We start from the raw sequence: 72,089 nt of genomic DNA, 5'->3' as shown, positions 1-72,089 counted from the left end.
TACATAATATACACCAACTTAATTAGCTCATACTGTACTAATGGACTTTTGAGATTAGTACTTCCTTTTTAGTTTTAGAAATAATAATGCAATGAACTTCTTCATCTGTACATTTGCCATATTTTTCTAGAATATATACCTAGAAGTGGAATTTGTAGATTGCAAATAATCATGACTAATCTCCAATGTATTGCTAGTTCAATAGATTTATACAACCATTGATGGCTTATAATAGTTTATACTTTTCCATGATCTGGTCAACTTCTGACAAAGCCAGACTTTAAAATTCTGCCGATAGATGGATAAAGTGGTCACTTCATTTTAGTGAGATGGAATAGCTTCTCCTATTTTTATTAACCATTAGATTTCTTCTCTTATGAATTTACAGTTAATGTTCTCTTGTTCATTTTTCAGTTGGGTTGTTGGATTTTTTTATTGATTTGTAGAAGGTTCCTTTTATATTTTGAATACTAACCTTTCCTATCTCTTTAGATTGTGTGTGTGTGTGTTAATATGTATCCATTGCTTTTCTTTGTTTGTTTTGTGTATGGTGCCTTACTGAACAGAATTAAAATTTTTAATATAGTCAACTGTATGAATTTTTTCCTTAATGATTTATGTATTTTGCATTTTGCTTAAGATATCCTCTCTTAATACAACATTCTTACTAAATCCTCCCATATTTTCTTCTAAATGCTGATGTGCTATTTTTCATTCTCTATAAATATGGAGTAGATTTCACCTATAATCCTTTCATAGGGCTATATTTGGTGATGACTTCACTGTTCTGTAAAACTATGTGCTTACCTACCCAGAGAAGAGGGAAGGAGAAAGGAGAAGGCACTGGATTATTTATTAATAGCTAAACATTCGAACCTTCAAATCTATTAACATTGGATAAAGTATGTGTTATAGAGAAATCTTTAATAGGTAGATGGATTTGTTAGTTATTTCTGTGTAACAAACCATCCCCAAACTCAGTGGCTTTAAACAACAGCCTTTATTGTTTTTCATGAATCTAGGGTTTAGTTGGGTGGTTCTGTTGATCAGGGCCAGGCTTGGCTGAGCCCATATGGGCTTGCACATAAGCCTGTGTTCAGATGGTGGTTTGGTTTGGGGTGTTGTAAACTAAGAAGACCTCAACTAGAAAGGCTCAGCTCTGCTTCACAGGATATCTCATGCTTTTATAGGGTACCCCAGGCTTGTTCACATGGCAGAAGCAGAGGTCCAGAATGATGAGTGAAAGCATGCAAAGACTCTCTAGGTCTATGCCTGGAATTGGCACACCAGTTCTTTCTCCACTACTTTACTGGCCAAGCCAATCTCAAGGCCAATCCAGATTCAAGAGATGGGGAAATCAACTCTAATTCTTCATGGGAAGAGTTGCAAAGTCACATTGTGAAGTGTGTGACTAAAAGAAAGTCATTTATTGGGATGTCCATGAATTCAATCTACCACAGCAGTCATCAGAGTTGCCCTGTAATGTGTCTTACTCTTCAGAGTGCCTGGTCAGAGACTCTGGGTCATAGTCAATGTCCACTAGAATGAACATTTAGTTATTGAATACACATACACACACACACAGTAAGTGTTATGAAGGAAAAGTTCAGAGGCTAAATAATCACCAAAAAGGAAGACTTGACTTAGGCTGAGGGGTCCTTCATTGAGCATATAATGTGGCATTGAGCTCAGAAAGGTGAGTAGGAGAAAAGGCCCCAGCATGTGCAAAGACCCTGAGACAAAGCAGGAACACAGCCCTTTGGAGGAACTGAAGGAGACAAGTATACCAGGTGTTGACAGATCAGAATATTTAAAGAACTTTAAGGAAGAGAGTAAATAAGATCATGCTTCCGTTTTCATAGAATAACCCTGGTTGTTAGGGGAGAATGGATGAGAGGAGAGCAAGGAGTGATATGGGGTGATCAATTAGGAAGATATTACAGTGAGATGTGGAAGAAGCTTAGACTAGGGTTGTGGCAGTGGAGGTGGAGAAGAGAAAGACCTAGTCATATTTAGAAAATATAATTGATGAATAATAAGGAAGAGGTGTGTTTATATCCTCTGTAGCTATCTAGACAGAGATGTCATGGCTGAGATTAGAAATATGTGAGGAGGTCCAGGATGAGGACACAGACAGTGAGTTTGGCCTTGTCTATGCTTAGACTTAGAGACTTTGAGACAGCTCAGGGAAGACTGGAGGACATGTGGGCTAGAGCTGAAAGTTAGGGAGTCATAAGTACGTAGAGAGTAATTGAAGCCATGGTTATCAATAGATTCCCCCAGGAAGAGACTTGACAGTAAGAAGGTAAGCAGCTCCAGGAATAAACCTTGAGAAACTCTGAAATTCAAAATTGGATAGAAGATTAGAGGATACTAATGAGGAGGGTCTAGATAGCTAGGAGGAAAGTCAGGAGAGCATGGTGTCACAGAATCCAGAGGAAGTGAGTGCTCCCATGGTCCACATTGACTATCACTGGGGGCTCTGGGAGCATGAGGAGGGAAATGGCCCATCGGATTCATGGAGGTCATTGTCAACTTTATTAAGAATGGTGTAAGTGCCCAGCAGTGGAAAGGATGGGGAAAGAAAATTCACAGACAGACACTGGCAGTTTGTTTCAGAGGATCCACCTTGGAAAATTCAGTAGAAATCTTGAGATAAACTTCAGACCTACTTTGCCTACCATCTTTCTCTTAAAGCCTGGTGGGACAAACTCTTTCATAAGATTTTATTTTATTTTAATTAACTAATTAGTTTAATTGAAATATAGTTAACTTACAATGTTGTGTTAGTTTCTGGTGTACACCAAAGTGATTCAGATATATATATTCAGATATATGTATATCTGAATCACTTTGCTGTACACCAGAAACTAACACAACATTGTAAATTAACTATACTTCAATCACTATGTGTATGTATGTATATATATATATATATATATATATATATATATATTCTTTTTCAGATTCTTTTCCATTACAGGTTATTACAAGATATTGAGTAGAGTTCCCTGTGTTATACAGTAGGTCTTTGTTGTTTACCTATTTTATATATAATAGTGTAGTGTATATATGTTAATCCCAAACTCCTAATTTAGCATAGGATTTTAAACTTGACCTATTAGTTTGTATGCGAAGAAAGACTAGGAAACTTTTAGCAAGAAGGCGAGGGAAAGAATTTTCACCTTTGTGGATACGTTTTCTTGGTAATAAATGGAATTTACATCCTCTCCTACATCTACCCACGCAAAAGTAAGTGTCCCTGTGAATAGCTGATGGATTTTTTCATTAATTTTCTTTCTTAGAAATCTAGGACCTAAGACTCCTCAGACTGTGGGTTGCCTTCCCGGTGAATTCTCTGAGATCTCAAAGTTACTCTAAGCACAGTCTTTGGGTTCGATATTATTCCCACACCATCCTTAAAAGGAAGCAGAAACCATTGTCCTGATAATATTCACATCCAATTCCTGTGTCTCACTTTCTCTCCAAAGTTATAATTTTATACCAGAGTAGCTTATTTTTCCTTTCTCTTATTTCTGCTCTTCTCTCTTTGCATGGAGATAAATTCACATCAAGGCTTTTGCTTTTCTCACTCTTTGAGACCTTTCTCTATCTCTCTTAGGACAGCAATTTCCAATGATTTCTCTTTGTATTCATACAGGCAGTATTATATTTCCTCCTGTTTCCTATCATTTAAAAATATGTCCCAAATGTTGCCAGTTGTTTCTTTGGACAAATTGCCATTTCTGAGAACAGTGACAGTGAGATGCAGTAAGTGATCTCTGTGTACTAGGTGAACTTTTAAAAATGATGTAATAAATAGCTTGAGAATGCTTAGTGTAGAAAAACCCACTAATGAGGAAGCTCATTTTTATTTAAATCTCTTGTTAAAATACAGGGTTTTTAGTTTTTCCTCTGGACTTTCTCCTTTGCCCTGGTGACCTCATCATCAGTCACATGTCGCCAAACTGGAGAATTAAATGTGTACCTTGGTGGCAATACTACTCTCTACACATTGACAGACAGCTCCTTTGTCCTTTGGCTGTCCTCTGGCTGTGCCGTGGTCCTATTAAGCCATCAAAGCCCACAACTAGCACATGGGCAGGTCCAAGGGGAAGGAACAAAACAGAGCTTTTTGAGGGGACGAGATTTCCTTCCTTTTTCCTTTTTCTTTTTCATTCATGGGAAATGGGATGCCTCATTAAAGAGAACCCTCTAAATATAAGAAAAGAAAGTTGAATTAAATGAGCCACTGGGAGATCAGGGCTGTTTATTTGGGGATGTTTATCTCTTGAAAGCTCTTAGCGTGTGTGTTTCTGTTGTTAGAACCATGATCATCAACAATGTGGCTTCTATTTTTTTTGTATTTGGCTGTACTATTCTGGAGGATAGGTTGGCTTCCAGTAATTGCTTAAGGTCATGTGGAAACTAAACCAAGCAGGGAAGAGGGAGACTGTGGGGGGGAGCAGAAGGCTGAAGCACAGCAGCCCTGCTGTGACCTGAGTCAGTGGGAGTCCACTGGCTCTTCTCTGGTTCTGTGGTCCCGGACCTCTGTTTCCCCTTCTGGAGAATGGGGCTGGTGGTAAAGCTTACATCACTGACTGGTTACCAGGATTCAATGAGCAATACATGAATGGTAGCTGCTGCTTTGTCAGTGCTACAGTGTTTTGTTGAATAATAATGGGCTGTCTGTCACTAAGAATGTTCTAATAGCTGATGGTTTATCAGCACATTTCTTTGGGCCAGGCACTCGGTTTTATTTGCTTTAAATTTTTTTCATTTGATCTTTACAGCAATTCATAAGAAAGGTACTGTAATCTGATATCCTCATTGCATGAATGAGAAAATTGAGGTTTAGAGAGAGTAATGCTAGGTTACTAGGTCAACACAGCTAGCAAGTGGCAGAACCCCTAAACCCCGTGCTCCCCACTGCACCCACCACACCCCATGACCCCCGCCAGGAGCCTCGCAGGGACACTTCCTGCCCATCTGCAGTGTGTTTTTACTCCCAAAAGCCTCGAGCACAAGGATGAACACTCAAACCAGAGAACACAGCTTTGTAGGTCCTACTTCTCAGCCCAGGGGACGATTCTAAGTGATAAACCTTTTCTGATAAAAGAGCAGAGACTCGAATGTGAGGCCTGGTTCCACTGCCCACTAACTCTGTGACGGTGGGAAGCTTACTGATCACTGAAACTCAGTTTCTCACATTGCAATGATGAACAGAGATTCTGCGTCCCAGGGTGGCCCCGAGGATTGGCTGAGATGCATATTGATAATGTCTTACAGAGAATGTGTCTCATTCTGTTCAGTGAAAATTGGGTGGGGTTTAGGTGAGGGTTACTGGAATGGAGCATCTCCTTAGGGATGGTTTTGCTTGTGTCATATGAACTCTGTCACTCTCCTAGGAGAACCGACTACTCTAATCTGTCCTGTTCCTTCAGCATCCTACAAGTTCAGGCCTAGAGGCTAAATAAGAAACCACTAAGTGTTTTCAAGTAATCGGCCACAACTAGCAAGAGGGTTTATTGTAAGCGCCAATAGTGATAGACTGAATTTCGGTGTGGGGGGGGAAGGAGGGGGGATTTATTGACCAGAGAAAAAACAAGCCAAAGCCTTGGCTAATTTGTGTAATCAGCTTTATCAATTTGCATAAATTGTGCATCAGGCTATATTCCTCTTGGGCATAATAAGCCCAAATTTAGTTTTTCTAATTTTAAAGTCATCAGTGGCTTTTTTTTGCTTCTTCTGTTCCTTTCTGGGACTCGTGTGGGTCACACCTCCATGCATCTGTCAGGTGGTCTATGTGTCCCTAATTCTCAGGGACCCTGTCAGTGCCTGTCTGTAGCATCCAATGCTTATTTTCCAAAATTGGTCCAGCCTCGACACTCCAACCTCCACACCAATTCATGTCTTTTTGTCTAGATTTCATATGCCCCTTTTTTGTTAGATCCTCATTCAGATCAAAATCTTTGAAATATTTTTAAATGAACCCCTTCCATTTGGGGTGCCCTCCTACCCCATCCTTTCAAATGACTCTGCCAAATTCTAGATTGTTCCCTAGCAGGCTCTCTGCCCCAGATTCCACCCATGGCTTCCTCTTCTGACTTCTTTCTCAACACTCATTATTTCTGTTAAGGGTCTCTAAATAGTTCTAAAGGGTCTCAGAAGGCTTTGACTCCACTTTAAGTTTAGAAGATGAATTGTGATGATTTTAGGGCTGTGACATAGCTTGCACCCAACCCTCCTTCTCCAAACCTTGTGCTCCTTCCCTTAGTTTCACCTCCCCCCCATACCTTCCTAGACCATTTCTGGGCTATTCTCACTGGATTCCTGCTTTCAGTCTGGACATGTGTCAATGCATCTTCCACATCGCCACTAGAGTCTGAGACTGGGTGTGATTAAAATCTATCTCATCAAAAGAGGTGATCATAGAACTCGTTCACCAACTTTAGTAATCAGAGAACTAATGAACCTCCTTGAAACTAGCAAGTGTTCAAGAATACCCATGAGAAAATACGATTTTATATAGCATGCAGATAGCATATGGAATGTTATACAAGTTGAGAACATGAGCAACTTTGAGAAGGGTTTAAATTTACGGAAGATACTGAAGACACACATCCATCCCCTAACCTTTGGAGGGTGAGGTCACACAGGGCCTGAGCCACCAACCATTATCAAAGACCAAACACTGGATTCAGGGACAACTGGGATAACCCAGATGACATTTCTTATAATTTTTTGCTGTCCAGAGGGCTGAACTGCTGACATAAAATCTTGATCTCAAAGATGCAAATGTAAACCTAATGTCCTTTTTTTTTTTAATGTTAAGCCTTCTTTTAATTTATTTATTTATTTTTATTTTTGGCTGTGTTGGGTCTTTGTTTCTGTGCGAGGGCTTTCTCTAATTGTGGCAAGTGGGGGACACTCTTCATCAAAGTGTGTGGGCCTCTCACTGTCGTGGCCTATCTTGTTGTGGAGCACAGGCTCCAGACGCGCAGGCTCAGTAGTTGTGGCTCACGGGCCCAGTTGTTCCGCGGCATGTGGGATCCTCCCAGACCAGGGCTCGAACCCATGTCCCCTGCATGAGTAGTCAGATTCTCAACCACTGCGCCACCAGGGAACTACTTTTTAAAACAGTAGTTAGTTATGGCACTAGAGATGTTTAAGCCCAAGGCTTTACAAACACTAATATCATTAGCTTGAAGAGTGCCCCTGCCTCGATTTCATAACACCAATGTTTACAAATCTGGGCGTTTGTAATTCTTTCTATTTCTTTCAGTGTCACTGGAACTTGAGCATCAGCTTTCAAAGAATAAACTTTGCTTTCTGCCCTGGAACCCATGGAGGAGGACAGAGGAGAGGAATGCTGAACTTCTGGTATGCCCTTGGCCTCAGTCACGGCCATCCTGCTCAGATTTCCTTTGGGCTCTGGCTCTGTTGGCCAGTCATTTTCACAGCTGGTTTAAAGAGTATGTGCCTAATTTAGAGCTGCTGACACAGGCCAGGGAACAGGCCACCTGGCAAATGGCTTGGGCTTTGCAGATTCCACTAACTTGAAGCCTAGGCCAAGTTCCCCTCAAGTTGTACTGAGGTTTGTAAACCTTTTGGCAATGCTGGGCTAGGACTGGACCAGGTAATCAGCGTTTCATGGTCCTCAGCTAGGTGTGAAATTTTAATCAAAGGGATTTTATTTTTGCAGAAATATAACGCACCACCAGAAATGTCACATAGAATTAAACTTCGGATTCACTGAGTTTCAAGCTGAATCAGAGGGTTTCTTACACAATGGCAAACCCTGTCCTCTTGGGCGGGGGCGGGGGCGGGGGGAGGGTGTTGGGACGTGTTAAAAAGAAATGGAATCAGGGTAGTTCTCGTGCCCTTTGTCTTAAGGGGGAATATTACAATAATCTTTAGTCCATCCACACTTCGGAACTGGATAATTACTTTCCACTTTAATTACAAGATGGCACAGAAAATACATAAGCCTCAGCCCAAAAATACACTCTCTGTATCCGGTAGATATTGGAGGAGTGATTTGCTGTTCTATGCAATATGGTCTCCGACTCGCTCCAGGCTCCCAGCCGTTCATCTAGAATGGTTTCAACAATCCTTCTATCTGATAAGTAAACACTAGATACAGAAGACATTGGGACATCAGGCGAAAATGAGAGCGGGCTCTTTCCCAGGAAGATAAACCCAGAGGAGCCGGCTCCATAATAAAGGGAATTTAAGGCTTAGGAAAGAAGCAGAACTGATGGCTAATGTGGAGAATAGATGAAAAAGATCTCTCTGTGACTTGGAACACCGAACTCAGCGGAGCTCAACCAGAGAGATTCCGGAGATACAGAATCCTCTGAGTATTCTCTCCCAGACCTCTGACCAAAACCCAGACCAACTCACCATGTGTTGCCTGTTACAGAAGTGATTCACCTGAGCACCACAGAAACTGACTTCTTACTACCTCTCCTTGAACTGGAGCAGGTCACTAGGTCTCCATGGGCTTTCTGGTGGCTTCTTCCTCTCTCTGGTTGGGGTGGGAGGTGGTGGCTTGTACCAGGCACAGAACAGAGTGTGGCTTCTAGGATCAGACTAGTTTCAGATCCTGTTCTGCACTTCCTGGCTGCAGGACATGGGGAAAGTTGCTTCTCCTTTGTGTGCCTCAGTTTTGTTGTCTATGAAATGGGGTGAATAGTAGACTCCACCTCAAATGTTGCTATGAAGATTAAATGAATTGTTGGCAATGAAGCCTTTAACAGAGTAACCCTTCAATAAAGATGACAAAGATGATGATGCCTCAGCAAAAGGGGCCATGCCATGTTCATGTGTGTGTATAAACAGAAAGAAGTGTCCATGTGTATGTGTATGCACACGCATGTGTCTGTGTGTGTGTGTGTGTGAGAACAGAAAGAGGTGTGTGACTAAGGCTTTAACAAAGGAGCCTAAGTGCTGGGTGGCAGGAAGCTGTGATAGAAAGATGTAACTTCATGGGACAGAGATTTTCCTCATTCTTTGGACCTGGGGTAAGTGATGCTAGGCTGGTGATGGAAATGAAGATGCCAGGTCACTAAGTCCCTTTTCTTCTGTGGCTGTGGGTCTCCAGATGTCAGAGGTGGGGCTTTACTGAGTCACTGCAGATTGTCTACCTGGAGGGCAAGATAGACACTGGGTGTGACACAGGGCAAGAGCTAAAGGGGACCGGACTTCTTGGGCATGACTTTGGAAGGATTTTAGCTTCCTCTTCTAGGCAGAGATAGTGATCAGGACATAGACCACTGAGCTGTGTAAATATTCCTGGAGGGCTCAGAGAGATCCAGGGTGGAGTAGCCTGGATGTGGAAGAAATATTCTCATGATAGGCACCCTGAGACCCAGAAGCCTTGTAATGTGAATATTAAATAAATATAATCTTAATGTTCCAAGCTGGCAAGGCTGGATCTATTGTTTACATTGTTTCCTCCTTGAGCAGGGTCGGGGAGCGCGGGTGTCTGGCTGTGAGCACGGTCGTTCCTCCATCTTCCTCTCAGCTGTGATAGGAAGGCTGTTACACCTGAGTATTCATGACCTACTCAACGGGTTTTTTTTCCATATTTGTTCTCTATCACTGACATGAATAGCTCTGGAAGGTAAAAAGATACATATGTTACTTGAAATGTGCTCTGAACCAATCTGCACAGGTAAGACAGAATTACTGACTATACTTAGGCTTGGACATTTTAGTTGACTGCATTTCTTTATCTCTTTTGCCAGCACAAACAAATAACTTGAAGCCAATCATTATATTTTTAAATAATAAGAATGTTTAAAAATCTTTAATTCTTTTGAAACATCTCTAGATGAATCATATCGTATTTCTCGAGGAGCTAGAATGCAGTAGCAATGGACTCTTAGTATCTTTCCTGCACATATAAAGTGAAACATAATATTTTTTATGAGTTTTCTTGTTTAATGGAAATTATGCCATAAGTTAAATTTGTAGAAAGGTGGGGAAGATTGGAATATACTGGTTGAAGGTGACGCTCAGCCTTTTCCAGAGGGAAAATGTTTGGTAGACTTTTGCCCACGGGTTTGATTGGCCCGTGTTATTCAGGAATGTTTTGAGTACCCTAAAGAAACACTTACACAAGGCGGAGAGAGCTTTGGGTTAATTTTATATCTAAATTGGTAAACAACAACAGGAAAAACTCTGTTAAGGAAAGAGAACACGATAGGGCCATGATTTTAAAAAAAATCAAATCATACAATAAAGCCTTTTGTATTGAGCATATGCAAGCCCAAACCAGGTATGTATAGACCTCCTAATGTTAATTAATTTATGTGTGAATTGAGTCTCAAATATTAATTAATTTAGCAGTCCAGAGAATATTTGAATTCGTCTAACATGGATCTCTGCATTTCTGTGTCTTTTCCTGTGCTTACCCATATGAACTCTAGTTTCATAAGTACCAGGAAGTAATTTTCTCATTGATTTTCTTGTTTGATGTCACTTATTTTTAATATTCTTGATTTGCCAATATCCTTAATACTCTCAAATTTTCAATTCATTCAATAAATATTTTTCACCATTCATACAGAAACCTAGAACTGTCATGAGTTAAAGATACACACAGAAAATGCAGACTGTTTGCCCCTGAACTTTGCGAACTTTATTGTCTTATTGAGAAAACAAAAATGCCTAAATGATTAGAGCATGATGGTGTTGATTGTTTCGTGATGGGATTTCCAGAAAGCTTAGTTTAGGACGTCAAAAAAGAGACTCTGGGGGAGGTGGGACCCTGCCTGGCACTTGAAAGGTAATAGATCAAACTGAGGGGAAGGAAGGAAAGATTCCAGGCAGTCAGGCTGCCATGAGCTGAGGTGTGTACCATTGCCAGTGGTTTGACTGAATTTCTCTGCCTTAGTGTGGTAGGCTGCTTATATGAATGTGGAGTCCAGAATGGACCATACTCCTTCCAACCCACCCAAGTTGAGACTTAACTCTGTGCTTTTAGACACGAACCAGGGATAGAATTATGAACCTTAGAGTTATTGAAGAGCTAAGACCATGCCTTTTTCATTTCTGTGACCTCAGTGCTGGGCAGGTGGATATTTTCATGAATATTGATGGAGTGAAGGGGCCTTGCAGAGTTTGGGATGTCCCCATGCAGCTTGCTTGGATGAGCCCAGTGATTTGAAGCTCTCTCCTCCCAGAATCCACTCTTGTGTTTTAGAAGGCCTTTCCAAATAGTGAATTGGAAATTACTTCCAGCAGCTTCTGCCCACTGGTCCTGGCTGTGCCTTCTTGAGCCAATTTGGCAGCCCTGCAGCTCATTCAGGTGGCAAAGCATTTTCGACCGGGTCCATTTTGGCTTGTGTTGAATAGACACACCCATGCATTTGACTTTCTCTGGGGATGTTTTGTGAGATTATCCATCAGTATGGTTCAGCACCAGACAAGCTAGCCCAAATGGCCTGCCCCTTTTGTTCCTTTGTGGTGGAAGATGAGGATTCACTGACCCTCCTAAAATCCCCAGAAAACTGGCAAGTCACTGATTTGCTGTGAAAACACTGATGGGAGTGATTCTTGGGATCAATACCTTTAAAGCCCAGTTGATTGCTGACTCAGGGAAGCAGCCTTCCCTTCCCCAAAGCACAAGAAAGCAACCCCTTGAACATGCTACTCTGTATTTTTATTTTACATTTTTCAATGCAGATTTCAATCACGTTTGTCAGTTTCTTCCTCTTATTTGGCAGTTTATGACCTGAGATGCTCCCTGCACCTTTGGCCAGAATATCCATGCAACAAGAGGCTCTAGCCAGTTAGGGAAGCTGGGGCAGAAGGAAGATTCTTCTCTTTCTTCTCCACTCCAACTATTTTTCCCTGGGCCTTTTCACCAGGAACATGTCAACTGTAAAAATATGAATCTTTCCTCCCCTGCTTCCCACCTCCCAATATATATGCTATTTATCAAATCTAAGAATAAAAAGAATGCAATTTCAAGAAAGCTTTTAAAGATTTCAATTTCCTTTAAAAAAAGAAGAGAGAAGGGACATGTGCTCAGCTCAGGGTGTCATGCTGAGTATTTGCTGTTTGATACTTAGCTGTCATTAACAGCTAAGAGTTATTCCTATTCTGTGGGTAGAAATAATCAGGGTCTCCACACATTTCACGTGTTTAAATCAGTGAGAGTAAGAGTCTCCATTCAGGGAAATTTGCTGATGGTACTGAACTCAGTCTGTGAAGCAGTTTTGAGCTGGTTGCAGGGGAAGAGAGCTCTGGCCACATCTGGGGGAAAGTAGGTCTTTTTTCTCACCATTCCCCATTGATCACGGGGTGTCTGCGACAACGTAGTCCAATATGGTAGCCGCTAGCCACTTGTGGCTATTGAGCCCTTGAAATGTGGCCCATGTGTAATGTGTTCTAAGTATAAACTACAGACTAGGTTTCAAAGAGTTAGTAAAAAATATAAAATAGCACATTAGTAGTGTTTTATATTGATTACATATTGAAATAATATTTTGCATACGCCGGATGAAATAATATTATTTCAATTATTTTCACATATTTGTTTTGACTTTCATTAATGTGGCTCTTGGAAAACTTACAATGATGTATGTAGCTCACAGTATTTTTCTAGGGGACCATGCATGCTGATCTAGGAAGACAGGAAAGCTATTGCAAAACAGAAGTCCATGGTAATCTACCGTCACAACATTAATTTCTTAAAACATTAAACTACATGTTTTTGCCCAATCTTTAAAATATCCTTTTCATATTTATCCAGAAATCTATGAACAACTGGCTTCCTGTTTTGCTACAAGTTGAAAGGAAGTGATCTTCATTAGCTGTTCTGGTCCTTGGAAATGCAGTGTTTTGCTACCTTCATAGGTGCAGTGTTAATCAGCAGTGCCTTTGAACTTCTACAGACCCACCAATGGGGCTCTTGACTCTGCCTCAGAGTCTCCCTTTCCTGGTTTGACCTGGTTTGTTAAAATTCTAGGGATTCAGTATCCAACTTAAACTTCCAACCCCCTGGACTAGAGATGCAGCACGTAGATCTTGTGAAATCATTCAACGTGCAGCAGGACTGTCAATTCATCTGAAATGATAAAACCTCCCTTTATTGACCCTAAGACACTAGTGTCTGGGTGAACCATCCAAACTCCAATTTCTATCCATAGATGGTAATTGAATTATAAACTAAGTACCGTGATGTCTCTATAAATTATGGGCATTTCTCCTAGAAATGGGTGAACATCAAGTTATTCTATTTGTTTGTTATTCTTAATGAATTGTGTTATTTGAATGACAATTGATTTACTACTCTATTCATCTTTTACTTGAAAATTATTAAAAGTGAGTCATGGCTGGGGGATGTTGCTACATTTAGATTTTTTAATTAACCCATGGTGCAGGTTTTCCTAGAATGGTCATAGACACTGACCTTGATATTAATCTGAATTATTCAAATTCCCTTCAGATGGTTGTCCCACAAGGCCTTTTGTCCTCCTGGTCTCACCACTGCCTGTAACAGAGGCATTTTTTAAATTCCTATCCTCATCCTCCTCCCAGACCTCCAGCACCTGGGAGCCTGTATTCTCCCTACACAACAAATGCCTTCTTAACTCATTCTAATGTCTGTCCATGGAGGGCTGGTGGGACTGGTCTGACTGCTCCAAAAAGGGAGAAAAGGGGAGATCTCAGTATCCAAATCTGTGTGGTCTGATATGGCATGAGGCTGTTGATATGCTGTAAGCACCAGATTTCAAAGAAAAAAAATATGCACCAGATTTCAAAGAAAAAAATCTCAAATTAACAAAGTAAAATTGCTCACTCCTGCAAACAGGAATAGTACACAAACCTGGCTTTAAAAAAAAAAGTCAATTTCTTTTTTTTAAATTTATTTTTTATTGAAGTATAGTTGAATTCCAGCATTTATTGTTTGTAGATTTTTTGTTGATGGCCATTCTGACTGGTGTGAGATACCTCATTGTAGTTTTGATTTGCATTTCTCTAATAATTAGTAATGTTTTACAACAGAGCTTTTTGGGGGTTTTTTTTGGCTGCATTGCATGGCATGTGGGATCTTAGCTCCCTGACCAGGGATCGAACTCATGGCCCCTGCAATGGAAGTGCAGAGTCTTAACCACTGGACTGCCAAGGACATCCCCCTCAAAAAAGTCAATTTCTATTTGTGCCTCCATTCTGCAAGGGTAGGGAAACAATAAATTTGGAGTCAACCTCCCCTTCTCTCTTTTGCTGAGGGTCGTAACTGTCCCAGGAGGTTACCTGGTGGTGCAACACTGTGGGAAAGAGGAATCTAGCATCCCTCTACCTTGGCAAGGTCTGGTAGGGGGCCAGGGGTCACCTTGGCCACTTCTGGCACCATGCTGGATTGTGGAATCTCAGAGAAGTTGTCCAAGGTCCTTTCCATCTTCCACACTGCTCTCCAGCACATGGTGTAATTCTGGGTCTCCTGGAACATGCTGGGATATAGGGAGCCCTTGTAGGCTATCGGAAGCTCAGTCATCTTAGACCAGGGGTGAGCAGGCAAATGACAGCCCATAGGCCAGATCCAGCCTGCTGCTTGTTTATGTAAATAAAGTTTTATTGAAACGTCCCACATTCATTCATTTACATGTTGTCTGTGGCTACTTTTGTGCTGATGGCAGAATCGAGTAGTTGTGACAGAGTCCATATGGCATGCAAAGGCTAAGACATTTACTATCTGAACCTTTAAGAAAAAATTGACCAACTCCTGGCTCAGATATACCATGGACCCATATCTTCTTGGTCTTCCCACTTTCCCAGGGCTTTTCTTGGGGACTGGGGCATAGGTCCCCTATGTTTTCACATCCCATCGACTGTCCTTTTTTCCCCCATCTCCACCCCCAGACTCAGTAATGGAGGTGTCAGTATCCAGGCTCATGTCTCAGGGACCTCACCAGTATCTGAGCTCTAATCAGCTCTCACAGGGAAGGAAGACTTCGTTCCAGTTCTTCAGATATTTTTTCAAATCTTTGTCCATGCCAAGTGTCCCTTTATTTCCCCCAAAGTTTAGGGTTTAAAATTCACAGATCAAAATTGTTCCTCAAATGTCCATGGTGCATCCCTTCCCTAAGGCAGTGAATGAAGAATGGCTTAGACCAGTGATTCTCAAAGTGCAGACCACAGGATGGCAGCATCCCCTGGGGATGTGTTACAAATGCAGGTTCTCAGGCCTCATCCCACATCCACTGAATCAGAAGTCCTGGGGATGGGACCCAACAACCTGTATTCTGATAAGATCTTCTAGCAATTCTGATGCGGGCTAGAGTTTGGTAAGCCTTGGATGAGAATGGGTGGTGCTGGGAATGGAGATTGGAAGAAAGCATCAGATCTGCAATGCAATCTGTTAATGTAATCTGTCAGTGTTTCACTCCCATCATTGCTGTGTTTATATCTACTCTCATAGTACTTCTTTCTCATGCACCAATTTCCTTTAACATGTCAGGGTGATGCCCACTGTGTCCCAGAACCTGTGGTGGACAAAATGTTCATAGAAGCCCAAGGCTCTTTGTTCCTTTAAGAAGTAGGTACCTCTTTTATTCAGTCCTCTGAGTAGGTCAAGGCCATTACTAGTAGCTGAGAATTCATTTCCTCTGCCCTTATCACTGCCTTTCCAAACTGGACTACATGTGCTCAGGTTAGAGTGAGCACTTAGGGCCGTGCAAAGCTGTATCATTAATGGGGGACACTGCCCTATCTAGAGTTGAGGGAAAGCTATATGGGTAAGTATGGGTAAAACTGGGGTTAGAATATAAAATTTGCATTTACTTTAAAGGTAGCACAACAAATTTCTACAATTGCTTCAGGCTGTGCCACCAGAGTCTCCAGGGAGGGTATCCACTCTCCTTTGCCAGTGGAAATGTTTGAGGAGTCCTAGTGTAAGCAACCTAAGGGGTGGGCAGATTATGACTTGAAGACTTAGTCTGGGCACTTAGCCTGTTCATAAATGAGGAACTGCTCCAGTTAGCCTCTTTATTCTGTTACTCAAACATTCACCTTTCATCCATATATTTTGTATTCTTAATTATGTATTATCTATATTGAATTTTTCTTCCTTCACATTCATTTTTTTCCCTCCCTGTTTCCCTAGCTTTCCTGTGTCTTCTAAACCCATAGGCCGTGTTTATAAGAAAGCCACTGATTAAGCCAATGTGTGGATCCATATCTGGGGGACCTCTTACAGACTCATTTTTGCATTAGTGTTCTCATCAGCTAAGCAGTGTATCTGATTTATTTTAATATAAATGTACGTGTGGGTTCACCACTCACCACTTGGCTGAAACCTCCGCCAAGCTGGGCAGATCTTGGGAACTGCTGCAAGCTTACACCCTCCCCCCCTCCAGTGAACTCCTTGCTCTGAATTCTCCCCTTTCATAACCTCTTACTCCCTGTTTGTGCAAAGTTCTGTGTACTGAACGAGGAGCTGGCTGGTGAGGTGCACGCCTGGCTGTTTCTCTCACACGAGAATGATGGCGAATGTGGAGTCTCTTATTCACGCCCATTTGTATACTTGCTCTGGAGCCCTTTTGAAAATGTAACCCTGGAGGTAAATTCCCCACACATTTCTTTTAAGTTGGTCCTTTCTCCATGCCTTTTATTACAGACTTTCCATTTTCAAAAACAAATGAGACAGTAAGGAAATCTTAGAGCCAAATGTAAATGTGGATTTGAAAATGTCCCATTTTGGGTTTCCAGCAATGCTTGATCATTTTTTCTATGAGAGCAGTCAGATTTATGAAAGAAAATGGACCGGCCTTTTTGCTTTGTTTTGTTAAATAATTCATAGCAAAAATCCTTGATTTTTCAAAAATCTTTCTCTATTTCAAAGAGCACTGAACTAAAGAATAACAAATAAGAAAACATTAGCAATTTGGCTCCTTTTTTTTTTTAATTATCAGAAATATTCTTGACCAACCTTGTGTCTAAGTCCCCATTTACCAGCCCAAATAAATTGGTCACAGCCTGCTCCCCTGTTAGTTGCAAGCAGGAAAAAAAAAAGAAAGAAATATGGAGGTTTTGCATTAATTTTTTAATGCTGATTACATCTTTCCAAGGTTTCTTTTGGAGGAAATACACTATGTATTGTTGACATATGATTCCTTTCTGAAGATAATAAAGACAAAGGTATTCAACTAAGTTCTGAATTCCACCTTTCCCTTTTTTTCAAAGATCTTATTTGTAAACATCCCACCCAAATGACTAATTAAAAAAAAAGAAATCATTCAGCACAGTGGAGTTTCCTGGCAGGGTTTTTGGAATCCAACCACTGGAGTGGATGCTGCACCAGTGAGAGCTCTGCCATCAGTTTTGATGACAAGAGTTTGGAGCAAAGTATCAACTGGGCAGTATGACTGTAAATGAAAACATCCATTTTCCTATAAGGAAAAAATCAGCAATTTGGATTTGTCATAGTGAGAACTATCATGAATTCCTGCGTTTTTCTGGATTAGAGGACTTGGAGAATAGTTAGTTATCCAAAGTAAGTGGAGGTGATGACAATCAAATATTCTCCGTCAAAGAAAAGTCTCCTTTTCCTGGGGAAATGACTGGAGTGGTGCCTTGTTACGTAGCCTAGCGCCATTATAATATATTTTACAGAGCAATGGAGGGGTTGCAGAATCTTTCACACTCAAAGCCATTTGTGTAGCTGGATTGGGTGCCCCTCCCCCACCCAAAGATTGTCAGATTTGCACTTAATATTGTCAGCCATATGTGTTCATATTGTCCATTATAACATGATAGAATTCTGGCGGTACTCCTGGGGAGAGAGCCCCACCACTAATGTGGCCGCCTTGGTGGATAGGGTAGTGTCACCGTTGTTGGTCTGGGAGAAGGCAGAGCCGTGGCTCTTGTGGAGTGGGCTTGCATGGGTGTCCTTGCCTGGAAGCCCCCCTTCCCCCTCGCTGGCTATAAACATCATGAAACATAGTTTTCCCCATAGACTACAAGAAAGTCTTATGTCCAATGTCACTAGACTCTGAGGGTCCGACCCAGATTTATAAAATCTCTTTATCAAAAGAACTGAAAAGTTTCCCTCACTGAGTATATTCATTACACTGAGAAGGACTGTGAGGTCTAAAGGGTTAACCTCAGTCCAAGATCTGACTCTGATCAGGGGTGAAATTGAACTTATCTCCATCTTCTTACCTGCTGACTCAGAGAAAAAACCACCCTAGGGCAGGCCTCACTGAGAACAAAAGAGAACAGGACAACGTGTGCCAGGTTCAGAGAAAGTAAAGAGGAGACTCCGAAGTTAAAATTCACAATCAAGGCATATATATGTGATGCAAGATCAGAAGAAAGGAAGTAAAGGGAGAAAGAAAGAATCCTAAACCCTGGTGCGTGTAACAAGCTCAGGGCAAAATTCCTTCTCCAATAGCTCCAAGGAGTTCTCAACTATGCATTCCAAACTCTCTCCAGGAGCAGCACTCCCACCCATGTCAATGAGAGATCTGCACTCAAAAGCAGTGAAGCAATGGCAATAAAGATCCACAGTGTACAAAGAAAAAAAATCTACCACCACCACCAACAACAGGATCACAGGGCAGGCCCCAAGGGAGCACATCTACCCAGATCTTAGCTTGTGTCCTGAATCCCTAAAATTTAGAGCATGAATCAATGGATGGAAAATCTGGTGGCACATTTGAGTCACCTGGGGAGTTTAAAAAATATAACAATACCCCAAACCCAACCCCAGAGATACTGGTTGAATTGATCTGAAGAGGAGCTTGGGCATCAGTGTCTCTTAAAAGCTTCCTTGGTGATTCTAAGGTGCAGCCTAAGGTGATTCTAAGGTGATTCTAATGTGAGATCCACTGCTCACATTATGAGGCTACTCCAAAGATTTCATGTCTCTGCCACAGAGAGTAGAGTGGTCAGCAGACCTGACCCTTATCGTCTTGGGGGCTAAGGAATACAGGTTGAATTAAATCTTCATTTACGAAAACTGTTGAGAAGATAAAGTATTGATCTTACTTGAGAGACTTTTATGTTAGTAAGTTAAATGAGTACTGTACCTTTCTATAGACTAGTAATATAAGAGTACCATTACTATATGGAAATATAATGTTCCATAATATTTTTATTGTGAGACAGGGGACGTGTCTTACTGCACTCAAATGTACAGTTTATACACGACTGTAAAGTTAGCTATAATCCATAAACAGGTAATATAGATCTTAGATACCTCTTTTAAGATCAGTTGGAAGGAAAATTCCTTATTCCTTAGCAACACCATAGGAAGCGAGATTGCCTCCAAGGGGGGGAAAAAACCTTTATCTTTCCCAATTATTCCACATGAAAAGGCAATAGAACATTTTATTATTATAATATTTGAAGGGGAATCAAAGCTTTTATAATTCTCATGTATATTATTCAAGTATTGCAATGGAAACCTGAAAAGGTATTTATTTTGCTTTCATTATATTTTTCAGTGCGACTAAGTGAATTACACTGAAACAAGAACCGAGAGATATATTTTCCCTGAATTTCATATACTATAATAGAAAAAACACATGTAGGAATGTTACGTGTTTCCTGGGTTGTTGGGGGGCTGATAGTTTCAAGCACAGTACAAATAGGCATATTACTTGAGCATTTTCACTTTAGGCTATTTGGAAATGTGTCATTTAAAATGTGGAATCCTGGCACAAGATTTTCACACTGAAATTTTTTCAGAACTATCTAAAATGTGTCTTATTTGTGAAAATGCATCTTATTAATCCATTGTGATATAAAATAACAGCTGCTAATATGATTTTAAAGTTTGTAATAAAGTGCATCAAAATGTCTATAGAATGGATCGTGACAGCACAGCCAACAAGCGATATTTCAAGGACTTTTAAGATGTGAGTAAAATGTCACCATGGCAGAACATGAAAACTCCCAAATGTATCTTTTCTGATTTTGACATTTATTCTTCTAATTTGGACCCCACACCCACTTGCCCCAGGCATTTCTATTATTTGAAAGAAAGAAGAAGGCAAATAGTCATTGGTGCTAAAGTAAGTGATACAACCCCTGATGTCAGCCTGTATCAGTTAGCTGTTGCTATAATAATGCTGTGTAACAAACCACTCTAGCTCTGTTGCTTAGAATCATTTATTCCAGTGTCTGTGGGTCAGCTAGGATTTGGCTGATCTAGGCTGGGCTCAGTCATACTTGGATCTGTAAGGGAAATATATTCTGCCTCTAATGGGAAGAATTGCATCAATAACAATAATGCAAACCACAAAATGACGCATAGTATATTTCCCTCTGGAAAATGCCTGTGACTCTCTTTGGAGGAAAGCTGCCAGTGACAAATGCAGCTGTTTGTGGTGGTAAGGGGAAGGAATCTTGTGTGGATTAAATGTTAAATTACTGATTTGATATCAACATAAACATATAATCTTGTTTGAGATGGTAGGGGAGGAGTACAGTTTCTGGTACTAGAATGCCAGGGTCAAAACCCCACCTCCAACAATTGCTGTCTTTGTGACTTTGAGCAAGTTAATTAATTGCTTTGTTCTTTGTTTTCTTCATCTGTGAGAAAGAATAATCCCTAACTCATAGGGTTGTTTCAAGGATCAAAGAAGTTAGTGTTTGTAAGTATAAGCTTAAAAAATGAATTGTCATCTTCAACCTAGGTAATATGTAGCCACTCAAGTCTTCCATCTTTTATCCACCATACAGTTTCTGAAATATAAATTTCCAGGGGGCAGGAGCCATGCCTGCTTTACATTCTGTGTGAATTTTCCAGTAAATCATCAAATTTGGTAAGTGGCCTAACATGATATAGTGACTAATGCAAGTAAAGATTATTTACTTTCCACAGGAATTCTGTCTGTAAAATAGGTTTATTTAGGCTTAGGTTTAATAGGTTTATAGACAACCCCATGCTTGTATTTACCTTTCCTTGGGAAACCATAGCAAATTGATTCCAACAAGGCAAAACAATAATACATTCAAAAAATATTTTTAAGCACCTACTGTGGGGGAAGATCCTTGCTAGACAATGGAGAAGAGAGTCTGGGGTATGGGAGTTAACAAAGCTGCAAAAAGAATGTCCTGTTCTCTTAAATAGCTTCAAGTCTATCAGAAAAGATAAAACAAACAGTAGCCAAACAAAAAGGTGATGCTACTAGAAAGGCAGTAGCAAAAACTTTGGACGAGTTGAACGAAGAGAGTCTTCATTGTTAGGTGAATTTACTCATCTGTAGAATGGAGATAAAAATAATACTTACCTCATACAGTTGATTTGAGGATTAATATGTAAAGCACTTATAACATTGTTAACCACTATTGTTATTACTAACAGAATGTCTCATTCTCTCCTTCCAAAATATTGTTCTCTAATATTATCTTGTCCTCTAGATTTTTAGTTCCACACTTAAACTATTATTATTGCTATTGCTATAATTATTTTTTTACTTTATTTTTGTTCTTCTTACAACCAATGCTTACTTATATTTACCCACATTTAATGATTTAATTTATTTGCTCTCCATTACTTCCTGTATTCCACTGCTTCTTCTGAGTTCAGTTTATTTTCATGCTGAAGAGATACTTCAGTTGTGCTTATAGTGGGGGTCTGAGGTCTTTAGTTGGTATTTTTATGATATAAAATCTCTCATCATTTCTTGTCTAGAAATGTATTTATTTTGCTCTCAAGCTTTAACCATACTTTATATGGATACAGAATTCTACATTGATGGTTATTTTCCCTCAGCACTTTGAAATTATTATTTTATTATCTTTTACCTATATTATTGTGGACAAGAAATATGTGGTTTCTTCAGAAACATTAGTCTTTTCTCTCTGGTTGTTTTTATGGTTTACAGTCTCTACCAAGGTTCTCCACTTGTTTCCTCATTGTGTTTATATTTTCCTTTAAACCCTTGAACATATTTATACTAGCTATTTGAAAGTCCTCTGCTAATCTCATTATTTTTTTCATTTTAGTCTCTATATTGGCCAATTTTTCTTCTTATGAGTCAAATGTTCTTGTTACTTCACATCATTAGTGATTTTTGATGGTATGCTAGACATTGTCAGTCCAACATTATTGAGTGTCAGATTTTGTCATCTTTCTTTAAAGAGTCTTGAGTTTTTTTTTCTGTAAGGCAGTTAATTTACTTGCAGAACACCTTGATCCATTCAAGGCTTGTTCTAAAATTTTGTGGGGGAGGAGTTAGGGTAGACTTTCCTCTAGAGTTAGACTAATTTTATTCTCAATGTGTGGTCTTTCTAGGATGTTTACTGAATTCCTAGGGTGTTCATTTGAATCTCCCCACCCTCATTAGTTGACATCAAAACAATTCCCAGTGTGTGTGATCTCCAGAATCTTCTAGGGAATTGCTCTTGTCTCAATAGTTGTTCTTTGCCTAGTCTCTTGGAGTTTCACCCTGTGTGTATGTGCAACTTAGTATTTGACAGAAAGTTCAAGGGAACCTCTATGCAAATCCTAGAGCTACTTCTCTGTGTAATTATTCCTCTCTGGTACTTTGCCCTACATATTCCACTTGGCTCAGTAGCCGTAATTCTGATTTTTTTTGGCTCAGTTAAATGAGACTTCAGTTCCTTGCCTGGATCTCTCCTGCCTGCACCACAGTCTGAAAAGTGCTTCCAGGGTTGGAAATGAGGTCAAGGTTACTACGGTTACTACAGAGCGTATACTTTCAAACACTCTGATTGTTTCAGTCTGGATTCTTCCAGAAGCCAGCTCTGAGACAAAGATTCAAGTGCAAGTAGTTTATTTGGAAGCTTATCACAGTAAATACCAGTAGGGCTGTATAAAAGTGAAACAGGGAAGAGAAGGAAGCCAGTAAGGATGGGTTATTAAGTAAGTTCACCACTGTTTATCAACTGGAACTCAGTCCTGCTGGGAAACCAAGGGAGATGGCACAGAACTTGCTGCAGAGTTATCTCAGCTGAGGGGTGAGGAAGCTGGAATATTTATCCTCTAAAACCTTATCTATGATTGGTTGAAGGCTGTTTCGAAGGCTACTAACTCTCTGGCACTTCAGGTTTGACCTGAAAATGGGCTGACATGGCTCCCTGACCTGAAAAGAGTTCCCGGCCGAGAGTCACAGGTGTTAGAGACAGTAGTTAGATGACTATTTGGGTGGTATTAAATCACATTTACCACAAATCCATAATTATAATGTTTCCACTTCATATTAGGGTCAAAGGGAAAATGATGTGGATAAATATGTCAACCTTGATAAATATAGTTCTAGGTCCTAAAAATCAATAGGTAGCAAGCTTAATGAAAACAAAATCTCTGTTTTTCTGGTTTGCTTTCATTTAGCTATTCCCTGCACATCGATGTGAAAATTATATTCAGCCCGTTGATTGGAAATACTACATGTCTCATATTTTGCCTGTCTGGAATGCATCTTTATGTGCTCTTTTCCAAGAGGAAACTTTTTAAATCATCTCAGCCTAGTGGGATGGAGAATAAAATTGAGGTAGCACAAGGAGTAGCATTGAAGTACACAGACTTCAAATTGTCTTACTTCAGATAAAAGGAATTTTGAGGCTGAATGAATCTGGAAAGTTGAGAAGTTTCCTAGACAAGCTTTGGTTGACATGGAAGTAAATGGAGAGGCAAAGAAGAAATAGAACAGGAGTGAATCTTGGACATTTTTCAGAGACAAATATATAGGCTTGGTTTTAATCCATAAGGTCAAATATTTCCTCTCCTCATGTTGGGCCATATCCTTAATCCACCAAGACAAAGACCAGAGCAACAAGGATTAACCTCAAGTTCAGGAGAATTTATTATTGATTTTGTCACAAAATAGCTGTGTGACCTTGAGCCAATTAGATCACTACTCTGGGCCTCACAAGAAAACAAGAACAAAAACAAGCTATGTGAAGTCTTTCAAGTTTTTTCCAGCATTGTGGATCCATAAAATGCTACTTAACAGAAGCTTTGCCTGGAACAAAATTAAATCCAAAAGGAAAATAGCTTTTGTAATCATATCTGAACATTTAATTTGTCATTTGCTTTATGACATATGCATGAGGCTTATTTAAAATAACTTGACAAGGTTAATTACCAGTGCAGAATACAAAGATTGTGTCGGTAGCACAATATTTTGTTAAGCATGTGTGACAACATTGCAAAGTAGATCAGCTGCACGATTGTTTGTGATTTGGCGTCCCCTTAGTTTGAAATGGCCACAATCCTAAACATGTGTTCCCCCATACCCCCACCTCTAGGGACAAAGTGTGTGCTATAAAAAAAATTAACTCAAAAAGAAAAAAAAGCTTATTGACAATTTATTGAACTCTTTAGAAGGTGTGCAAAGGATAGCAATACAGGGGGCAAAGTTTCCAGGTGGCTCTGATGCTACATAAACAGAAGCCTGTAAGTGCTTTCTCAAGAGCCATGGTGTTATTCAATCACCGGCAAAAAAGTTGTCCCAAACTAAGAGAGATGCTTGAATTGGTTAAGGGATCATGATAAGAAGTATCAATTAGTTGTTTCAATACTTACAATAATTCTTTACCTCGTAAGAAAATGAGTTTCTTAAAAATAACTCTGTCAACTCACTTTTTGAAAAACCCACAAATAGCACCTTAATATCCAAGAGGGATGATTTACAGTCATAGTTACCTGGGTTTTGTACACATCATGTCAATTTTCGCTTGCAGAAGGAAACATGTCACAGCATATCACTAGACTGAGAAAACAGAGGCACCTACCTGCAATAAACACACCATTTCCAGAGGAAGATTCCACCTCTCTCTCCTCTGGGGAGAGTAAAACCCTCTGTCAGTTGAAGAAGTATTGAACAAATGCTGTTAAAAGCGAATGCCAATTTTTCTGAGATTGTTAACAGTGGTGAATATCATGTTTATTTTTATTGAAATTATATCTTCTCATTTATATGACCCTGAATAAAATATGCTAGTATAGGAGATGGGCATTTATGTCAGGCCAAACATACTAACTTGTATATCAATATTTTGTCATAGGGCGATGTGGGTTATTTAATCCAGCAGAATATTTAGATTTTATCTTTTTGCAACATAAAATGACAACAGTCGAAAAGTTTCATGATTTGGATAAGGAGTTTAATCTTTGTGGCCTTTCCAGAAAATGTTTCTAGTTGGAAAAGTAACATGGCTGGTCGATTCAGGTTGGAAGCCATTTGGGCTTGGGGACTTATGAAGGTCATTGTGGCCTAGACCACAGGGAGATACTTTTTATTTTCCCTGAAAAGTGGTCTGGTTAAGTGGGGTCAAAATTATTCTCATTTGTGCAACTGCAGAGATATTGTTTTGCATGTGCTATGTACACTCTGCTATTGTATTAAGATTTGGCTGATAATTTGACACCTTATGTCAGCTGTTGACTACAAAGAAAACTTGATAAAATGCTATAAAGTAGGAGGAAGAAAATAACTAGGCAACAGTGTCAGTAAAGCAGGGCAAGTTGGGTTTTTATCTTTATTCTGTAATGGCTTCAGCCTTTGTCTGATATGTTTCTCATTCTTCTCTCATATCAAATTCATATATTAACTGCCAGGAAGAAAAGAAGGAAATCAAAATGAAACCATAACTCTGAACCAAACTGCAGAGAATTTTCTTTTTTTCAAAATAAGAGATAGAAAGGAAATGGCACAGCACTTAGAAAATTACCCTCACTTGTTTGAATAAAATGCCACCTTAAGATCCATGGTTCAATTCCTTACGATCTAAATTCCTTCCAAATGTGGCTCTGCCACCATACTCCAATAAAAAAGAAAATTGACATTGTTATTTGAATAATATACATTATTATTACCTGCATAGAACTGCGTCCTTTGATGTACCAACATTTAACAATGCCCTATCGCTGGGTATTTTAGGCTATCTGCTACTCTCTGCCCACCCCCAATGTTTTGCTAGTATTAATATGATGTTTGAATATCTTTGTTGAATAAGTGAAGAATTAAATGAATGAATGAAAGATAGACAGTTTCTGCTACTCAGAATGTAGAGATGAGAGAAGTGACTCTTCATGGGCACTAGTTCTTGACAGCACCCCATTTCCAGCCACAGAAAGCTGGCCTCTTTGGACCACATCTAAAGGCTTCCTTGATAGCTGATTTCTGGGTGGGTTCAGTGTGGGGAGGGGACACCGGCAGAATGTCAAATGAAGAGCGGTCTAGGTTTGGGGAATATCTCTTCCCATCTCCTTCCCATCAGGGTTATCTCAGGTCAGCTATACCCCTGGACCAGACCACTGTTCCTGCCAAGGGGGCCACCTGTTCATGGCCCTCCCTCCATGTTCTGGTCACTGCTACCTCTCCTCTCCTCCTCAGGTCTAGGGTTGGTGGTAACCCTGTTGTCACTGCCTCCTGGGTCCTGGCAGTTTCCCTACCCCCTTTACCAAACCCCCCTCAAACACATCTGAACATGCAATCTATTTCCTGCTGGGACACTACCGTGATAACCCTGTCACGTTAGGGAGCGACACGAACCAAGGTTTTGCTCTTTCATATGTTTTGATGTGGTGGTGGTGGTGACATTTTTACCTCCAAAAATACTATGTGCCTAGAAGTATTTCTCACAAATGGACAAAATGCATTTGAATGGAATGATACTTTGAAGTATTAAAAAGTTATGAAACAGAACATATTATATTATATTACTGTAGTTATATTAATTATATTACATACATTACATTATATTAATTAAATTTATATTATATTATACTATACTATACTATGCTACACTACTCTATATACTACATTATATTATACCAATGTTTTGTTGAAACTACTGAACACATGTAAATATTTCTGAGAAGGTGGATTGTTGGAGAATTTAATTTTCTTCCTTGATTATTTTCTGTATGTTTCAAACTTTCTACAATAAATATGTGTTGGTTTTGTCAATAAATAAGTAAAAATTATTAACCAGTTGAGCAGAATCCCAAACATATATTAAGTCTTCTGTGCCAGTTGTAAGGAACACAGAGCTGAATGAGCCTTGTCATTTGGGGTGCTGTTTATACATCTGTCAATGTGTTCTTTCTACAAAGAAATGTTTCTGTCTGGAAGGATGTGCCAAGGCCACACGAGCCCCAGAGGGTTGCTGGCATTCTCAGATGAGACCTTGAACCATTTTGCACCATTTTCCTCAGATCACACCCCTTCTAGTTCTTTCCCCCTTTTCTAGCCCTCTCTGTCTTTTTGATTCCTCAGTAAGATCCTCACTCTGACTTCTTCCTCTCCTGACCCTCCTCTACCATAACTGTGCTCAATTGGATGCTTGGATTTGTCTCGTGGTCCTCCATCTCGGTTCTGCTTCCTGACTCCTGATCACGCCTATCTCTTCTGCTCTGTGTTTCTGTGAGGTTCTTCATGGTTACTCCCTTGAGTTCAGTCCAGTCCCCTTCCCCCCTCCTTCCATACTTCAACATCATGGGCCACCCTCCACCAAATCTTTATCATCTTCATGGGGAGGGATTGGATGGTCTGATTCATACCATATACCTTGGATGTTATACAAAGTCCTGACTTTCTCTTGAGTATGATCTATGACAGGTGGATTCTATGATAAATTTGCATGTGCCTGAGTGAAGCCATGTGGGGTTTTACTGTTTAATCATGTCATGTTTTAAGTACATGAAAGCAACATATACACATAACTTAGATGAAAGATTCACACCCTTCATGCTAATATGTCTCAGCAACCAGGGAGACCCACAATTGGAGTTTCATGGAGTTCTGTGCCTTTTGTATATGGGACACACCCATTTATGGATCCAAACCTGGGATCGTTGTTAAAAAATCAGATTATTCCATATGAAGAAAAATTTAAGCAAATGACGAAAAATCCCGTGGTTCAAACAATCGATGATACAGAGTAGCTTCTGAACAAAATAAGAGACTAGTCCTCCTTTATCTTAGAAATATGGGATGGTCATTATTGAAGTTTATTTAATCTTTAACTAAAGTGGAAGAATTCACCAAATTCTAGACAACCCCTTTTTGCAGCTAGTAAATGCAATATTTGGACAAACAAAAGGGAACTCTACAAAATTAACATTCTTTACCCTAAGAAGGATTCCATCACATGTAATATTTATGTAGCAGGTTCTGTCAATGTTCTGGCTATAAGCCGTCAGGACCTCTCACCCTACCTGTGCATGCCAGCCTGACTTCTAACAGTGCATACCAGCACCTTTGTCAGTGGACTACCCTCGATGGAAATAACCCACTTTACCCTAGTGATGTGTCTGGGAATTAACTACTCTCTGAGGCATTCCTTAATCAATGACTAACAGCAATGGGGGTACAAGTAACCTAATTCCCTGACCCTTAACTGATATTTTACACAGTATCCCACCTAATCCCTGGGATTAAGCTTCAGTCACTCACCATAGTAACTGGCTTAATAATGCACTCCCGTTGACTGTCTTTCCTTCCCTGAATCACCTGACTACTGGCACACCAGTGTAGGGCACCCCTCAGATAAACCAAACCTTATTTCAGATCTGTTTCCCTGGGGAAGCAGAACATTACCAACAAGGGTACTGACTTTATGTCCCAAATTTGAAGGATCATGGTGAAACCTGCCATACTTCCTTGTAGGTTGTTCCTTCATGTGGATATCTGCCAGTGTAGACAGCTTTTGATAGGAAAGGACTCTGAAACAGCATGCTAGTTTCCATGACTTTTTAAGAAAGAGTTTGTTGTAATGAAATTGTTCTTCTTGCTAGTGGGTCCATTTGAGAAACTATGGATACCAAATTTAGAAACCAAACTTTAACTTCTGATGGGAGGTTTGGGATCTGTTCAGATTCAGAATGGCATGTCCCCATCTTTATTTCTGCTATAGGCAGTGGGCAGGACTGTTAAACAATAGGCTTTATTAGTTACACAGTCCAGCGTACCACTTAGGAATAAAAGCAAGTAATTTATTAAACATTCCCTTGACCAAAAATGGCTTAAGAGAAGAAAAACATCCCTTGAGGGGAAAAAAAAAGTTTCATGAAACTCCAAGGTTCTTAAAGGTCTAAACCTTTCAAAACTCTCCAATTCTGTATTGCTTTTCCTCTCCTCGTTAATGGTAACACTTCATCACACGTTTCACATTGTCATTGTGTAAATACTCTGTAATGAGTGGCAACTCATGGCCCTGTATAACCACATTTCACTGTATTTATAAACTTTCCCTTATATTTACATTTGGAAATGTTAGGTGATGAGCCATCACATATTTCCCCCCTCTTCTTTTCTCTCATATTTTTTTTTCAGAAGCAATATACATGAGGATGACTGACACCTCTTTCTTCGTGGTATCTAGTGTTCTGTGTGTGTGTGTGTGTGTGTGTGTGTGTGTGTGTGTGTAAGTGATTGGATATGACTGTGGGAAAAGGATAAGAATTACAGAGGAAGCAAGGTGGAATAAACTTGAGAGATAATGAAAGAAAGAATGGTTATACTTAGGAAAACAATGTTTTGAGATGCAAACTTTAACATGAAAGGATTTTATCTTAAATAAATCAAGGATGAGGCAAAGTATAGAAAAAAGTGAACTGGAATTCTAATACTCATCAAGCCTTTAGAAATGTGCTGCCTCATAGGGCAACTACTAACCACAGATGGCTAAATTTAAGTTAGTTATAATGAATCAAAATTAAAAATTCAGTTAGTCATTAGACCAGCCACATCTGAAGCGTTCAACGGATATGTGAAGTTAGTGGACAGACCTAGTGTGGATATAGAACATTTCCATCATTGCAGAAAGCTCAGTTGGATAGTCCTCGTCCGGTGTGAGCACTTCAGCATCGTATTCAACAGACGTAACTATGTGCTATCATCTGATGAAGCATATGGAAATTCTGCCATCCTCCACCACCATTTCCTCTTTCTTACAGGGACTTGAAATAGGAAGAAAAAAACCAACTCCACAGACCTACAAAAAAGAGACAAAGAGGACTGTTGTAAAAATAAGAAGCTTTGAAGAATTGGAAGCAGATGTTAACGCTGGGAGCTAGTACGTACTATGGCACCACCTGCACCTGCTTAATTCCATCCAAAATCATTTCCTCCACAGTTACCATGAAGAAAGAGATTCGAAGATTTAAGAATATTTGGTGGGGAGTCAGGGAGGAAAAAAGTGAGAGTAAGGTGCAGATCAGAATACTGGTTCATTCCTAGTGGGCGTTCCTGGATCTGAAGTAAAGAATTTTCTCTGCCTAGAGCTTGACTGGTTGGCTGAACCACCCTGCAAAGCTATTCCATATGTCCACATTTTGCATATGAAATTATATGTTAGCTACTGCTGATATATACATATATACACATATGCTTTGGTTAAGGATATGGTGTACAAGTGAAATTTGTGTGTGAAAATAGTTAAGGACCATTCTTTTATCCCTCAAACAATGTGTTTTGCTGCCTATATTTCATAGTATTTCAATGAATCTGAGCTCAGCTCAGATGACGTTGCCTTAATACTTTCCTTACAGTGCCTTGCTCATTTTCTGGCACAACTCTTAATTATTCCTGGTGAAGAAAGCTACCAGTTATAACTCGTTGGTTCTGAGTACTAAAAGTATTCTATTGCTGAACCCATAGAGACAGAGTGAATTATCTGATGAGTAATATGAACTCTCTCTTCAGAAACAAATTGCCTGGAAAAGGATACATTCTTCAGAAGATGCCATCATTTTTCTTCTGGAAGAGTTACTTGTTCCCATTAATGGGTGTAAATCATAAAATCTAGCTGCACCGAAGACAGACCATTTTGGAGTTGATGTGGGTGACCCAGTATTTTATCAAGCTGGTGACAGTGGGATCTTTCTGGAAATTGAATAGGAAATATCAGCTGACTGAAAACACATCCCACATGAAAACTCAAATAGAGAGTAAGTGCTGTCCTAGATCTATGATTTGCTAGCGTCTTTGATTGTTCTCTTGGCTTGGCATAATTCTACTCTCTTTGCAGAAGAGGGCTTATTTTTCACTTTTTCTCAGCCAGTGTTTTCCCTTCTGACCCATAGAGAGAAACTCGAAAACATCGGCTGCATTTTCTACTTGATTCTCTACATTTGTGACTCCCATAGAGGGAAGACCAACACTTCAAATGAAGCCTGCAAGTTGAACTTTTGGAGGTGAATCACAGATTTCTTAGTTCATTCATTTATTCATCTACTTATTCATTCAAAAATTTGTGCTAGGCACAGTGTTATAAACTGGAGATACAAGGAAAATGATAGACAAAATCCCTCTCTCTCAAAGATTACATTCTAGTAAAAGATAATAACCTGGGATATTAGTTTCCTAATGCTGTTGTAACCAATTACCACAAATTTAATGGCTTAAAACTGTATGATTTTATTATTTTAACAATTCTGCAGGGCAGAAGTTTGACATGGGTCTCACTGGATCAAAAGTTTCTTTCTTGAGGCTGCAGGAGAGAATTCATTTCCTTACCTTTTACAGGCCACCTATATTTCTTGACTTATGGCCCCCTTTCTCTGTCATCAAAGCCAACAATGTCAGAGTAAGTCCTTCCCATGTCACATTGCTTTGACTCTTCTTTTGTCATCACAACTCTCCTTGACTACAGCCAGGAAGGGTCCTTTGCTTTTAAGGATTCGCTTGATTAGATTGGACCCACCAGGATAATCTCCCCATTTCAAGGTGCAGTAATCACATCTGCAAAGTTCCTTTTTGTCATGTAAGGCAATTTATTCACAGGTTCTGAGAATTAGGATATAGATAACTTTTGGGGGCCATTATTCTGCCTACCACATCATATAAGCCAGTGAATAAAAGTAAAATAGTTGTTACAATGAAGTATCACCTCACACTGGCCAGAATGGCCATCATCAAAAAGTCTACAAATAATAAATGCTGGAGAAGTGGAGAAAAGGGAACCCTCCAACATTGTTGGTGAGAATATAATTTGGTGTAGCCACTATGGGGAATAGTATGGAGGTTCCTTTAAAAATAAAAGAAGAGCTACCACATGATCCTGCAATCCCACTCTTGGGCCTATATCCAGAGAAAACCATAATTCGAAAAGATACATGCACCCCCCTGTTCATTGAAACACTATTTACATTAGCCAAGACATGGAAGCAACCTAAATGTCCATTGACAGATAAATGGATAAAGAAGATGTTGTATCTATGTCTATATCTATATCTATATCTATATCTAGATATACACACACAATGGAATACTACTCAGGCATAAAAAGAATGAAATAATGCCATTTGGAGCAACACGGATGGACCTGGAGATTATCATACTAAGTAAAGTAAGCCAGACAGAGAAAGACAAATATCATATAATATCACTTATATGTGGAATCTGAAAAAAAGATGCAAATTAACTTATTTACAAACAGAAATAGACCCACAGACATGGAAAACAAACTTATGGTTACCAAAGGGGAGGTGGCTGGGGAGGAATAAATGAGGAGTTTGGGATTAACTTATACACACTACTATATATAAAATAGGTAATCAACAAGGACCTACTGTATAGTACAGGGAACTATACTCAATATTTCATAATAACCTATAAGGGAAAAGAATCTGAAAAAGAATATATGTGTGTGTGTGTGTTTGTGTGTGTGTGTATAAGTGAATCACTACACCTGAAACTAACACAACATTGTAAATCAATTATACTTCAAAAAAAAACCCCACAAAAAGACTTTCTTTGATGTGAAGCAGTAAAAATTATTAATGTTATTTAAAAAATAGTTGAATATTGTGGTGAGTGTTGCAAAAGAAACACAGAGGGTAATGTGAGAGAGAATAAGAGTAGGGCACCCACTTCACTGTAGTTAGGAGAGGTGTTTCTGAGGTGATATTTAAGCTGAGGACTGAAGGGTGAGAAGGAACCTCTCCTCATTCAATTCAATCACTTGGTGTGAGCATCTGACAGATCCTAAGCCCCACCACCCAGCTATCAGTTGATTAATTCAAGGATGGGCATCTGACTCAGGCTTGGCCCATGGGGCCCTTCTCTGAGATTTTTAAGCTTAGTTGCCGGGGAAAGTGTTCCATTCCTCTCCGTGCTGAAACTTGGAAATATGAACGCCTAGAGTAGTCATCCATGTTTCTTGCCCTGTAGAGGGCATTGATATAAAAAAGGAAAGCTGGCACATATAGTTAAACAGAGACAAAAGACAGCAGAAGTCTTTTGTTTGAAGTAAAGTTACTGATTATATTATTTAGGATTCTTTTGGTTTTAAGTACTAGAAAGCAAAAAGACCTAACTATCTTAAGCAAAAAATGAAATATAACTCTTTTGTTCCCTGGTAGAAGCCTAATCTCTGAGGCTGGTTGGACCCCTACCCTTCTCGGGGTCTAATGATCTTCTCAATACATTTCACTCTTTTGCTTAAGATACGTAAGTCTCTATCTTTGACAACCAAAAGAATCCTAAATAGTGCAATAGTGATCTTTGAGAAACCATAGCACACCCAGAGCTCTCCATGGGATCTGATAAGCATTTTTAAAATCCGTGTAAAATGTTACTACTGTTTTTTTTTCTTATCCCCAAACCACAAATATCTACTTCCTATCACATTATAAGAGTTGGCTTTTCTCATTTGTCCAATTAGAACGTATTTTGTGATCTCTTTTCTCTTTGCTTTTTAAAAATTTGTGAGATACAGCATACATATAATGTATATATGTAAAATATATAAATACAATGTAAAGAAGAGTGATAGATAATAATGAAATGAGCCAATCTTGCACTGACCTAGCATTAAGAACTTGAACAATCCCTGTGCCTTTGACCCTCCTCTGGGCCCCTCTATGCATGCATCTCTCTTCCTCCCCTCCAAAAGTAACCACTATCCTGAGTTTTCTGTTAATCATGCTCCCATTTTTCTTTAAAATGTTACTCTGTGTACATGTATGCCTTCCTGAGTGATGTGGTTTTTAATTTGCCAATTTTAACATTTATATAAATAGACCCATGCAAAACTGATTCGTCTACTACTTGCTTTTGTTGTTCAACATTGAATTTTGAGACTCATTCACACTATGTATAGGTGAAGTTCATTCATCTCCACTACTATATACTAAACCATGCTATGAATATGCAACAATTTACTTATGCAATTCTGATGATAGACAGTTAGATGGTTGCTAATTGTTTGCTATTATAAACAAGTCACCTGGGGCACCTGAGTAAGTTTCTCTGGTGTATACACCTAGAGGTACAATAACTGGATCATAGAAAAAGAGTATCTTCAGCTTTAGAGGTAATTCCAAGTAGGTTTCTAAAGTAGCTGCACCATTTAATAATCCAACCAGTAGTGTACAAGATATAGCATTGCTTCATGTTGCAGCTCAAATCTGGTATTGTGAGACTATTATTATTACTAATCTGTTGGGTGTGAAATGGTATCTCATTGAGATTTTAAATTGGATTTTCCTGACTAATATTAAGGATATTGATCAGTTTTTGTATATTTATGGGAAAGGATGGTTTTTCTTCTGTAAAATCATGTTCATATGAAAACATTATATATTTTGGAATTGAATTCTTTATCAGCTTTTTTGTGTTGCAATATTTCATTGAGTTTGTGAGTTGCCTTTAAACATTCTTTTTTTTTTTAATAAACAGGAATTCCTAATTTTAATATAGAAGGATTTATTGCCTGGGCTTTGTATTATTCTGTTCAACTCTCTGTCTAGCTCTTCACCAACACTACCTGTCTTCAGAGTAGTAATAGTAATAGTAATGAAGTAAAAATCTTGATATTTGGTAGGGCTAGTTTCTTTAGTAGTGTTTTGATTATTCTTGGCCAGTTGCCATTCTTTATAAATTTTAGAATTACTTACAAGTCCCACAAAAATCCTCTTGGAATTCCAATTGGAACTCCACTTTATCTAGAGATTAACTTGGGGAGAATTGTCATTTTAAAAATATTGTCTTCTTTATCTATGAATAAAACTGGTTCTTCCATTTATTTGATCTCCACTATGGCTGTCAAATTTAAAAATTGTTCACATAAAGACTTTACATATTGTGTTAGATCTTTCTAAATATCTTATATTTTCATTGATATTTTAAATTGTATCTCTTTTAAATTATATTTTCTGTTTGCTACTGGTATATAAACTGCAGTTGGTTTTTGTTAACCTTATGTTTGGCAAACTTGCTTAATATTCTTTTAAAGTCTAATATATTATTTGAAGAAACCTTACTTTTTTTGAATTTTTGAATATTTTATTTATTTATTTTTTATATAGCAGGTTCTTATTAGTTATCTATTTTATACATATTAGTGTATATATGTCAATCCCAATCTCCCAGTTCATCTCACCACCATCACCTTGCCACCCCGCAAAACCTTACATTTTTTATATTTACATTTTTAGCATACAAACATAAGGACAAAATAGGCAAGAATTAGAGAGGAACACAATATTTTTCATTTTTCTCAAATGGCTGTCCGTCATGTTACCTATGAAACAGATATTTTGTTTCTTGATTTGTAATCTTTATTTTTTTTATTTAAAAAATTTGTCTACAACCTATCAAAAAATCAAATAAATGGGGTTTTCCTGATATCAAAAGAAAATACTTTAATATTTCACTGTTGAGTGGATGTTTGCTGTAGGTTCATCATAGATAACCATTATCAAATTAAGGATAGTCCTCTTTCCTGAGAAGTTTTTGAAAATTATTATTATAAATAAAGGTTGATTTTTATTAAATGCTTCCTTTTTTTAACATCTGTGGTGATTTATGATTTTTTTCCTGTATTCTTTTAATGTAATAAGTTATACTAACACATTTTCTATTGTTGCACCAGCCTTGCATTCCTGGAATAAACCCAGTTAGTCATCAGGTATTATCTCTTTATGCAATGCTAGACTCAGTTTGATAATATTTTATTTAGAATTTTTAATATATGTTTATGAGGGAGATGATCTCTATATTTTCCTATTTTTTAAATTTTTTCTTTCCTGGTTTTGTTAATAAGTTCATACTAGTCTCATAAACTGAAGAATATTTTATTCAGCTATTACTATAGTAATAACTCCACTATCTCAATGGTTTGCAACATCACTTATTTTTTCTCATGTTACATGTTATATTGTAATTCTGGTTATCTTTGGTGGGCTAAGCTGGGCTCTGCTTTATGTGCCTTTTCATTCTAGAACCCAGGCTAAAAAGGCAACTTGTATTTGGCACATACTGTTTTCATGACTGAAGGTAGAAACATAAGAGGTGTGAGCCAAACCAAATGTGGCAAACATCACATTTTCTCATTATTCATTGGCAAGTCACATGGACAAGCTCAAAGTCAATGAAGTGAGACATTACACTCTGTCTCTTAGAGAAGCTTGACAATGACAAAATGGGAATGAGTAATTGTTAATAAATAACAGCCTCCCATAGTCATCCCTTTTGATCATAAAAACTTTCTTTCTTCTACAAGTAAAATCACTCACCTGCTCACCAAGACATCCAAAAATCTCATTTAATTATGGCATTAAGATCTAGGATCTTGACTGGATTCAATTTCTTTTACTTCTGGGACCTAAGTACAAAAAAGTAATCTTATGTGTAATCCACCCTCCCCCACACTACACCATCTCTAATAGTGGAGCAGAGTTAGTTGAACCTAAATAAGCACCCCCATTGGAAAGAAGAAGAATGGGAATTTCATCATTGTTACTAGTGTATAGCAATTCTGAAATTCCTCTTGGAAAATGTGGTGAGACCCCTTACTTTGAAGGTAGGACATATTCCTTTCTTTTTTTTTGGCCAACCAGGGATTGAACATGAGCCCTGGCAGTGAAAGCTCCTAGTCCAACGCCTGGACCACCAGGGAATTCCCAGGAAGTATTTCTTGATTAGACTCTGGTCATGGTGCCTGGGAGCAGTTCCCAAGTCCTCCTTGGCTCTTAACTACTCTTTGGGTCATCATTCCTGTTTCATAATTTTCTTCAGTCACATCTATAGAGGACTTTCTCAATCTACTTCCTGCCAAATGAAATGTGTGCAGCCCAGCTGTATTGAATAATCAGTCTCTTTTAATCCAGGCTGTGGGCATTTTTTGAAACGAAATTCTCTCAAACACTTTTAAAAATGATTCCTTTCCCTGTGCAAAATGATGGACACTATTTTCTTTGTGAGACCCCACTCTAAACATCATTATGGGTCCTTTGATCTTATCAGTATTCTTACCGTAGTCTTAGTCCCTGAACCATTCTGCCTAATTGAAGAGCGTTTACAGGGAGCCATCTTAATCCAATCAGAGGATTTAACAAAGATATGATGGCCAAGATTTTTGATTTGGTCTTTACTCCTAGTCTATATTTTAATGGCCACAATCTTAACCCTGTGACTGTGTGCAAATTTGAAAAAGATTTGCCACCAGGAGATGAGTAACACCTGCAGCTTTCAACCCTTCAACTCCTGGAATTTCTAGATTCTCATTTTCCACCTCTGCAATAACTTGAAAAGCAGAAAATAACCTAATAAACTTGTGACTTTGGCAGAAAAGTTCTGAGACAAAGCATGTCTCCAGAAAGAACATTTAGGTCAGTTATGATTTTTTTTTGTGTGTGTATATATGCAATTTACTCAATTCATTTAAATTTTACATTTATTTTTATAAAATTTTCTTTATACTTTTTCATTAAAAATGTAATCTCCACAGTGGTTATAATCATTTTTTTCTGCTAATAATAATTATTTGTGCTTTCTCTTCCTTTTTCTTAATCAATCTTACTAGAAGTCTTTCAATTTTATTCATCTTCCCAAAACACCAATTTTGTATGTGTTGTTTCTCTCTAGTATATCTCTACCTTCCATTTCATTAATTTTTGTGCTTATTGTTACATTTTCCTTCCTTTTACTTTCTTTAATTAATTCTGTTATTTTTTCTTACTTCTTAAGTTGGGTGCCTTGTCCTTTCAGCCTTTCTTCTTTGCTAATACATGCATTTAAGCCTATAAATTTTGCTCTAAGTGCCATTTTAGCTGAACCTCACATTAAAATATGCAGTTTTAAAATAAATTTAGTTTTTTCTATTTGCCACTGTAGTTTCTCCTTTAATCCATGAATTATTTAGAAGTGCATTTAAATGTATAGATATATGTGCTTTGAAATTCTTTTTTATTGGTTTATATTTTGTGTTACCCAGAGAATATTGATTTATTGAATTTTGTTGAACCTTGATATGTAGCAAAGCACAGAATCTTTTTTTTTTTTTTGCATACAAGGAATAAGGAGTAAGCATCCACAAAAAGACACATGTAAGAATGTTTATATCAGTTTGCTCATGATACTAAAAATGGAAACAGCCTGGATATCCAGCAATAGGAAAATGGATAAAGAGTAGAATATTCATAGAATGGAATATTACTCAACAACACTCAACAATAAAAAGAGAATGAATAACATGAATGAATCTCAAAAAAATATGTTGAAAGAAGCCTTACACAAGAGCACATAAAAAGTGCAAAAGAGTAGGATTCCTTTTAATGACATTCTAGAACTGGAAAAACTAGTCTACAGTGGAAACAAGCATAGAACATGGTTGTCTTGGAGTGGCACTGGGGGGAGTGAGGATTGACTGGGAAGTAATAGAATTTTCTAAGGGGGTGGTAATGTTCTATATCTTGCTAAGGGTTTGAATTACAATTATAAAAATTCATTAAATTGTACACTTAAGATTTTTACTTTTTTAATGTCTGAAATATCTTTATTTTACTCTTGCTTTTGAAAGTCAATTTAACTAGGTATACAATTTTGAGTTAACAGTTGATTTACATCCAGTACTTTGAAGATATTTTCCTACTGTCTTTGGAGTCCCATTGTTATTCTTGAGAAGTCATCTGTTATTCTAACTATGGTGCTTCTGTAGAATTTATTTGGCTGCTTTTATTACCTTCTCTTTATCATTAGTGCTTTGTACTTTCAAAGTAGATGGATCTAGATTTCTTTTTATTTATTCTTTTGAGGGTCTTTGGGCTTTCCAAATCTGATTCTGGGATCTCTCATTCATTCTAGAAAATGCTTAGCCATTATTCCTTGGAAGAATGTCTCACTCTTTTTTCAATATTAACTCAGTTAGGTATCATAATACTCTCTTACTATATTCTCCACTTGGTCTCTGCGACATTCCAGACAATATCTTTTTAGCTGCCATACAATTAATTAATTCTCTTCTCAGCTGTACCTAATCCACTGTTTAACTGTTTCCCTGAGTTTCTAATTTCAATTATGATGTTTTTAACTTCAAGAATTTATATTTGTTTTTTTTTTTAAAAAAATCTGCTTGATTTTTTTAGGAACTGTTATTATTTTATTATACTTTTATTACCTTTTAAATATTTCTTTAAACATATAAACTTATTTTATATTGTGTATATGATAATCCCAATATCTATGGTCTTTGGGTGTCTGATTATGCCATATTTGGTGTCTGCTTAATGTGTTTTTTCCTCCCCATATGTCAAGTAATTTTTGTAGATCAATTCATGTTTCTTAGAACATGGGATTTTTTGGACCCCTAGGTGTTAAATATTTTTCATGGGGTATTTGTGTTTGCTTATGCTTGGAACCTGTAGACATTACAAACTTATCAGGGACAAGTTTAAGATAAATATCCAGCTTGAAGTTTCTGGAATTGCCCTGAACATGCATAAGTATAGTATTGTAGTTGACAATTCTCAAGGCAAACATTTTTCTTTTTCAATTTAGCAAAAATCCAAAACTAAGACTGGTAATCATCCCCCTGCCTCCTATTATGGGATAGGTTTTTCCTAGTGCAACATTCAGGAGCCTGGACTATAAGAGGTGCTCTCTGATATAACCTCACAGACATTGTCTTTTGCCTGTCATGTGTTTGGCCCCTTAAGTCCCAGGTGATGGGCCATGAGAGATTGGCAGATATCTCCAAGAAAATTACTGCCCCTTACATTAATGCTTCTCCCTGAATTTACTTATTTTCTGGATGATGTCCTTTCACAAACTGCACTTTGTTGTTCAAAATATAGTTAAGATTGAACTTTCTAACATGAGAGACTTTGTTGTCATTTGAATATCAAGTGATTTTGGTGTATGATACATACATCAAAATAACATATCCTCTTTATACCCTTTAATGACTTTGCATTTCATTTAATATTGATATTGTCATATTGATTTTAAAAATAAATCCTTAGAGTTAAGCAGTATTTATATATTTTCCCTCACCTTATTTATTTCTATCTTCCTCTCCACACTTATTTTGGTCACTTTGTAGAGGTAGTGTGAATCTCCCACCCAAAATTAGGTTTGAATGTCAAGGCTGATGGCACCACACACCCATCAAGATGACATGAAAATGTTTAATACATAATAAGGCTTCTGGAGAGAGCAGGATAGACCCTCAACCTGGTCCAAACATGGCTTGTGAAAGGAGGGAGAGGAGACTGGTTCAGCTTTTATTTTGGTTAGGAGCTGGAGCTTGAGTGAGGGTTCTTACATATGGCAGGAGCTTGTATGGTTTGAATTCCTGCCAGTACCAAAGGAGGGGTAATCTGAGCTTTCTTATCAGCTTGTTCAGATGGGGCAGAGGGTAAAGTGGAAAGTGATGGGTTTGTCAGCAGCCAAATATCAAAAACAGAGTCAGATTCATTATTGTAATGCCTCCCATGCTGAGATCATTTTGGACTTTAGTTCCAGATTGTTAATAATTTTCTTTTCCATGTATATTAAAACAGCTTTTAATTTAAGTAGGACTGTGGTTGGTCTCTTTGCTCGTTACCATTTCTTATGTCTGGCATCATTTTGTTTTTTGGACTCATTTTTCATTTTGCTAGAATACATTTTTTCTGAGGTGGTCTGTAGATGATATAATTACTAAGTGCTAGTGTTTCTAGATATAGGACTTAAGCACAAAACAAACTGTCTCATAATTTTAATCGTATATCCTCTCCTAACATCTGTTTTTGTCATTGAGAACTCGGACTCTAATCTGATTTTTGTTTTCATTTTTATCTTCCCATATCCCCTCTAGAAGCTTTACTCTTTATTCTAAACTTCTTTCTAAAGTTTTCTAAAGTTTTTATTCTAAAACTTTATTCTAAAGTTTTCCTCTCTGCTTTGAGGTATTTCTAAAAGTTATTGTTATTTATCCTGTTTGGTATTTGGTGAGCTTTTTAAATCTGAAGTCTCAATTCTTTGTGTAGTTCTAATCTTACTGCTCACTCATTTGCCTTTTATCTGAATTGATTCTGCTATTCAGTTCACATACTAAGCATATGATTTTTATATTAATGCTTTTGGCTTTTAGAGTTGTTTATTTTTTATGTTTGTGATATCTTTGGGAATCCCTGTAAAGATATTCAACATATTTATTTTAAGGCTTTAAAAAATTTTTACTCCTTTTATTAGCTTTATTTCCTCAAGAGTTAGTTCTTTCATTCATTCATTTCTTCTATGATGTTGGATTTCCCTAAATGTTTGTGAATTTTTTATTTCCTGCTCATATTCATGTTTGAATATACATCTTTGCTTCTGGGAAGATTCTGGCTTTGACCAAGGCACATTTTCTATCATGTTTGGGTATGGGTTGGATGTACTTCCAAATAGGTTACAGCTATAACTTGTGTTTCATGTGTGGAAGCTTCCCCACTTTTCCTGATTCTTCAGCTATTTGAAGAATTGTCCTGTCTCTTTGGCCCAAACACCCATACCATCTGCTTTAGTCTGGAGGTAAACACGAAACACACTTCTTAGCTCAAGTGAGGGTCAGAGAGATAAGCCAAAATGCCATGCTGCCCCATATACATTTTCTTGTCTATTTACACTTAGATTTATCCTGTGGCCCCTCCCACTCTTTATTTTACAGTCTGGTTAGGTATATTTGTAAATACATATTTTTTTCTTATTTCTAGTGTTCTGGGCCCAGACTCTCATCTTGAACAATCTTCACTGCCTTACATTTTAACTTTTTACATCTTGGGTTTCCATGTAAGATTTCATTTGAAAACAAGTGAATTAGTAAATGAGCCTTTAAAAATCTCTCTAAACATTATCTTATATCCATTAATAATTTTACCCTTTGGGCAGCCTTCTGATAACTTGTATTATGCTTTGTATATTGCTACTTTCTTATCAATGATGATACTAATGCATGTCAAGTCAACAGATTCGAGGGGAAGTAATTAAGAAGGAATCTTTCAATTAATATAACAGGGGGTTTAAGTAGACCTAATGATAATGAGTTGAATTTATGAGAAGAATTTCTTCTCCAAAATGAAAACTAACATTAGTTTTTTACATGTCTTGATCTAGTGTTGTTATACCTGCAAGCTTAGATATGGTTAAGGTTCTGGGTGAACTTAGAAAGAATGACTGAATGAGTGCAATTTTCCAGTCTTATGAGAGTTTTAGTAATATGCTACACTAGTTTGGATCAGGTTTAGTGGATAATCACATGTGGTATAATGCAAAGACTGGGGTGGCTAAGATGTAGACCTTCCTGGCTATGGGAGAAGCCACATACTGTTCAATTTACAGCATTCTGCACTGCACTATAAGCAACATTGGACAGGGAGGAGATTTTCTATTATTTGACTGGGGTGGGTGGAATAATTTTAATTGCTAAGAAATTGCATTTTCATTGTAAAGCAATTCAAGTTATAGCAGATTCATAATGCAGCTATTGTAAAAATGACATTTCAGTGACATTTCTGTGAGGAGAACATGGTGATTTTGCAAATGACATGGTGAGGGCATAGCAGTTACGCGAATAACACGTTTTCACAATACGTGTGCTGAGAGCATAAATAATGATGATGGCAATAATATTAATAATAATGGCATTCCATGAGAGAAAACCTTTTATCTCCACAATTCCAAAGTTCTTTAACTCACACCTATCCACATTACACTCACTCAAATAATTGGTCTTGACTCTTTTTGCTGGAACAGAGCTGAGGAACCAAATGGTTGCCCAATTCTGTAGCAAATTAATGGCAAACATAGAAACAGAACTCCATTTTCTTTTAAAAAGTCTTTGGGGATGACTCACCAGAATGAGTGTCATACAGGCACAGGAAATTATATTTTTCCGATTTTATTGTAGATGTATTTCCATCAGTTTCTTAGGTGGGTTTTCGGTGAACAATTAGCAACTTCTCTCTTCATGTGTATAAAAGAAAATGTAGCATTGTTTTATTTCAGGATGAACGTAGTTGCTCATTTCAAATATGTTTATAAAATACTCTAATAAGTTAAACAGATAAGCTGCTTTTGTTAGCATGAGGGCATATTATTCCCACAGTGGGTATGTCATCACCATTTTCTTTTCACAATGTCATTATCATGTCATTAATATAGAAATTTCCCATCTTTTCCTCTACATATATTTTAAGAGAAAAAGTGCTCCTTAGCAACTATATTGTCAGTGATTGGAAATGAGGGTTGGAGTGATGGCTGTCAACACTCATGACCCATGTGGTCAGCATTCTGCCATGAGGGTCACCAATATAATTTATTAAACAAGCTATAAGCCAGAGAAAAAATTTACCCTTTGACCAAATGCCTTAGCCACTTGATTTGTTGATTTCATCTTGATGTGTATGCATAAAAAGTCTTACTCAAATTTAAGAATTTGGAGTCAGAGCTTACTTACATGTTATTGATACCTTGTATTTAATAGATACCTTGTATTTAGTCAATACCATCTATTTAGATTGGGATTTATTGTATTTGGCCTAATGCAAAATGTGAAGCTGAGACTCTCTCCCAGGCTTGGGAGAGTGAAGGATAGTGGTAAGAGCGACATTCAAAAATTCCAGTTTGGATCCATTTGGAAAATGTTTGCCAATAACCAGCCATTTACTTTGTTATCCATTAAGTTGGCATTGGAATCAGAATTTGAATGTTATTTTATCGTTGTTTTTGGTCTTTTGGAAGGGTGACCCTCATGCTTAGTAAAACTTAGGCTTAGTAAAATTTAGAAGAAACAAACAAAAAAATGTTTCTTTGCTTTTCAAAGAAAGCACTTAACTCTTTTAGGAATCCAATTTTCTTTCCTGGGCAAAGAATATATGGTTCCAAGCTAATTCTGTTACTGATTTGCTGCTACACTGAATACCAGAGAGCTAATGAATTCTTCTGTTTCAGAGGCTATGATTTACATCTTGTTTGGATCACTTGGTCCCATGATGTCAAACCTTCAGTCAGAATTCTATGGTCTGACTTCTTCATTTTCACAGCTTGCAGGCAGTATCTCCTACATTCTGCCAACACAGGGCTCCCATGCATCTTGTCAGTGTTCGCTCAGATGACTAAATGGCAAGGTGTATCAATGCATGTTAAAGTGACAATGCAAACTTGCAGCAAAACATTGACATTGTAACATCTGCAAAGGAGTCATCACCATGTCAATAACAATAAGTAATACCGCCATTTCTCTTCCATTGTTTCAGTGAAGAAAAATACTGTTACAGGGCCAAGATGAGAAAGATTTTTCTATGTTTCATTCTGGCTTTTGTAAAAGGTAGTTTGCAAAACAAAGGAAAGTATAAGAAGGTATATTCAAATATTTGCAAAATGAAAGAAAGTCTAAGAAGGTATATCCAAATAATTGCAAAACAAAAGAAAGTCTAAGAAGTTATATTCAAATATTTAAAAGTAAACACTCAATATGGCGATGGGGCAAGACCCAGAGTAGAACTGGAGAAGCTGTCTGGAGCTTGGATGAGAAAAATTATAAAATTAACACTATATAAAAACCCCACTTGATCTTTAGGCTCTCAATATGATTATTGAAATGAGCGATGATAAGTGATAATGAAGACAAATGAAAAGGTCAGATCTCACTGCAAACTTCTGTCCCACTACCAGTTGGAGCAAAAGAAATGAAACAAAGATCTGTGTCTTCAGGGCAACTGGACCAGTCAGACTCCTCAAACAATATTGTGAAAAGGGACTGTCAAACTGAGTGCCTGACCTCACGGAGGTCAAAATCCCTTCACAGCTGAGACCATGAACTGGTGCTTGTAGAACCCACGGCATCATCTCCGGTGTTGCTGTGTGAGATGCTGGCACAGTACCTCCATGCCACTAACCCACTCAGCCCTGGGGACACTTTGGGGAAGACCTAGACATTCAATCACACTTTCTCTTGGAAGGTAAGTTCAACATCTAGTTTAGAGTTTTCTACCCACTCTGAGCAGTCTTGGAATTTAGTCAAGGCAGCGCAAGCCCCATAAAGAAGAGTGAGAGCTGAGTGGGAACCACAATCCCACTTTTGAATATAGCAACTCCAATTTTTAGCTAGTATTTTGTTCATAAAAGGGGTTCTACTGCAAGCATTTGTAAACTACATCTCCAATTTCACCCCTCATTTCACAGAAACCTAGACCAAAGAGAAGTGATTGATCCAACATCAAGGCTCATGAGGCTAAATTCAAGTGATTGATATTTATGATAATAATATGGGAAATATTTTGCCAAATCAAGAGAGAAATGATAAATGTTGGATAAAATCTGGTGGCTGGAAAATGAATAAATTAGAATGCAACAGAAGAGCACTGGTATTTATGTCTGTTGTCACTCTTGCTTTATTGTTTCTTAGCCAGAAAATGTGTTTTTTCTGTTAGGAATCTTAGTTACGCCACATATACAAAATAGAAAATTCCTGTGCTGGTAACAAATTTCTCAAGATGAGGAGGCATTGTGGACAATAGAACCATTTCCCATCCCTCAGGTGTTTCATCCCAAGAGCTCATGCTGGTGCCAGAAAAGGAACTCTGCCCTTGGCGATATGTTGGCCGTGAGCTAGTATCCTGTGATGCTGAGCCCTGACCTTGGCCATCCAGAGTTCAAGGTGCTGGGCAAAGAACAGTGATCCTCATGCTGAGCTCCCAGGCCCATGGGATGGGGGGATCTGTATCCTATCAAGCTACCCACATCTCTTTCTTCTAAGCCCAGATTCCTGATGTGTACATAAGATGCCCTTGGCTTCACTTTGTGCAAAGTCCTTCCCTCTGTTGTCGGCTTCCTTTATTCTTTCAGGGATAGCTGCTGCTGCCAGCCAGCCCACAGCACCGTTCTGAGATGCCTCAGGGAACAGCTGGAACTCTCCCAAGGGCTGATTTTACACCACCAAATCTGGAACCAAATACTCTCCACTTCACAGAAAATATGGAAAATATGTTAAGGAAATACCACTTAGCATCGGAAGTTCCAAAAGTGACCAAATATTATTGTGAGAATTGCTTGCCCTATTTATTTGCTGCCTATTAAATCAATTTGTGGAGGTGAGTATTTTCTGTATTAATGTATCATGTTTTTTCTGAAGCTCAAATTGAGGTCATAGATTAGATTTACTCACTGAAAAAAAATGCAGCTTTCTGGTGTTGGAAGAGGAAATATTCTTGCTTCTCTTTAGATTCTAAATTATATTTCTTCACATAACCCTTCCCCTCACTCCTCTACCTGCCACCTTTTAAAGCTCGGAGATCTAGAGCTAGAGGTTTCAATAAGGTGCTATGCCTTTAAAACCAGTGAAAGCAATTGGGTTTTAATAACCCAACAGTATCTTGGTCCATCATAACGTTTAATCTGCATTATATCTCACTACCTAATAGCTACTTCCATTCCAATTGTAAGCAGAGAGGGTGGGCGAGTGAGGCATTTCAGATAAGTGCCAGTAAAACAAGTTTGCCTTACAGCTGCTGAGCCCCAGACACACGTTCACACGCCTTCTGGCCACATTCAATCAGATGATCCCATAAACTAAAAATGATCACCCCTAATACCAATACCTCGTCTCCTTCTTTGTTGCTGGTCGCTATGGTGCTGCATTCGACTGTGAAAAATTCACCGCCATTATAACTCTCAGTGTCTCTCTCTCTGAAATGTGATCTAATTGCAGAATCCACACCTGTTCCACAGTTCAATAGAATTCAGCTCCGATGGAGGCAGACGCAAATAACACACGCACACACACAGGCACACTTGCTCACACACACATAGACGATTACCTAGGAGTTCAGTGGGGGTCAAAAATAAATAAATTGATCGAAAGGGTGAGCTTATCAGGAAATAATATTGTGAAGAGGAGGGGGAGGGAAAGGCTGTGTTTTGTGGTCACTGGAAGATTGCTGATGGGTGCATAAATAAGGCATGCTGGAACATCTGTTCTTTGTTGTGCATTCAGCTTTTTAATGTGTTCAAAGAGCAGCTCTGACGCATCGCTGACTACCACTCCCCATCCGAGCAACATTTTACCAGAAAATAATAAACCTTCCTGGTGGGGTGCAGGGAGCCAAGGCATTCGGGCAATGCCATTAATTTGGAAATATCTCTTTTTGTTGGGATTTTAAAATCTCTCTCCCTTTGAACATTGCACAAATTTGGGACCCAGCCTAACACCCCTCTCAGGCTAAACATTAAATCAGTCTGAATATCTATTCAACCCCTTTTTTTAAGTCAGTAAAGGAAAGTTGGGGGGCAGTCAAGTCCAAGTTTATAGACATTTCCCCTCTGATTTTAATTCTATTAATGTGAGCTTCTATCTATCGGGATGATTTTTTTTTAACATGTTCCAGTATTTATTTGTACTAATAAAATTCAGAGGCAGCTGAGGCCCCTGACAGTTGAACAATATTGGCTGGTTATTTTGATACAGTGTGGTAGGCAGCACAAGATTAAAAAAAACGGAGCATCCGAAACTGAGAAAAACCAGCTTGAATTCTAAAATAAAATTTTAGCAGCATGGATTTCTCTTGCCATAGGCTATGAGGCTACTATGAATTTCAGATGCATTTCCTGAGCTGTCAATGAGGTGGAAAGATGAGATTGGCATTACGAAGATTTGTTGCAGCTCCATTCAGGGTAATTTAAAGCCAAGGTGGAGCGACATTAAACCACCACCCAAGAAGAGCTGTTGATGTACATACAGTATAGAAACAGCTCGCCAGACAACCCGAGGACCAGGGTGGGGACTTCTTTATGTCACTTTATTTGACTTTTACATCTCCCCCCCTTTTTTTTTCTTTTCTATTTTGTTTTTTAAATTAATTTTTATTGGAGTATAGTTGATTTACAATGTCATGTTAGTTTCTGCTATGCACAAAGTGAATCAGTTATACATATATACAGATACCCACTGTTTTTTAGATTCTATTCCCATATAGGTCATTACAATCTACTGTGTTCCAGATCACACGTTCAACTTTTTGACAGTTCAGAATTCTTGATTAAGAGCAATGGTTCTGGTGTCAGGCAGATTTAGGTTTGAATCTCACTGACACCAATTTTTCGTTATGGAATTTGGGCAAATTATTTAACCACTCTAACTCAATTTATCACTAGTAAATTTTTTTAAAAAATAAGGCAAAGTGAAAATAAACGAGGTGATGTGTTCAGGACTTAGGAAAATGTCTCAATAAATGGTACTTATGCACTCCTCAAACCTCATTCTTGCTCTTATGCCCAGCTCATTGCCTGACACCTAGCAATTCTCTGTGCTTGATTTGCTCTGACCTTTCTGATCCTCATCTCCTCTTTGATTCTGACCTCCTCCTCTGACAGTGACTTGATAAATTAAGAAATAATCCTTATCTAAATAAGTCCTCAAGGCCTTAAAGTATCTCGGCCAGGTTCAGCTTAACCAATGGCTATTTTCCAGACTCTTCCCACTGGTCCCTCAAAACCAGTTCTGAATCTTGGTTCCCATTTAAATTTGAAGAAGCCAACTGCAGCAATTGCCAGGAATACCTTCCTAAAAACCTACAAATGTAGGTTAGAATGAACAGTAGCTTTCTCTGCAGTCAATATAGATAGTTAACCATTCTTTTTGACCTCCAGAAAACATTAAGCAAAGAGATTCAACCAAAGGCTGATATTCTCCCCCTTTTTTAGGTCACAGCTCAGAAGCACTGCAATACCAATTAGCTGCTGGGGGTGCTTCCATAACCAGCTGGACTACATCTTGTGAAAGGGAGACAGGACCTTTTGGGTACAGGGCTGTTGTTTAAACTCTTTTTTTCCAACATTCTCGCTTTATAATCTTGGTGTGTAGACTCTGGTCTTCCTATTCTTGGCTCAGTCAGCCCTTTCCACAGGATGGTGACCATTGGATCTATGTCAAGGAAAGGGGCTCAGCAACAGGCTCCGCTTCTGGGAGGCATTCTGGGTACAGTGGACCACCCAGAGCTTGAGTGTATGATACCAGAAGACCAATGTTTGTGGTTAGATGGTCACATGTTTTAAATAGAGTTCCCTGTGCTCTACAGTAGGACCTTGTTGGTTATCTATTTTATACATAGTAATGTGTATCTGTTAATCCCAAACTCCTAATTTATCCCTCCCCCACCACCTTTCCCTTTTGGTAATCAGAAGTTTGTCTTCTATGTCTGTGAGTCTATTTCTGTTCTATAAATAAGTTCATTTGCATCATTTTTTTAGATTCCACATACAAGCAATATCATATGATATTTGTCTTTCTCTGTCTGACTTCCTTCACTTAGTATGATCATCTCTAGGTCCTAGATGGGTGACATCAAAAAAAATTCTATCCTTTTGTTGGCTTTGCCTGGTCTTCTTTTGGGTTTATTTGGGGATTTACAATGTTCAATGTCAAGATAACGTAATCTAAAGATACTGGATTTGTCACAGATTAAACCTAATTATGTTATATTTGATGGTACCTTTGCTGCCTAAAAATCCCACAGAATGACAACTTTCTAAATGGTCAACTAAAATGACCATTTCCAAGGGCACGTTCTACTCTGTACTTTCAGCCCCATCAGCATGGAAGTAAATGATGCTTTATGGACAACTATAAAAAATTTAAGAAAATTTAATAATCTTAAAATTGGAAGGTGTATTTTGTGGATGTGTGGTTAGGATATATTCTATACAGACTTAATGTACATAACAATTGTCCAGTTAATGGGTTTTCACCACAACAACACTTGAAAAGTTATCCAATTTATCAAACAACTTCTTCTTTTTTTATATAACAACTTTTAACCCCACAAGCCCACTAGACAGACATGCTATGAGAAGTGATGTTTTGACATTATTGTTTCAGGCAATGATATACTAATTGACTCAACAAAAGTATCTAGTCAGAGAATAGGATGTAGAATTTTAATTTCATGCCCTATTTGGATGAACCCCCAAGTTTTGCATTGTGTAGTATGCAAACCAGATAAAAGGGAAGAAGATGTGACATTTTCTATGATGCTTTTTCAATGTGTTTCAAAGCTCAACTTTACCCTTTTGGGTTCACATTTAAAAATATATATATATCCTTAAGACAAGGCTGTGTGTTTCTGACGTTGAAGGTGTGCGTGAAAATCAGTCTCCTGACTTTCTACCACCTTCCAAAAAAGGCTCTGCTCTGTAGTGAATGCTGTGAGGCACAGCCTAGGTAGGCCTTTAGTCCTACAGGATTACCACCCAGTGTCTGGGCTCAACAATCTACTCTGGGTGTCAATGTAAAGTGAAGAGAATTACCTTGACTGAGGTATTGATACATTCCCAGGTGCAGCCTCACCCCAATGACTGGTCAAAGTGGGGGTGTAAAATTTGGGCCACTTCATAACAATTCAGGACAATTTGGAAGGTCCAACCCAGCTCCAGAGATCCCAGTGGAGTTGGCTGAAGAACTTGTTGGACCACTCTGCCAATCTTACTTTCTTTCCTTCCCTTCCACACTGTATTGATCCTGAGATCTCTCCTTAAAATTTTGTCATACTAACTTCTGTTTCAGAATCTCCTTCCCTGGAAAGACTCTACCTGCAGCACTGTTTCATCTTTTTTCCAGCCACCACCAATAATCATCACCTTTGATGAGTACAATAAACTTTCATTATCTTACATGCTGTGACAAGCTATACTTATTATCTCATTTATTACTTATATAAACTTGTTTTTATTGTTCGATTAATAGATTTTTTTTTCAATCTGGGATATGACTCAGATACCTTGAGTTGTGATGGAGTACATTAGAATTTTTCCCATTAAAGTTATCAAAACATTGTTTTCTTTAAATACCTTCACTCGGCAGTGAGGCTTTGCGAGAAGCTGAAATTCCTGAGTGACGGAGGGTGTTGATAGAGGTTGTATCAGTCAGAGAGCTCTCAGTGCATGGGACTGAAGACCCAGCCCAAAATGATCTGAACAACAAGGAACACATATTCTCTCAATTAGTAAGAAATTGAGAGTCAGGAAAGTTCAGGATAATTCAATGGCTCAATCATGTCATCAAGAACCTACCTCCCCTCCCTCTTTTCAGACCTTCATCCTCAGCGTATCAGCTACACTTCATGTGGCACAAGATGGTTGCTTCCACAATAGGCAACAATGTCAAAGGCTAGAAGAAGGGAAGAGAGCTCGGCCCCTCCATGAGTCCATCTTGAAGAACAATAAAACTTTTCTAGGAAGTCCCCTTAGTAGACTTCACTCATGTGGACAATTCTGCAGCACCTTCTACTGTGAGAGTTCGTGATGGGCTTGAGTTGCCCACAGTCCAGCTCAGTGACACACACCTGTCCAGGCTTTTCTCCCTCCTTGTTCTTTCTTGCCCATTCCTCACTCTTCTTTTCATCCACTTTCTAAACTTGTCTCAGGCTCTGTTTCTTGGGGTAACTTGTACTATACAAAGACACCTCCTCCATCATTAGGGAGCTCCCACTTCCAGCTCCCTTGACATGAATAAATGCATCCCTAACTGCCTCTGGGCCTTCCTGGCATCCCAGGTATATTTTCAACTTCTTTCTGCTAACATATTTTTGCACCTTTGGCAGAATCTTCCTGACCAGTATCTAAGAGGACCCCTATCTCAGCTCACTGTCTTTGCAAAGGATCCTGTTTCTGGTTCATAGAAAACTCACAAATCATAAGGACAAACAAACAACAAACAAAAAAAACACAACAAAAAACTGGCCATGCAGGCTGATCCCAACATACCCATCTTTCTTTCTTCTACCACCAGCCAGCCTTTTATATATTAGATTTCTCAGGAGTGAGGGAAACATGAAGCCATGATGGCACCCAGGCTCAAAGGATACACAATGAACTCTCCAAAGGGTTTCCCTAAAACCCTGTCTCCTGCCTCTCACAGCTTCCACTTTGAGGGCATGGTGGGATTCATAACATACCCACTGCTCTCTCCAAAATACTATTTTTTCATCTGATCTTTTTTCCCCCTTATCTTCTTCAATCTTTTCATGGGATAAAGGTGGATGATCAACTAAGAATTGCAGATTTGGTTATCAAACACTTCCTTTCCACATCCTATATGGATGTCTCATGCTTTGATTTGGAAGGTGATCTCTATTGTTTTGGAACCTTATTAAAAGTAGTTACAACTTAATATTATTGGTATACGTATACAAAGGACAGCAGCGTATGAGTGCTCTGAGCCTCTAAGATCTGATCATTGGTATAGAATTGTTTGATTATAATTGACTTTGTGGTCTATTTGGAATAAGTATAAAGATGGAGAGTTACTGGTGTTCAAAGAAGGGTCAAAAAATTGCAAAACTTAAACTAAAGATCACCCTCTTTTAGGAAATAATTGATGGGCAAAGGAATGCTGAATTAGGGATGTGTAAGTGGCTCTTCTAGTCTCAAGTCTGTTTAGTTCTTTGTTGGTGGTTAAAAATATAATCATTCCCTCATGTAAAGCTGTTTTCACAAACTCGCTATAACTCTTTTTGTATTTGGGGGCCTCAAAAGAGGGAAAAAATGATCCAACTGATGAAGAGACAATGGGGAAATAAATGGAGTAATTGTGAGCTAGAGTAACAAATAGTACTTAGGCAAATACCAATTATTTCTGAAAAATCCACAATTTATGGCAAGAAATCTCAATGTTTATATATTGATCAACTTTTATTCATACCAGAAGAGAATACTTTGTAATAAAGATTTCTCACTGATTTGGAGGAAAGTGTATTCCACTAAAGTGTTAGATTACTGTCTCATCTCATCATCTCTTATTTTTACCACCACAACAAAATCTGCTTTATGGGAAGAAAAATATTGCACTGTATAAATCTCTTTATGAATGAAGGAGCCTAAAAAGGAGAGAATTGTCCAGGTTCTGTTTACTATCTGGCTATTCATGTTAACATATTTTCTGAATGAAAGTTGATTTGGGTAACTCTTGCACCAAAGCTGCTGACAAAGATTTATATGGCTTCACCACAAGGAGTCTACCTCACTTTGAATGACAACAGTGACAAAAGCTATCCCTGCATTAGAGGAAGTGTTTTTTAAATCTTATACATGTTTTACAGAAGCAATTTTTGGTTCCCAGAATTATGGGAGTGGAAAGTAAACTTAGAGATCATCTCATCCATCCCCTTCTTATCATGAGAAGGTGGAAGCCAGAGAGATTAAAGAGATGCACTGGGCTAATGGCAAAGGACTGTCTAGAACTCAAGTCTTCTAATTCCAAATCTAACATCCTTCCCACGGCACCACGCAGGGAAGAATAATACCAGTTAGTTCTATCAGCCTAAAGAGGCATTACAACATTGCTCTCTGAAATAGACCCGAGCTGGTTAAAGTATGGGGGAGAGTTCAAGTTATAAGTGGCTGCCTCACACCACAAAGTGAAACATCATTTCTGCTGGGGCAAGAGGAAGATCACATGGCATATATGGGGTTTCTCCCTCTTTTGTAATGTGTGAAATGCACTGTTTCTGAGAATTATAGTTTTATCTTGGGTGGTATCTGTGTTAGGTGAGAGAGATTATCCTCCTGAATATTACAGAAGATGAAGATAAATTGCCACCACACATGGCTGAAGAGACCTTGAGAGGGGTAGGCGCAGATGCCATAGTGCACACTGGGATGGCCTGATGAATAATCTTGGGGTTATTTTAGGCCAAATAATTATGACTCTGGGAAATACAATTTGTAGATTATAATATCTGTCCCCCTTTCTTATGAGGAGAAGGGTGCACATCACCTACCCATGATAGAAGCAGGCCCTGTGGAAAAGATAAGAAGTGTTCCAGAAAGGGGGTAAAGACTTGTAATGGGAAGGCATTAGAGGGCATTCTCTCTCTCTTTGAGGAAAAGCAAATCTAGAAATTTGGGACTGCCCTCAGGGAACCCCCATGAAGGGTTTAAACTTCTGTTCTTCACCCTTGTACCAGTGGTTCTTAACCAGGGGTGATTTTGCCCCTTAGGGACCATTTGACAATGTGTGGGTACCTTTTTATTGTCACAACTTGGGACCAGGTGCTGCTGGTGTCTAGTGGTCCAAGGCCAGGGATGCAGCTCAGCACATCATGATGCTCAGGACCATCCCTTAAAGCAAAGGATTATCCAGCCCACAATGCCCATAGCACTGAGGATGAGAAATCTTACCTTACATTCAGAATAACCACAGTAGGCATCTTAATTTAAGTATTTTTCCTTATGGTTTCATTCTACCCATCCGTAAAGTGTGTTCTGCATATATTGTCTTGTATTTATAGTGCTATGGGAGGAGATCAGAAGAGGGCAGCAAGGGTACACGTGGTCTTCCTCACATGGCCCCTCCTTGAGGTCTACACACTGGTAGAAACACCACATCTAGAAGGGGAAAAGTCCATGGTTCCAAAAAGTAACCAGCTGCAGAGAGCTAGGTTACCCACTGTGCCACTGGTTTCCTTATTGTCTCTGAGACCCAAATCCGCCTTTTCTCTATATTCCACTAAGAGTCTGACAACTATTTTTCCCAGATTCCCTTGCTGGATAGATTTCTGTTAGGTTCCTCTTGTCAGTGGGAGGCCCTGACAAGAGACTAGAAGCTGAGGAGGTGGAAGGAAAATCTTCCCTCTGGTCTTCAGTCCTGGCTTATCTCCCTAGCAGGAGAGGGCAGCTACTGCTCCAACCTCCAGGTTTTTAAAACACTTCTACAACCAGCCTTGTGGCACCCCTTTATAAAGGGGTTACATCATCAGCCCACTACTGTACCCTTTTTTGATGAGAGCACCAGCTGTACCTCACCCACTTCAAAGACCTGACTACCACCCATGTGACACCCCCCCATCCTTAAACACTAGTAACATGGGGACCTTCCTTTTGACTCCTGGGTCCTGTGAGCACAAATTTCTCCTTTGGTTTCCTCAATCCTAAGAGTTGTAGCTGCTTCCTATAGTTATGATGATTTTCAGGCCTTCTTTTTGCTCTTTTAGTCTTCAGCACCTGTGTAACCAATTGCTTGTATTAAATACCCTCCATTTGAATATCCTGCATGGCATCTATTTTCTTGAATGAACTCTGACAGTTATACCTATGGGTTTGCTGAGAGGAATGGGCAGAAGTTGCCAGAGGAGAGCAGAAGCCACCAAGTGGATTGTTTGGGAGGCCACCATGAGATAACCTTCTTTTCCTCCTAACACACCTGGTACTGCTCAAATGTGGGGAGGCTAACACTTACATAGCATTGATGAAATAAAGGTGTTTGCTCCTCATCTCTGTGGTACAGCGGATGAACTCCTAGGTGAGCTGTCCTTCCTCTCACATGGAAAGACATCTATCTTTACACTGAGATAATGGGGAGCAAGACATTATAGTCCCTGGTAGAGAAGCTTCCTGACAACCAGTGAAAGAAATAGAGAATTCAGATTACTGTGGGAAGGTACAGGGTGGAGAAAGTCCTGTCCTGCAATCAATCTAGTGGGAGCTGCCACAAATACTCCCCTCTGGGCTGAGGGCTTGCTGTTGTTCAGTCAGGCTCCCAGGAATAACAAGCAAATTTGCACAGACAAGAGCAGTGATGTCATGAATGGTCCTAGACAAGCAAGGACTATCAGATGTTAGTAATTGTATGACACATTCCCATTTCAGAGATGTTAAAATGTGAGCAAATGCTTGTCATAGAAATGATTAAATATTGAATTACAGAACCCAGAGAGATAAATGGTAACCAAGAGGCTAATACAAACAAAGTGTATGTAAACAGGAAGGAAAATACATAACGACAAGGACAAATACCTTGAAAATGGAAACAGCTCTCCACTGCAGAATTAGAATGTGGAGAAAACTCAGTCCCACAGCAAGGTCCTCATGGAAGTCTCCAGATTCAATCAAATGTGAATACTTCATTGGCATGAGATGATAAACTTATTTGTTAACATCTTCTGACAGCACTCTTATGGGTTGTGTTTGGCCCATACTCCTACTTATGGATAGAAACAAATTGGAAAATCAAATTTTTATGCCCTGAAAAGTGCCGCTATTACAGTACTCTGGTTTCCAATGACGCTATATATTCTTATGTTCTGTCTTATGTGTGATATGAAGGTCTATAATTTTGAGAAAGAAGAAGTCATCCCTTTTATGAGTTAGTGGTTGAGTCCTACCTGATAGCAGGGTTTCTCTTCTCTACCTGCAATAGTTACCTGTGACATCATTTGGACACAGTTATAGCTCATCATGGGTTATTCACAGCAGCACTGGGCAGAGGAAGAAGCTAGGACATTGCCCCAGATCTGCACAACCAGGCAGGATAGCTGGGATACCTGGCCCAGCAGTAATGATGAACCCTCGAGGGTCAGGTGGGTCATTAAAAACTAGTGTCCTTGTCTTCAAAGAGCTTATAGCCTCTAATGGAAGACAAAGAAGTGAACAAACTCAAGATAAAGCCACATGCTGAATGCCAACATAGGGATGTGTGCATCAGGTTCTTTGGGAGCATGAAGAAGTAATATAGTAAATGTTTCTGTGAAGCAAGGCCAAAATTCAAAATGGATGCAATATTTGGGTTGAGTTTTGATGAGTGACTGAGAATTTCCCAAAAAGATAAGATTGCAAGGGAAGGCAGACAAATTCCAGGAATAAAGAATAGCATGGTGAACTCCCACTCCTGGGCATATATCTAGAGAAAACTCTAATTTGAAAAGATATATGCACCCCAAGAAAACCATAATTCAGAAAGAGTCATGTACCACAATGTTCATTGCAGCTCTATTTACAATAGCCAGGACATGGAAGCAACCTAAGTGTCCATCAACAGATGAATGGATAAAGAAGATGTGGCACATATATACAATGGAATATTACTCAGCCATAGAAAGAAATGGAACTGAGTTATTTGTGGTGAGGTGGATGGACCTAGAGTCTCTCATACAGAGTGAAGTAAGTCAAAGAAAGAGAAAAACAAATACCATATGCTAACACATATATATGGAATCCAAAAAAAAAAAAAAAACACCCAAAAAAGATTCTGAAGAACCTAGGGGCAGGGCAGGAATAAAGATACAGACATAGAGAATGGACTTGAGGACACAGGGAGGGGGAAGGGTAAGCTGGGATGAAGTGAGAGAGTGGCATGGGCATATATACACTATCAAATGTAAAATAGATAGCTAGTGGGAAGCAGCCACATAGCACAGGGAGATCAGCTCGTTGCTTTGTGACCACCTAAAGGGGTGGGATAGGGAGGGTGGGAGGGAGACACAAGAGGGAGGGGATATGGGGATATATGTATACATATAGCTAATTCACTTTGTTATACAGCAGAAACTAACACAACATTGTAAAGCAATTATATTCCAATAAAGATGTTAAAAAAAAAGAATGAAGAACAATATAATGTGTAAATATGGGGATAAGTCTAGATGAATAATGATTGATTAGAATAATAAATACTATGTCAATGGCCATTAAAAATATATGTAGTAGGGCTTCCCTGGTGGTGCAGTGGTTGGGAGTCCACCTGCCGATGAGGGGGGCGCGGGTTCGTGCCCCGGTCCGGGAGGATCCCGCGTGCCACGGAGCGGCTGGGCCCGTGGGCCATGGCCGCTGGGCCTGTGCGTCCGGAGCCTGTGCTCTGCAGTGGGGGAGGCCACGGCAGTGAGAGGCCCGCATACCGAAAAAAAAAAAATGTATGTAATAATACATATAAACTGTAACATAAAGTTGGGAGATGGGTAATTGGAGTTAAGATGTTCTAAGTTCCTTCCATTGTTTGGGAAGTTGTAAGTTATATTAGACTTTAGTAAGTCAACGATGCATATGGAAAAAAATAGTAAATATAATAATAAAACTTATATAGAAGGAAATAATCACAACAATAATAAATTATCCTAATGAAGGCAAGAAAAGAGAAAACATGGGACACAGCACAAGTGGAACAAACAGAAAATAAGTAACTAGATGGTAGATTTAATACCACATATGTCAGTAAATATATTTAAATTAATAGGATTAAATATTTCTATTAAAAATCAAAGATAATATTGGATATTATAGTCTGGATAAAACAACAAAACTTAGCTATAGGCTGTTTGGTGTAGATTATGTAGAGATTAATGTAAAGGAATGGAAAAAGATAGCTTTACATACACTAATCAAAGCAGGCTAGTATCATTTTAATAATATAAAACAAATAAATGTTGAGGTAGGAAGAAATACTAATGATAAGGAGAGACAAAAAGTGCCATTCCACCCAAAAAGTATAACAGTTCTAAATTTGTATGGATCTAATAATATGGCCTCAAGATACGTGAAACAAAAATTGAAAGAACTAAAAGCAGAAAAAGTTGTAACACAATCATGGAGAGAAATTTAACATACTTCCCTTTCTCTTAGTAATGGATAGAACAAGCAGCAAAATGATGAATAAAAATAAGACATAGCAGGAATGTAGAGAAATTGTAACCTTTATACACAGCTAATAGGAATGTAAATTGTGAAAACACTTTTAAAAAACATTCCAAAGCTCCTCAAAAGTTTACACATAGAATACCATATGTCCCAGAAATTTTATTCCTAGGTATATAATCAAGAGAAATAAAATTATAACCCACAGAAAAACTTGCATATGATTGTTCATAGCAGCATTATTCATAATGGTCTCAAATTGGAAACAACTCAAATGTCCATCAAAAGATGAATTGGGGGCTTCCCTGGTGGTGCAGTGGTTGAGAGTCCATCTGCTGATGCAGGGGACATGGGTTCGTGCCCTGGTCAAGGAAGATCCCACAGGCCGCAGAGCGTCTGGGCCCGTGAGCCATGGCCACTGAACCTGTGCGTCCGGAGCCTGTGCTCCGCAACGGGAGAGGCCACAACAGTGAGAGGCCCGCATACTGAAGAAAAAGAAAAAAAGATGAATTGGTACATAAAATGTAGTATATCACACAAAGAGGTGTTATTTGGCCATAAAAAAGGAATCGAGTTGTTGAGTTCTTGTATACACTACAGCATGGATGAATCAAAGAAAATTATGTTAAGTGAAAGAGGCCAAACCCAAAAGACTGCATATTGTATGATTCAATTTATATGAAACGTCTGGAATAGGTGAACATATAGAGACAAAAAATAAATTTGTTGTTGCCTATGGATGGGCGGATTGGGGAAAAATAAACATTTTTTTTTTCTGCAGAGATAAAAATGTTCTAAAATTAATTATGGTAATAGTTGCACAACCATAAATATACTAAAAACCATTGAATTGCACATTTAAGGGGCTCCATTGTATATTATGTGAATTTTATCTCAATAAAGCTCTTCTTTTTGTAAAAAAAAAAGAGAGAGAGAAAGAAAAAACAAATACTGTATGCTAACACATATATATGGAATCTAAAAAAAAAAAAGTTCTGAAGAACCTAGGGGCAGGACAGGAATAAAGATGCAGACATAGAGAATGGACTTGCGGACACGGGGAGGGGGATGGGTAAGCTGGGATGAAGTGAGAGAGTGGCAAGGACATATATACACTACCAAATGTAAAATAGATAGCTAGTGGGAAGCAGCCACATAGCACAGGGAGATCACCTAGGTGCTTTGTGTCCACCTAGAGGGGTAGGATAGGGCGGGTGGGAGGGAGACACAAGAGGGAGGAGATATGGGGATATATGTACACATATAGCTGAGTCGCTTTGTTATACAGCAGAAACTAACTCACCATTGTAAAGCAATTTTACTCCAATAAAGATGTTTAAAAAAAAAGAAGCTAAAAAAAAAAAGGTATATGCACCCCAGTGTTCATAGCAGCATATAGCAGCATAGCCAAACATGGAACTGTCCACTGACAGATGAATGGATAAAGAAGATGTGATATATATATATATATATATATATATATATATATATATATATACACACACACACACACACACACACACACACTCATAATGAAATATTACTCAGCCATGAAAAGAATGAAATAATGTCATTTGCAGCAACATGGATGGACTTGGAGATGATCATACTAAGTTAAGTAAGTCAGACAGAGAAAGACAAATACCACATGATATCACTTATATGTGGAATCTAAAATATGACACAAATAAACTTATTTACAAAACAGAAACAGATTCACAGACATAGAAAACAAACTTATGGTTACCAAAGGGGAAAGGGGGTGGGGGAGGGATAAATTAGGAGTTTGGGATTAACAGATAGACACTACTATATATAAAATAGATAAATAACAAGGACCTACTGTATAGCATAGGGAACTATACTCAAAAAAGAGAGATCCAAGGATGGAATGCTGGGTCATTTTGCCCAACCATTTGGGCAGAAGGAAAAAGAGAAAAATAGAAGGTAGATGGAAAAATAAAGGCCAAGGAGACAGGAGGAGGACAGAAGAGAGTGGAATCATGGAAAGAAGGTGGAAATAAATTTATGAAGGAAGGCATCAATGTTTCCATGTGTAGTGGAAAGTGGAAGTGGAAGACCAAAATGTGTTCTCACAATTGGGAGGCCACAGTCATCTTGGGTGGGGTGTTTGAGTGGGGTCACTAAGGGTGAAAATTGGGGAGATTAAGGAACAAAAAGGAAACGGAAAAAGCTAATGCAAACTAGTTTCCCATGACAATGGAAGAAGAAGTTTGGCAGTAAAGGAAAGAAAAACAAAGAGTAGTGGTTGGAGGTCAATGCGATGTTGAGAAGAGATGGGAGAGACGTGACCGTGTTTTTATGGTGAGATGACAGAACAAGTAGGGACAGAGATTCATGGAAGGAGAAGAAAGGGAAGGGAATCTTGGGCACACAGGGAGGGAGCTGCTCTGGAGGAAAGATGTCTTTTATTCTAAGATGGGAGGGAAGAGTAAGTTTGATATAAACATGGGTTCATCTAGTAGACTGTTGGTCCATGGTGAAAAGGTATGACATGATGGCAGGGAATCCAAATGGCTGCTAACACTCGTGGTTAATGTGGGAAATCTATCTATTTTTTGGGGGGAAATCTCTAGCTTAGAGGCTTTTGAAATACTGGTTAAAACATGGGTTTTAGGGGATGACAGGTCAGTAAGTAGTGATTCTGACACTCACTATCTGAGTTACCTTAAGTTGTTTAAATCCTTTTCTAGGCTTCAAGTCCTTCATTTGTAAATTGGGGACTATAATAGTATCTATGTTAAACCATCTTGTGAAGATTAAATGAAATCATACAGGTGAAGTTTCTGGCACCTCATAGGTATTCATATATAATTGGGCTTAAAAAAAAAAGTGAGAACCAAGGTAGACATTCAGGTATATGTATGCACCAGGCCAACTTGGAAACAGCAAAAAGAATCATTGGAACTTAGCTGTAATCCAGGAAACTGGCTGGGATTGGCAGAAAAACACTTCTGAGAGCCACTTGGAAGCCCATTGGTATGGCTGGCCCTGTGGAAAATAGATCTGCATTGGCACCCAAATCTAAGCCCACTTGAGAGGTCGCCACAGCCTCTGAGACATGTCCTGCTTGTTTAGATATTCCTAACTTACTTCCAGGTAAAGATGGCAATGTAAGCACAAGAACCTTCCAAATTCCTATTAAAGCATCAAAGGGAACACAAGAATTGGGAACTGCTGCATCACTGCCGGGAGCTAGAGAAGAACACTTTTCACATGTAGAAATGTCAAGTACATTTTTGCCAATGGAAACTTATCTATGAAAGGCTAGGGCTCACTCATTGAGAAAGTGGTACAGGCTTGAGAGGAAAAAAGTGAAGGAGATCTTGAAGGCATTTTAATAATACCCTGAAATATAGGGTCCATGGTGGGAGGGCATGACAGGCTTGGGATTAGCAGGGAACTTCTCCCTTACACATCCTAAGAACCTGAGGGCAGCCACTGTTTGGGACCAGGCCCTTGTGGTTGTGCCATATGTCCAGTAGTTGGGCTATGCAATGGAGGATTCTCCACAAAGTCAAAAGTTTCTTTTCCAGCCTACTTTGTGGTAGCAAAAAGAACTAGGTCAGGTCATTCCAGATCTGGCTTCTGGGACAATGGCTTAGCCATACACAGAGGAAGTTTGACCTCGGCTCACATAATGTTAGAATAAATCTCCCATCAGGATGTTTAATCACTGAATGGGTAAAATGTCATATAGCATAAGATCTAAAAGAGGATTAGAACAAAAACCAAGTAAACTTTGATGGGATCTAAGAAAAATCTATTCAGTGTTTTGCAGAGAAATAACAGGCCAGATAAAAAAGTCATCATTCAAGGATGAATAAACAGGTAAAATAGAACCTCATTATGAGGCATATGAAAAATCTTGTAACTTTAAGAAATGAAAATATAGGATTCAGGAGGCAGAGGAAGAGCGTACTTTTGAAAAAAGATTTACTACAGGAAATGGGAATACATTTTAAACAGCATATGCTTTGTAATCTAAATAACATCCAAGGACCCCATGAAACAGGAGATGAAAAATTAGAGAAGAAAATATATTGAGGTGAGAAGGAAGCTGGTTAAGAAACTAGAATACAGAGTAAGATGAAAGAAGGAAAAATGTTATAAAACTGAATATGAAATATCAAAGTGGAAAATGCATTAGAAGCAATAAAGTGCTTAATGGGCAATGTTTATAGTGAAATCAGTAATATAGAGGACAGATTTGAAGCACTCTTCCAGAATTAAAAGAAAATGAAATTGAGATAAAAAAATATTATGAAAAGAGATGATAGAGTCAGAGGGCAGAGAGTGGAAATCCAACATGAAGAAAACTAGTGCTGCCAAAGGAGACACCTGAACAAATAGAAAAATAGCAATGTTATATATATATATATATATATATATATATATATATATATATATATATATATATATATATATATATATATTTAAAGTTAAAGAAAATAACTTCCTGAACTTAAGTAAGTAAATATTCAGATCAAGTGAGCTTGATGAATACTAGACAAAATTAATATAAAGAGACCAGTTTCTATGGAAGTTTGAAATTTTAATTTTTCATAAAAAGAAGTCTGGAAGGCAGGAAAAAACAAAAGAAAATAATCAGGACCAGAAGTTAATAAAGCAACATCTTCAGAGGCTCAATTTACTAAGATCTAAGAATGCTAAATCTGGACACATTATTATTCACATTTGAAGTCAATAAAAAAGCATTCTCTGATACCAAGTGTCAAAAACTAAATTAATGAAGTCGTCTTCATGAAAGAAAAATCAAAGTTTTCCAGACAATTTTCATAAAATGAATCCAGTTTTAAAAACATCCTGTACAAGGAAGATGTACAGGACTTAAAAGGACTGGCAGTAAGTACTGAAACATTTTAATGTGAAATCAAGTCTAAACTGTTGCATATACACTGTAGCTACAACAGAGATTGGACACTTCACCTTTAATCCTTGAAAGAGAAAATATAACATGTAAATAATAATACTTAGCAAATAAGAAGTTGGGTCTAAACCCCTATGTAGTGGAGGAGACCTCGAGGAAAGAATGGCAGGCTATTGTCTTTATTGCGCAAAGGAGGGAAAGTGGTAGACACTGATTCTTTCCCCTTGATGTGGACAGAGAAATACAGTTGCTTATTTTTTAGAGGTAAACTTGAGCAAAAGTAAAAGTTGGTTGTATACCTGTACATCAGAAAAGAGAAATGAGAAAAGAAAACTTGTATGATAGAGTCAAAGATGAAGATCAAAAGAAAGAGCAAAGAAACTGAAACAAAATGTAAATCAATTTGAGTAAGCACAAACATATAACTTATGACAAATATGATAACTTTATCATATTAAATGGCAAAAATCAGGTAATAATCTGCAACATTTGTCTATCAAAGATACCTAAGAAAGATAAACACAAGAAAATTGAAAGTATAAGATTGTATTAAGATATAAAAGAACTCTCCCCAACTAACAGTTGGAATTACAATCATATAAGATGAAGTAGATTTTCAAGGAAAAAAAATTAAATGTCTCATAGATAATCTTTTTTTTTCAGTGTTGATAGGAAGATCCCAAATTAAAACAGGATTCAACTTCCATGTGTAAAATAACAGTATATAATAAGCGTAAAGCAAAAACTGTTAGAATTTCAAACAGGAATTGACTGCAATGGACACAGAGTAAGAAAAGGAAGCACTTTTCTATTCTTAAGAGTTAAAATAGGCAATAGACAAAAAATGGAGTATCTGATAATATCATCAATTGAGTCAATTTGAAAATACAGATGGAAATGTAATAACCTCAAATATAAGATATATTCCCTTTTTAAATATTTGGAAACACTTAAAATTTTATATATATTTGATCACAAAGAAAAGCTCAGAATTTTCTAAAAGGCAGATCTATACAGACCATATTCTTTGATCAAAATGCAACAAAATTAATAGTTGAACAAGAATAATTAAAAAAAAATTCCCATTTTTGATGTAAAGAAACAAAACAATATTCTTCTGGGTCAAATAGGAGATTCAAAGTGTAATTACAAAATACTTAGAAAATTGTAATTATAAGCACACTACATATTCAAACCTGTGGTATTTAGTCAAAGCTATAATCAGGCAAATACCATACTTTTACTATTTTTAAATAATAAAAGAAACAAATGAATTAAGCCATTAACTTGAGAAGCTAAGAGCAAAACAAAGCATGACTAAGGGGAAAAAAAAGAAAAAAATGATTACAGATGAAAGCAGAAATTAAAATTTGTAAACAAAAAGGAATAGAATAGAGAAATAAATCTGAGTGGTTCTTTATAATAAAGCAGACAATAAATAGAACAAAAATAATAAAATATACAAACCTCTGTTCTAATCAAAGAAAAATAAGAGATGAGGGAAAAATTAGGGATAAGAAAGGAAGTGTCATCTTAGACATGAAAACATCTGAAAATCTTGATATAAAGAATTATTCTCATGCTTATCAAACATGAATATTAACTGCTGAAGAAGCAGGAAACATTCTTAAGAAGAAACTGAAAAACAAAAGTAAATATTTACCTATTCAGAGGATTTAAAGCAAAATTATTTCAAAATTTAAAGAACAAATAATTTTCTGACTTATTAACTCTTCAAGGACATTAAAATATGGGGGAAAAATCCCAGTTCAAAACTCTAACACTGAAAATTTATAAAACTAACACAAAAGAGAAAAATGACAAAGTAACCTCACAAATATTGAGATTTAGATGCCAAAATCTAAAATGCAATATTACATTTACCCAGCTATTTGTGAAATAATGAAACAAACCCTAGCAGGTTTTCTTTCAAGAATGCAAAGATAATTCAATATTATGAATTAATTAATATAATTTTCAAATCTATATGTCATGGAAGAAAAATAAAGCGATTATTCCAAAATATGTCAAAAACCATTTTGCAAAAAATACAACAACCATTTTTAGTAAAAGCACCTGATGACTAGGACCAGAATAGGAATGAAATCTTCTTTCTCAAGTTGGTGCAGATTATTTATCTCAATATGTGATTATCTAACAATAAAACTCTAGGAACATTGACTTTAAAAGAAGAAAAAAATACAAGGATGTTCTTTATTATAAATACTACTCGAGATTGTGCTGCAATTTCTAACCTGTGAAATAAGATCAGGCGCAGAGGGAAAAGGATTAGTGATTGACAAGGAAGAGGAAAATATTACTATTTACTCATATTATGATGGTCTATCCTGAAGTCTCAAAACCAGGAGAAATATGAGTTAAAAATGAAAAGCCTGGTAGTCTGGGATCCTGTTCTGCCCAACCGACAGATGATGGGGTCTCTGGGTGCCCGGCACGGCCTGGAGTGGCTGCTGGGCCTCTACTTCCTCTCCCACATCCCCATCACCCTGCTCGTGGACCTGCAGGCAGTGCTGCCTCGTGATCTCTACCGGGTGGAGCTGAGAAACCTGTGGCAGTGGTATACTGAGGAGTTCAAAGACCCCCTGCTACACAACCCCCCGGTGTGGTTTAAGTCTTTCCTGTTTTGCGAGCTTGTGTTTCAGTTGCCTTTCTTTCTCATCCCAATATATGTCTTCTTCAAAGTGTCCCCATGACGGATGCTTTTAAAAAGAAGGTGGCTATACCAGTGTTCATGGAGGCTGTAGGTGGATCCACACCCCTGCAATCATCTACTCGGTTGACACCATGACAACTCTGATTCCAATCCTCTCCACGTTTCTATTCCAGGATTTCTCCAAAGCCAGTTGTTTCAGAGGACAAGGACCTAAGACTTTCCACGAACGACTATTCCATATATCTGTCTACATCACCTACTTTCTCATCCCTCTTATACTTCTGCTCTTCATGTTGTGGAACCCCTACTACAAATTTGAGGAGAAAAGAAAGAAAAAATGAGGAAAAATAACCCTGGGTCCAGGGGAGAGGTGACCACTGGGGATTTTCCTGTTGGACCCAGTACCAGGAAAATGCTCAGAAAAAAAAATACCATGTTTTCAGTAGTATTTGAGACCCACCAGCAGCAACACACACCACCAAGACACTGGCAGGAGGTACATCAAGCCCTCACTTTCCAAGGGCACTGGTGCAAACAGAACAATCACCTGAGGATGAACAGAGGGTTGTGGGCTAGATTATAGGGAAGTGGTGCCAAAGGCCTCACCGTGTGCCCAAGTGCCATTGCAGGATTACTAAAGGCAGGACCAGACCAGAAACTAGATAAACTTCCAAGCAACATGGCCTACTTGGCATGTTCATGAGTCATTTGACCCATAGTATACATGTGACTAACCCTTTCACTCATGATTCTCTACTGGGATGTCTCAGGCCATTTTTAAGTTTGAAGTTATGCCTCTGTAATATTCATTAAAAATTGTTTTCTTGCCCCAACCCCTAGGTGGGGGTGAGATATTCTGTAAGAGGTTTAAACTTAGTTTTCCTTAAGGTTCACCCTTGGCATGACTGTCAGTCAGAAATGGGTCAAATTGGAAGGTGTATGGTTTCTATCTTAAACAGGTTGTCCCAGGAGAAGAGATTTTTTAGTCTCCTTGTTTATCCTCTTTCCAAACCTTAGTCTTCTATTACTTTTTACAGACCACCTAACATAAGTTCCTTTACTCTGAGGTCTGGTGTCTCAAACCTGAGCTGGAGGTGTGCCTCTTACTGGATAACTTCATGCTACCTAATAGTTTAATAATTCCTTCCTGTCTTGTTGCCAGTCAAAGGTAGCAGATGTGGGGAGATGGACATGACAGGTCCAGTGTGTGCATATAGGGTCTCTTCATGTTAGTACTTGGTATTCTGCTAGCTTTCTCTAAATTCATTCTCAAAGCCAACTCAAAAAAAAAAAAAAAAGGCTTGTGAACACACATGGAAAATGGTAGATACTGGTCCTGGTTAGTTCCCCTTTTTTGCTTGTTTTGCTTACAAGACCTAATGGTCTGATTGTTGGGAGTATAATCTGACTCCTGTGTCTGGTCAAAATAAACGTAGCTGTTGACCAAAAAAAAAAAAAAATGAAAAGCCTTATTGAACAATTTCTGTCTAAGCAACCAATCATAAACCAAATATATAAAAATCAATTGGTTTTATATACCCAAGCAATAAATAATTAGAAGAGTTTATTTAAACATCTCATAATGAAATGAATACATTATCTAGGAATATATTTAATAAGGAATGTTTAAGACCCACAGGAAGAAAACTGCAAAATTTATTACAGATTTAAAAGAAGACTTGAATAAATGGAGAGAAGCACTATACTTTGCTCCAGTTTGTTTACTGAGAACTTGTAAAACTGTCCGTTTTGAATGGGGCCCAGGGCAACATAATCTGGTTCCACTCAGGAATGTAGATGCAAAAATCCTAAGCAAAGCAATATCAAATCAAGTCCTGCAGCATATTGAAAGTGTAACACACCTAGAGTAAATAGGGTTTATCCTGAGAATGCAAAGATTGCTCAACTTCAGGGCAGAAATCTTTCCGGTCTTGTTCTTGTTTATATTCCTGGCATTTATCATTATTCTTGGCACATAAATAATAGGTGCTCAATAAATATGTGTTGGCTGAATGAACCTTATGTCATCTTTTGTTTTGCTACATTAATAGATTAAAGGAGAAAATCTACATAATGTCTTAACAGATGTCTGAAAAAAGCATTTGATAAAATTTAAGATCCACTTTTCATCAAATGCTGAGTTAGCAACAGAGTTAGCTTTTTTATCTTGCTAAAGTTTTCTACTAAAAACATACAGCAAGTGTCATACTTGATAATAAAACGTTTAGGAGCAAGGAAAGTGTGCTTACTATCACCTCGACTTGTCGAAACTTTATTGGAAGTCTTAGTTAATGAATTAATCAGAAAAATAAGAATGATGAATCGGGGGGGGAACAAAGAGACAAAATATTTATTATTTGTAGAGGATATAATTTTTTGCTCAGACACCCAGAGAAGACCAAGTGACAACTGGTAAGTAAAGAGATTGTCTCCAAGGTCAACACACAGAAATCTGTGGCTTTTCCACATGCTAGCAATAACTGAATAAAAATTTGATAATCGTCCCATTCACAATAGTAACAAAATAATTAGGTTTTTAGGAATGAAACAGAGAGAACTATGCCAGGACCTAGATGAAAAAATATTATAAAACTTAATGGAAAACTTGAGTAAATGAAGAAGAGACCACGTTTCTGGGTTGTAAAGATATCACTTCTCTGTAACTTCTCTATAAATTCAATTAAATCTTAATTTAAAAAACCACATAGGAATTGTTTTTTGAAAGGAACTCAATAAGCCACACTTCCAAACTTTGGAAGAGAAAATAAAAGGAAAGCCAAGATGTTTTTGAGAAAGAGGAACCAAGAGGGATAATTTGCCCTGCCAAACATGAAAATAAGCTATAATCAATAGTAACTAAATACATATTAGTTGGGAACTGAGACTCAATCAATAGACCAAAAAGAAAAGGAAATCTAGATGCCTACCACACCAAGTCACTAAGAGAAAAGTCCATATACATTAAAAGAAAAATAACTGATGTTTAAAGAAACATTTTTAAATATAGAGACCAAAGAAAATGTTTATATAACTTTGGCATGGAGGCCTTCATAAGCAAGATGTAAAATCCAAAAGACATGAAGTAACAGATGGACAGATTTGTCCACATAAAAATTAAAATCTTCTGTATAATAGAAAGCAATATGAAGCTTAAGAACAGGTTTAGTGTAAAATAGATAGCTAGTGGGAAACAGCTGCATAGCACAGGGAAATCAGCTCGGTGCTTTGTGACCACCTAGAGGGGTGGGATTGGGAGGGTGGGAGGGAGACGCAAGAGGGAGGGGATATGGGGATAGATGTATACATATAGCTGATTCACTTTGTCATACAGCAGAAGCTAACACACCACTATAAAGCAATTATACTCCAATAAAGATGTTAAAAAAAAAGCAGGTTTAGACTCAAGCTGTTTTTGCTCCATATTTAAGAGATAAAGGGTTCATAATTAGACTAAAGTAGTCACACCTTTAGTTAATGAAGACAACCAATTTTTAAATGCATAAAGAATAACAATAAACAATTCACTGAAAAGGAGTTATAATTGGTTCCTGAAGATGTTTAACCTCATTAATAATTGGGGAAAATGTGAATTAAAATAAGAGAGTTTTGCTCCCAGAACATCGACTCAAGTGTCAGTGAGGGTCAGGGGACAGGCATTTTCCTGTGCTACTGATGGGAGTGTCAGTTGTTGAAGATAATGTGGCAGTATTAGAATTAAAAATACAATTCTCCCTAATTGTACTTCTTGCACTTTCTATTAAGAGAAAGTATACATGTGCACTTATACGTTGTTGGAAATAGCAAAATATTGGAAACATTGTATGTATCCAACAATATGAATCACTTCGAGTACTAGATAATCTATATGTGAAGATAAAAAGGAATACAATGTGGGCAGAGAAAAGGAATTATATTGACCTCTATGTATGGACATATAAAGCAAGACATTGTTACATAAACATAACCTCCATCTGCTTTAGGACTTTGTTCATCCTGAATCCTCAATATCTTAAACAATTCTTGGCATAAGTTCTCAATTAAAAATCTCTTGAATAAATGAGTGTGAAAAAAGCAAGTGTATGAACAATTTAAATATAATGGTCCTATTAATATTTAAAACAGAGTATGAACAATGTTTAAAAGTATAGAAAAGGGACTGAAAATGTAACAGCAAACATTTTTAGTACTTACTTCTAGGAGTCAAGTTTAGAAGTTGTCGGTGAAGGAGAATATCTCAATTGTCCTTTTCTGTGTAACAAACCCCTCAAAATCAGGGACCTAAAACAACAACCATTTTATCATTCTCTCTGATTCTGTGGATCACAAATTTAGAACACAACAGAGATAGCTTGTGTCTGAGCTACAATATCTGAAGCCTCAGCTGGGCAGACTCAAAGGGCAGAGGGTATTTCAAAAGACAGAGGCTGGATGTCTGGAGACTTCTCACTCACATGTCAGTGCCCAGGTTAGGATGGCTCAAAGGTTGCTCATCTGGGACTGTCAACTGCAATGACTTCTGCATGGGCTGGGACTTCTGCACAGCATGGAGGCTTCAGACTTTTGGACTTTGGACATTTTATGTAATGACTTAGGGCTCCAAGAGCAAATATTCCCATGAATAAAGTAGAAGGTGTAAGATCTTTTAGGATCTAGCCTTCGCGGGCAGCCAACCTCACTTCTGCTGTATTCTATTGGTTGAAGCATTCACAAGCTCACCCAAATTCAAGGGGAGGAGATACAAGCTCTACCTTTCAGTAGGAAGAGTGGTAAAGAATCACCAGAGAGGGAAAATGCTTACTTTTTATTAATCTTTTTTTTTTAAATAGTCATCTCTTTAATTTGAGAATTTGTTCATGGCAGTAAAAGAGGTAAAAACACAGAATCTGGAACCAGAAGACCCTAGTTTAAATCCTGGCTCTTCCATTTAATAGCTGACTGACCTTGGGCAAACACTTAGCCTCTCTGTTTCTTTCTATGTAAAATTAGAGATGATTACAACATCTGCTTCATGATTATTGTGAAGATTTTGTGCATCAATACATATAAAATTCTTTAGAACAAAGTCAGACATATTGTATTAGGCATAACTATTACTTGTGTATGACAGTTTTTAAATGGAACCTGCATAAGAATTGGCCTTTTTAAAATTTATCAGTAATAAGAGATAAGGCTTCATATTAATTGGATCCCTAACCCTCAGCTAAACTTAAAATCTTCTGTTCTAGCTGTGTAAGAAATCATTGCAAAAAGTGTAGTCTGAGCTTCCTCACAACATGGCAGCCTTGTGTTTCTTACATAATGGTCAGGACCCCAGAGATGAATGTCTCATATTAAACCGGTGGACACTGAATGGCCTTCTACCTTGACTTAACCTCTGAAGACAGCTGTCTCTTCTGCCTTCCTCTATTGGTCAACCAACCTCTAAGGTTGGTCAGATTTTAGGGGAATACTCTCTTTAGGAGGAATGCCAAAAAAATTGAAGATATGTCTTAAAATTTCTGTGTCCTCTCCCTCCAGGATAGCATATTTGTATAGGAACAGTTTCAGGTATGAGACATCCCCTGGGTTTGAATACCATCTTTGTCACTTGCTAGTTAGACTTGTTATGGCTGTTTAATAAATTAACACATGTAAGATACTTGGTATATACCAAATTAAGTGATTAGTAAAACTTAGCTGCATTGCTTTGGCTAAAAATAAAAGGTTTGTTTCTGTGGCCAGATGGATATATCTTGGGCTATTGTGCTATAGACCAGGAAATTTAAAAAAATAAACAGTAGGTATATTCATATTATGTATGAGTATAGAGTGACAAAAAATTTCCTGGGTCTTCTTCATTTTCTTTGAAAGCACAAAAAATGCATGTGTCTGCCCAAAGAAGTCTCCACAATGCATATTCCAAACAGGGTGAATGTCTAGTTTC

At 38.0% G+C, this 72,089-nt stretch overlaps 1 protein-coding gene across 1 annotated transcript; it reads left to right on the top strand.

Annotated features, from left to right (window-relative positions):
- The first annotated feature begins 65,841 nt into the window (after positions 1-65,841).
- LOC309806474 (sigma intracellular receptor 2-like) lies at positions 65,842-66,570 on the top strand. The gene is made up of 2 exons (XM_082625332.1): positions 65,842-66,196; positions 66,240-66,570. Exons 1-2 carry the CDS (start codon positions 65,877-65,879, stop codon positions 66,505-66,507), a joined length of 588 nt encoding a protein of 195 aa, XP_082481458.1. The 5' UTR covers positions 65,842-65,876; the 3' UTR covers positions 66,508-66,570.
- The last annotated feature ends 5,519 nt before the right edge of the window (positions 66,571-72,089 follow it).

Source organism: Mesoplodon mirus (assembly GCF_964341445.2).
Source record: "Mesoplodon mirus genome assembly, chromosome: 6".
NCBI classification, from domain to species: Eukaryota; Metazoa; Chordata; class Mammalia; order Artiodactyla; family Ziphiidae; genus Mesoplodon; species Mesoplodon mirus.
This window is presented reverse-complemented; position numbering and strand designations above follow the sequence as displayed.

Excerpts from the sequence above, each read along its gene's own strand:
- LOC309806474 (XM_082625332.1), top strand. The coding sequence starts at position 65,877 with ATGAAAAGCCTGGTAGTCTGGGATCCTGTTCTGCCCAACCGACAGATG. Across the intron at positions 66,197-66,239 it reads ATATATGTCTTCTTCAAAGT|TGTTCATGGAGGCTGTAGGT; the intron begins GTCCCCATGACG and ends TGGCTATACCAG.